The 71,040-nt window shown below is 44.4% G+C and overlaps 4 protein-coding genes and 1 long non-coding RNA gene across 10 annotated transcripts in view; 2 read left to right on the forward strand and 3 right to left on the reverse strand.

Moving 5' to 3' along the window:
- Positions 1-2,096, forward strand: part of LOC125534918 — an 8,941-nt gene extending 6,845 nt beyond the window's left edge. Inside the window, exon 3 of the long non-coding RNA XR_007294555.1 lies at positions 1,427-2,096. This is a non-coding gene — a long non-coding RNA (uncharacterized LOC125534918). The remainder of the gene's footprint in view (positions 1-1,426) is intronic.
- Positions 2,097-23,140: 21,044 nt separating this feature from the next.
- LOC125534921 (mitochondrial inner membrane protease subunit 2-like) lies at positions 23,141-25,731 on the reverse strand. Of its 2 annotated transcripts, none has more exons than XM_048697966.1 (4): positions 25,476-25,731; positions 25,302-25,374; positions 25,031-25,196; positions 23,141-23,587 (listed from the first exon to the last, which is right to left on the reverse strand). In XM_048697966.1, the coding sequence occupies exons 1-4, from the start codon at positions 25,612-25,614 to the stop codon at positions 23,468-23,470; spliced, it is 498 nt and encodes a 165-aa protein (XP_048553923.1). In that variant the 5' UTR covers positions 25,615-25,731; the 3' UTR covers positions 23,141-23,467. The 2 variants fall into 2 exon arrangements, with proteins under 2 accessions (XP_048553923.1, XP_048553922.1); XM_048697965.1 differs by having other exon boundaries at positions 25,302-25,377; positions 25,476-25,730.
- Positions 25,732-27,793: 2,062 nt separating this feature from the next.
- On the forward strand, positions 27,794-32,191 carry LOC125534920 (ATG8-interacting protein 1-like). Of its 2 annotated transcripts, none has more exons than XM_048697963.1 (3): positions 27,794-27,987; positions 29,006-29,717; positions 31,896-32,191. In XM_048697963.1, the coding sequence occupies exons 2-3, from the start codon at positions 29,017-29,019 to the stop codon at positions 31,897-31,899; spliced, it is 705 nt and encodes a 234-aa protein (XP_048553920.1). In that variant the 5' UTR covers positions 27,794-27,987; positions 29,006-29,016; the 3' UTR covers positions 31,900-32,191. The 2 variants fall into 2 exon arrangements, with proteins under 2 accessions (XP_048553920.1, XP_048553921.1); XM_048697964.1 differs by having other exon boundaries at positions 27,802-27,982.
- Positions 32,192-32,740: 549 nt separating this feature from the next.
- On the reverse strand, positions 32,741-36,159 carry LOC125534919 (protein YIF1B-B-like). Of its 3 annotated transcripts, none has more exons than XM_048697960.1 (5): positions 35,829-36,159; positions 33,948-34,126; positions 33,759-33,857; positions 33,444-33,595; positions 32,741-33,361 (listed from the first exon to the last, which is right to left on the reverse strand). In XM_048697960.1, exons 2-5 carry the CDS (start codon positions 34,122-34,124, stop codon positions 32,980-32,982), a joined length of 810 nt encoding a protein of 269 aa, XP_048553917.1. In that variant the 5' UTR covers positions 34,125-34,126; positions 35,829-36,159; the 3' UTR covers positions 32,741-32,979. The 3 variants fall into 3 exon arrangements, with proteins under 3 accessions (XP_048553917.1, XP_048553918.1, XP_048553919.1); XM_048697961.1 differs by having other exon boundaries at positions 36,007-36,153; XM_048697962.1 differs by lacking the exon at positions 35,829-36,159 and adding an exon at positions 35,705-35,824.
- Positions 36,160-44,815: 8,656 nt separating this feature from the next.
- Positions 44,816-49,275, reverse strand: LOC125534924. Of its 2 annotated transcripts, none has more exons than XM_048697969.1 (4): positions 49,146-49,275; positions 48,859-48,995; positions 45,511-48,545; positions 44,816-45,301 (listed from the first exon to the last, which is right to left on the reverse strand). In XM_048697969.1, exon 3 carries the CDS (start codon positions 47,881-47,883, stop codon positions 45,529-45,531), a length of 2,355 nt encoding a protein of 784 aa, XP_048553926.1. In that variant the 5' UTR covers positions 47,884-48,545; positions 48,859-48,995; positions 49,146-49,275; the 3' UTR covers positions 44,816-45,301; positions 45,511-45,528. The 2 variants fall into 2 exon arrangements, with proteins under 2 accessions (XP_048553926.1, XP_048553925.1); XM_048697968.1 differs by having other exon boundaries at positions 48,859-48,999; positions 49,146-49,236.
- Positions 49,276-71,040: the final 21,765 nt, after the last annotated feature.

Here is a 71,040-nt window from a genome sequence, read left to right on the forward strand (position 1 = left end):
ATCTAGAAATGGTATAACTTAGGCTTATATTCTACCCTGCAATTTTCCTAATAAATTTGGAAGAAACTTTAACCTTAAAACAGAACATTAAAGTCGGAAGATCCTAATATAAATGTCACACTAAATAAGGAAACAGAAGAATAGCACAAGAGAATAGTAACAGACGGCTATCATTGTTGTTGTATCCTGAGAATGTATATGAACATCTAAATCTACAGATTGAGTAGCTCGTGCGGTACAACCGACAATAGAAAGAACAAACTATGAACAATTAGTTACTCCCTCCGTTTCATATGAAATGCGTATTTTTATTTTTATTTTTGAAAAGTCAAACTTTATAGACTTCAACCAACTTTATAGAGAAAACTATTTCTATTTACAATACCAAATATATAAAATATGAAACTACATCTTATGATGATTCTAATGATGTATGTTTGACATTCTAGATGTAAATGTTTTTCTCCACAAACTTGGTCAAAGTTTGTGAGGTTTGACTTTTCAAAGAATCTATATGCACTACGTTATGAAACAGAGGGACTAAAATGAATCCTATTCAAATAAGTCTGGAAACAGCAAAATGTCTTACATAACCATGTAAAAGTGGTACCTCGGGCAGGTCTTCTGCCCACTACTCTATGTACCTCATTGGAGCAATGCTACATCCACGTAAAGATCTATGAATGTTTACGTGCTGGAGTGACTTGGCAACGTTTAATTGGATTAGGGGGGGGGGGGGGGGGGGGGCTGAGGACCACCCCTCCAGAAATTCAGGGGGGAGATGTTTAGAATAGTTGGAAGGCTTTTGTAAACGTATGTAAGCCTTCGTAGGTGTAGGATTTTCATACCTCATAGAGTTAACCCGTGCCCGTCTTGCATGTAAGCGTGTCCATCTAGGATATGTAAGCCTAGTCGGTTTGGGTTTAGGTCTAGCCTCAAGATGGCAATGGGGCCCCGAAACCCGCGTCCCCGTGGGTTTTTACCCTATTAGGGGACGGGGATGGGCATCTTTTCATCCCCGCGGGGCTGTTGTTGGGCACATTATACAACCCGACACATTTCGCGGGTTTACGCCCGTTTCGGTAGTCCCCGAACCCGAAACCCGGCAATACCCGCGAAATTACATTATTTTTTTATCACCGTAGTCATCTTACCCCCGAAATCTTAGAGGCCTTGATGTGTTCACAAGATTGGATAAGAAACAAATATAAAGGTGTGTCTTTATTTACATATCATCATAAAGTTTATCATTATCTTGTTGCAATATTTCATAAGATGTTCGTTACTACTTATTTGATTCTCATACATGCTGACAATGAATAAGGACAAAGTTTTTGGACTTGTGCATATTTTTCTCATGTTTAACTTTAGCTTGAGCGAGTTTTGATCTTTCCTAGTACTTGGCACTTTGATTTGGCATTGGAAGATTTGAAGATGGTCGTTTGGAGGCTTGGAGATGTGAAAGATGCCATGATGATTCCAACTTTAAAGTGATTTGTGAACTATTAGTTCTACTTCAGAACTTATATAGCTGTTGAACCATCTACTATTGTTTTTTGTTGAAATTTACTCAAGTTATGCTGCTGAAATGTGCTTGTTTTGTTGTTGAAGTGTTATTCTTTGTCGCCACTATGTTTGTTTAAATATTTTGATTTTATCGTGGGTTCCCCGTGGGTTCCCCGAAACCCGATGGGTTTAGGGGACGGGCAGAAAACTAGCCCCGCACACGGTGATGGGGACGGGGACGGGTTTACGATTTTCTCGTGGGGATGGGTTTGGGAAGGCAAAACCCGATGGGTTTCATCCCCATTGCCATCTTGAGTCTAGCCTGATAATAATATATATACATGAACACCCCATGTAACGCTGACCATAGTCGGTTTGGGATACGTAAGCCTAGTCAGTTTGGGTTCAGAAAATAGGAGAAGAGATATATGAAAGGCTCGATACGAGCATTTGGCCATAAAAGAGTTTCTTCCATCGATCGCCAAGTCACCAAAGTAAATCGAGTTATCGCTAGGTCAAGCCAGCTTCACATATGGTTGCTTCTGGTCTAGTTTTGCACGTATGTGTGTCTTGCTCCTTGGTGAGTTGATCTAGCGCTATAAAGCCAACACTCTATGCTAGTTACTTGTCATTCTTTTATATGCATACCTTCTGCATTTTGAGGTGCACATAACAACAATTAGTGGAATGCACATGAGAAGCATTTATATTCATTAAGAGAACATAAGAACACATCAACAGAAATTAGCTATAGAGCTGCATCAAAGGGAGAAACATAAAGCTTATAGTGAATGCTGACCATAGTAGTTAGGCCCGTTTACTCTATTGACAACATCAGCTCCAAAAATTAGTTACTTAATAAATAGTATTATGGTGGACATTATACTGTTATTACCAAGCTGTAGTAATAGAAAAGCTTTTGCCTAACTTATGAAATAGTGCAAGTATGAAATCATATTTCAACCAATGATTATTCATTAGCTCATGCCATACCAATGACTAAAATGCCGATATACTTAGTGAGCACGGCAAAGATTGCAAGCCTCGATATTTAGGGGAACCTTTGCCAATATTGTTCTGTATTGCCAAAAAGAATTCACAATTCTCAACTGGGGAAGAAGCACCATCCTTGTGCCAATCTGCTGGTACTGCAGTGCCGCTATAACCGCTTGCTTGAGTGTTGCTTCCACCACCATCAACGCCGTGTGTGCTGCTGCTAACCGCACTCCTCGGGAACAGGTCGAAGCGCAAGAGCCTAGCACACTGTGATGATTGGATGGGATTGGGATCATGAATGAAAGTCTAACAAATCAATTATGCATTCATCAGTGTTGACAATATATGGATCATGAACCAATAGAGATACAACTACAAATTTGTTCCAGTTCCAGGAACCTATAGATATTCAACTACAAATTTGTTCCATGAACCAAGAATTCTAAGCAATGATAATCAACGTCAGAGAGATCTGAAGCGCAGAGGAGAGCGAGTGAAGCAGCGAAGCGAGATCGACGAGGAGAGGAACGAGGGAGGCGGTGGGGTGGGTCTACCAGCGGAGAAAGGATGATGGCGCTCATGGCGAGAACTCTGCTCCTCCACGCGGCCAACCTTATTTCTAATGCTTCCTTGGGGTGGAGGAGGTGGAGCCAGTCCGGTCACAGCGCGCAACAAAGATGAGCAGGGGATAGGGAGGGCGGAATTAGCAGGAGGAAGGAGGGTATGAGAGGAGGAAGGGGTGGCGGCTGGGAAGGGTGGGGGCCGAGTGCGGCTGGGTAGTGGGGCCCCTGGCCCACTTTTGCGACCATCTTCTGGTATATATTGTCATTTTCCCTAGAAAAAATAAAGGAGGGGATTTTCGGGACGAAGCGCCACCATCTCGAGGCGTAACCTGGGCAGGAGCACTTTTTCTCTTCGGGAGAGCTATTCCGCCGGGACGGATCGTGAAGGTGTACGACTACATCAACCGCGTTGATAAACGCTTCCGCTTACGGTCTACGAGGGTACGTAGACAACACTCTCCCCTCTCGTTGCTATGCATCACCATGATCTTGCGTGTGCGTAGGAAATTTTTGAAATTACTGCGTTCCCCAACAGTAGTATTTGAGCCAGGTTTATGCGTAGATGTTATATGCACGAGTAGAACACAAGTTAGTTGTGAGCGATACAAGTCATACTGCTTACCAGCATGTCATAATTTGGTTCGGCGGTATTGTTGGATGAAGCGGCCCGGATCGACATTACGCGTACGCTTACGCGAGACTGGTTCTACCGACGTGCTTTGCACACAGGTGGCTGGCGGGTGTCAGTTTCTCCAACTTTAGTTGAACCGAGTGTGACTACGCCCGGTTCTTGTGAAGGTTAAAACAGCACTAACTTGACAAAATATCGTTGTGGTTTTGATGCGTAGATAAGAATAGTTCTTGCTCAGCCCGTAGCAGCCACGTAAAACTTGCAACAACAAAGTAGAGGACGTCTAACTTATTTTTGCAGGGCATGTTGTGATGTGATATGGTCAAAGCATGATGCTATATTTTATTGTATGAGATGATCATGTTTTGTAACCGAGTTATCGGCAACTGGCAGGAGCCATATGGTTGTCGCTTTATTGTATGCAATGCAATCGCCCTGTAATTGCTTTACTTTATCACGAAGCGGTAGCGATATTCGTAGAAGCAATAGTTGGTGAGACGACAACGATGCTACGATGGAGATTAAGGTGCCGCGCCGGTGACGATGGTGATCATGACGGTGCTTCGGAGATGGAGATCACAAGCACAAGATGATGATGGCCATATCATATCACTTATATTGATTGCATGTGATGTTTATCCTTTATGCATCTTATTCTGCTTTGTTTGACGGTAGCATTATAAGATGATCTCTCACTAAATTTCAAGATAAAAATGTTCTCCCTGAGTATGCACCGTTGCCAAAGTTCGTCGTGCCGAGACACCACGTGATGATCGGGTGTGATAAGCTCTACGTTCATCTACAACAGGTGCAAGCCAGTTTTGCACACGCAGAATACTCAGATTAAACTTGACGAGCCTAGCATATGCAGATATGGCCTCGGAACACTGAGACCGAAAGGTCGAGCGTGAATCATATAGTAGATATAATCAACATAGTGATGTTCACCATCGAAAACTACTCCATCTCACGTGATGATCGGACATGGTTTAGTTGATTTGGATCACGTGATCACTTAGATGATTAGAGGGATGTCTATCTAAGTGGGAATTCTTGAGTAATATGATTAATTGAACTTTAATTTATCATGAACTTAGTCCTGGTAGTATTAGCATATCTATGTTGTAGATCAATAGCTCGCGTTTAACTCCCCTGTTTAATTTTTGATATGTTCCTAGAGAAAACTAAGTTGAAATATGTTAGTAGCAATGATGCGGACTTGGTCCGTGATCTGAGGATTTTCCTCATTGCTGCACAGAAGAATTATGTCCTTGATGCACCGCTAGGTGACAGACCTATTGCAGGAGCAGATGCAGACGTTATGAACGTTTAGCAAGCTCGATATGACGACTACTTGATAGTTTAGTGCACCATGCTTTACGGCTTAGAATCAGGGTTTCAAAAATGTTTTGAACGTCACGGAGCATATAAGATGTTCCAAGAGTTGAAATTGTATTTCATATTCATGCCCGTGTTGAGAGGTATGAGACCTCTGATAGTACTTTGCCTACAAGATGGAGGAGCATAGCTCAACCAGTGAGCGTGTGCTTAGATTGTCTGGGTACAATTGCTTGAATCAAGTGGGAGTTAATCTTCCAGATAAGATAGTAATTGACAAAGTTCTCTAGTCACTATCACCAAGTTACTAGGACTTCGTGATGAACTATAATATGCAAGGGATGACGAAAACAATTCCCAAGCTCTTCACGATGCTAAAATCGGCGAAGGTAGAAATCAAGAAAAACATCAAGTGTTGATGGTTGACAAGACCACTAGTTTCAAGAAAAAGGGCAAAGGGAAGAAGGGGAACTTCAAGAAGAATGGCAAGCAAGTTGCTGCTCAAGTGAAAAAGCCCAAGTCTGGACCTAAGCCTGAAACTGAGTGCTTCTACTGCAAAGGGACTGGTCACTGGAAGCGGAACTACCCCAAGTATTTGGTTGATAAGAAGGATGGCAAAGTGAACAAAGATATATTTGATATACATGTTATTGATGTGTACTTTACTAGTGTTTATAGCAACCCCTCGGTATTTGATACTGGTTCAGTTGCTAAGAGTGGTAACTCGAAACGGGAGTTGCAGAATGAACAGAAACTAGTTAAGGGTGAAGTGACGATGTGTGTTGGAAGAAGTTTCAAGATTGATATGATCATCATCGCACACTCCCTATACTTTCGGGATTCGTGTTGAACCTAAATAAATGTTATTTGGTGTTTGCGTTGAGCATGAATATGATTTGATCATGTTTATTGCAATACGATTATTCATTTAAATTAGAGAATAATTGTTGTTCTGTTTACATGAATAAAACCTTCTATGGTCATACACCCAATGAAAATGGTTTGTTGGATCTCGATCGTAGTGATACACATATTCATAATATTGAAGCCAAAAGATGCAAAGTTAATAATGATAGTGCAACTTATTTGTGGCACTGCCATTTAGGTCATATTGGTGTAAAGTGCATGAAGAAACTCCATGTTGATGGGCTTTTGGAATCACGTGATTATGAATCACTTGATGCTTGCGAACCATGCCTCATGGGCAAGATGACTAAAACTCCGTTCTCCGGAACAATGGAGCGAACAACTGACTTATTGGAAATAATACATACTGATGTATGCGGTCTGATGAGTGTTGAGGCTCGCGGCAGGTGTCGTTATTTTCTGACCTTCACAGATGATTTGAGAAGATGTGGGTATATCTACTTGATGAAACACAAGTCTGAAACATTTGAAAAGTTCAAAGAATTTCAAAGTGAAGTGGAGAATCATCGTAACAAGGAAATAAAAGTTTCTACGATATGATCGCAGAAGTAAATATTTGAGTTAACGAGTTTGGCCTTCAGTTAAAACAATGTGAAATAGTTTCACTACTCACGCCACCTGGAACACCACAGTGTAATGGTGTGTCCGAACGTCATAACTATACTTTATTAGATAAGGTGCGATCTATGATGTCTCTTACCGATCTACCACTATCGTTTTGGGATTATGCATTAGAGACAGCTACATTCACGTTAAATAGGGCACCATCTAAATCCATGGAGATGACACCGTATGAACTGTGGTTTGGCGAGAAACCTAAGCTGTCGTTTCTTAAAGTTTGGGACTGCGATGCTTATGTGAAAAAGTTTCAACATGATAAGCTCGAACCCAAATCGGAGAAGTAAATCTTCCTAGGATACCCAAAAGAAACTGTTGGGTACACCTTCTATCACAGATCCAAAGGCAAGATATTCGTTGCTGAGAATGAATCCTTTCTAGAGAAGGAGTTTCTCTCGAAAGAAGTGAGTGGGAGGAAAGTAGAACATTGATGAGGTAATTGTACCTTCTCTCGAATTGGAAAGTTTCTCATCACTGAAATCAATTCCAGTGATGCCTACACGTATTAGTGAGGAAGTTAATGATGATGATCATGAAACTTCAAATCAAGTTACTACTGAACCTCGTAGGTCAACCAGAGTAAGATCCGCACCAGAGTCATACGGTAATCTAGTTTTGGAAGTCATGTTACTAGACCATGACGAAATTGCGAACTATGAGGAAGCGATGATGAGCCCAGATTCCGCAAAATGGCTTGAGGCCATGAAATCTGAGATAGGATCCATGTCTGAAAACAAAGTATGGACTTTGGTGGAATTGCCCGATGATCGGCAAGCCATTGAGAATAAATGGATCTTCAAGAAGAAGACAGACGCTGATAGTAGTATTACTATCTACAAAAGCTTGAATTGTCGCAAAAATGTTTTCGACAAGTTCAAGATGTTGAATATAATGAGATTTTCTCACTTGTATCGATGCTTAAAAGTCTGTCCGAATCATGTTAGCAATTGCCGCATTTTATGAAATTTGGCAAATGGATGTCAAACCTGCATTCCTTAATGGATTTCTTAAAATAAGAGTTGTATATGATGCAACCAGAAGGATTTGTCGATCCTAAAGGTGCTAACATAGTGTGCAAAGCTCCAGCGATCCATCTATGGACTAGTGCAAGCATCTCGGAGTTGGAATATACACTTTGATAAGTTGATCAAAGCATATAGTTTTATACAGACTTACGGTGAAGCCTGTATTTACAAAAGTGAGTGGGAGCACTACAACCTTTCTGATAAGTATATGTGAATGACATATTGTTGATCAGAAATAATGTAGAATTTTCTGAAAAGCATAAAGGAGTATTTGAAAGGAGTTTTTCAAAGAAAGACCTTGGTGAAGCTGCTTACATATTGAGCATCAAGATCTACAGAGATAGATAAGGACGCTTGATAAGTTTTTGCAATGAGTACATACCTTGACAAGATTTTGAAGTAGTTCAAGATGGAACAGTCAAAGAAGGAGTTCTTACCTGTGTTGCTAGGTGTGAAGTTGAGTAAGACTCAAAACCCAACCACAGCAAAAAAAAGAGAATGAAAAGTCATTCCCTATGCCTCAGTCATAGGTTCTATAAAGTATGCTATGCTATGTACCAAATCTATTGTATACCCTGCCCTGAGTTTGGCAAGGGAGTACAATAGTGATCTAGGAGTAGATCACTGGACATTGGTCAAAATTATCCTTAGATGACTAAGGAAATATTTCTCAGTTATGGAGGTGATAAAGAGTTCGTTGTAAAAGTTACGTCGATGCAAACTTTGACACCGATCTAGATGACTCTGAGTCTCAATCTGGATACATATTGAAAGTGGGAGCATTTAGCTAGAGTAGCTCCGCGCAGAGCATTGTAGACATAGACATAGACAAAAAGCTCTTTACTAAAACTAATTTAGTTGTGTCTTTATCTAAACAGCCTCTAGTTTTTATTCTCGTGCTCTTTATTACCTTGCCAACCTATCAAACAACACTTCTAGTTTCATACTTGTTTCCGGTAAAGTGAACGTCAAGTGTGTGTGGAGTTGTATCGGTGGTCGATAGAACTTGAGGGAATATTTGTTCTGCCTTTAGCTCCTCGTTGGGTTCGACACTCTTACTTATCGAAAACTGTTGCGATCCCCTATACTTGTGGGTTATCAAGACCTTTTTCTGGCGCCGTTGCCGGGGAGCAATAGTGTGGGGTGAATATTATCGTGTGTGCTTGTTTGCTTTATCACTAAGTAATTTTTATTTGTTGTTCTTAGTTGTTCTCTATCTTTAGTTATGGATATGGAACACGAAATACCAAAAAAATTAGGTGTAATTGCTGCTCATGGAGATGGGGAACCTCCTAAAACCCTCGATGCTGGTTATGTGAAAGATATTATGTACTACTTTAATAATCCTGAGAAAACCCCATTTAATTATGTAATGGGAGTAACGTTGGATCAACGTGAATACTTTAGGGATTATCACTTGACACAAAAAGGGAAACTATTATGGGATCAAATTCATATACTGAAGTGGTATGCTAGACAACTATGCTTGAATTATGATTATACTTGTTGCTCTAGGATGAAGGCTCCACACCTTCCCTTTTCATGCGAATTTAATGATAATGAAACATTGGCTTCTTATGCTAGAGGTATATATGATTACTATGATGTGGAACGAATAGAAGAATTTGTTGCTTTTATGGGTGCTTATGAAATTGAATCTATGTTTAAAGAGTTTGAAGATTTTGATGATGTTGTTTATAGACCTGAAAATTTAGCTATCCTTAAATATTGTTATGAGAATTATGAGTACAATTACGATATTAATGCACTTATTAAGAAAGTCTCAGCTGTCCAAGAAGAGACTAATATTTTGCAGGAATCTATGGAAGAAGAAGTTGATGAAACTGTGAGCTCATTGGATGAAAAAGATGAGGAGGAGAGCGAAGAACAAAAGGAGGAAGAGCGGATTGATCACCCATGCCCACCTTCTAATGAGAGTAACTATTCAACTCATACATTGTTTAATTCCCCTTCGTGCTTACCGAAGGATGATTGCTATGATGACTGTTATGATCCCTTTGATTCTTTTGAAATATCCCTTTTTGATGATGCTTGCTATGCTTGTGGTCAAGATGCCAATATAAATTATGCTTATGGAGATGAACTTGCTATAGTTCCTTATGTTAAACATGAAATTGTTGCTATTGCACCCACGCATGATAGTCCTATTATCTTTTTGAATTCTCCCAACTACACTATATCGGAGAAGTGTGTGCTTATTAAGGATTATATTGATGGGTTGCGTTTTACTACCACATGTGATGATTTTGATAGATATAATATGCATGTGCTTGCTGCTCCTACTTGCAATTATTATGAGACAGGAACTACATCTCCACCTCTTTATGTTTCCAACACGATAAAATTGCAAGAAACTGCTTATGCTATGTATTGGCCTTTACTTGATGTTCATGAATTGTTCTTGTATGACATGCCGATGCATAGGAAGAGAGTTAGACTTCGTCATTGCTTGATATATGTTACTTTGTGCTCACTACTAAATTACAAATCATTGGTAATTAAAATTGGCTTTGATATACCTTGGGATCCGGGTGGATCCATTACTTGAGCACTATATGCCTAGCTTAATGGCTTTAAAGAAAGTGCTGCCAGGGAGACAACCCAAAAGTTTTAGAGAGTCATTTATTTCTGTTGAGTGCTTCTATAAAGTTCAAAAACAAAAAAAATAAAGAGGGGAACCTAAAACTTTTTCAAAAAGGAAAGTGAAAGTGAGAGAGACAAGCATTGTTGAAGTGGGAGCTAGCCTTGAACTTTGTTCATGCCCACGAAACTTTGTGAATCTTGATTACAGAAACTTTTAAATAAAAATAATTATCCCCTTGTACAATTCCTTTGTATTATAAAAATAATATGCCAAGGTTTGCCTTTAGGATGGTTACAATGCTTGTTGGTTTGTGCGGTGCAGGACATAAACTTTGGCTGTAGTGCGCGATTTTTAACTTTTAGCTGGAACGTCAGACGGTTCTTATTCTTTTTGCACTGTCTTGCTGTACAAATTTTTTATTTTTCCTAATTTTGGCAGAAGTTTTGAAGTATCAGAGGTATGGTGAATGTTCAGATTGTTACAGACTGTTCTGTTTTAAACAGATCCTGTTTTTGATGCATAGTTTGCTTGTTTTGATGAAACTATCAATTTATATCAGTGGATTAAGCCATGCAAAAGTTATATTACAGTAGACACAATGCAAAAAAAATATTAATTGGTTTACAACAGTACTTAGAGTAGTGATTTGCTTTATTATACTAACGGATCTTACCGAGTTTTCTGTTGAAGTTTTGTGTGGATGAAGTGTTCGATGATCGAGAAGGTCTCGATGTGAGGAGAAGAAGGAGAGGCAAGAGCTCAAGTTTGGGGATGCCCAAGGCACCCCAAGTAAATATTCAAGGAGACTCAAGCGTCTAAGCTTGGGGATGCCCCGGAAGGCATCCCCTCTTCCTTCAACAAGTATCGGTATGTTTTCGGATTCGTTTCGTTCATGCGATATGTGCAATCTTGGAGCGTCTTTTGCATTTAGTTTTCACTTTTCTTTTATGCACCATGCTGGTATGAGATAGTCCTTGGTTGATTTATAGAATGCTTATTGCACTTCACTTATATCTTTTGAGTATGGCTTTATAGAATGCTTCATGTGCTTCACTTATATCTTTTGAAGTTTGGATTGCCTGTTTCTCTTCACATAGACAACCGCCATTTGTAGAATGCTCTTTTGCTTCACTTAGATTTGTTAGAACACGGGCATATCTTTTGTAGAAAGAATTAAACTCTCTTGCTTCACTTATACCTATTTAGAGAGATGACAGGAATTGGTCATTCACATGGTTAGTCATAAAATCCTACATAAACTTGTAGATCGCTGAATATGATATGTTTGATTCCTTGCAATAGTTTTGCGATATAAAGATGGTGATATTAGAGTTATGCTAGTGGGTAGTTGTGGATTAGTAGAAATACTTGTGTTGAGGTTTGTGATTCCCGAAGCATGCACGTATGGTGAACCGTTATGTGATGAAGTCGGAGCATGATTTATTTTTTGATTGCCATCCTTTGTGTTGAGGTCGGGATCGCGCGATGGTTAACTCCTACCAACCCTTCCCCTAAGGGCATGCGTCTAATACTTGGTTTCGATAGCTTCTAAATTTTTGCAATAAGTATGTGAGTTCTTTATGACTAATGTTGAATCCATGGATTATACGCACTCTCACCCTTCCACCATTGCTAGCCTCTCTAGTACCGTGCAATTTTTGCCGGTGCATTACACCCACCATACCTACCTATTATGGCATTCCCATAGCCATTCCGAGATATATTGCCATGCAACTTCCATCATCATCATATACATGACTTGAGCATTCATTGCCATATTGCTTTGCAAGATCGTAAGATAGCTAGCATGATGTTTTCATGGCTTGTCCGTTTTTTGATGTCATTGCTACGCTAGATCATTGCACATCCCGGTACACCGCCGGAGGCATTCATATAGAGTCATATCTTTGTTCTAGATATCGAGTTGTAATATTGAGTTGTAAGTAAATAAAGTGTGATCATCATCGTTATTAGAGCATTGCCCCAGTGAGGAAAGGATGATGGAAACTATGATTCCCCCACAAGTCGGGATGAGTCTCCGGACTTTACAAAAAATAAAAGAGGCCAAAGAAGCCCAAATCAAAAAAAGAGGCCAAAGAAGCCCACAAAAAAATGAAAAAAAGTGAAAAAAAAGAAAATAAAAAAATGAGAGAAAAGAGAGAAGGGGCAATGTTACTATCCTTTTACCACACTTGTGCTTCAGAGTAGCACCATGTTCTTCATCTAGAGAGTCTCTTGAGTTATCACTTTCATATACTAGCGGGAATTTTCATTATAGAACTTGGCTTGTATATTTCGATGATGGGCTTCCTCAAATGCCCGAGGTCTTCATGAGCAAGCAAGTTGGATGCACACCCACTTAGTTTCTAGTTTGAGCTTTCATACACTTATAGCTCTTAGTGCATCCGTTGCATGGCAATCCCTACTCACTCACATTGATATCTATTGATGGGCATCTCCATAGCCCATTGATACGCCTAGTTGATGTGAGACTATCTTCTCCTTTTTGTCTTCTCCACCACCATCATATTCTATTCCACCTATAGTGCTATGTCCATGGCTCACGCTCATGTATTGCGTGAAAGTTGAAAAAGTTTGAGAACACTAAAGTATGAAACAATTGCTTGGCTAATTCCGGGGTTGTGCATGATTTAAATACTTTGTGTGGTGAAGATGGAGCATAGCCAGACCATATGATTTTGTAGGGATAACTTTCTTTGGCCATGTTATTTTGAAAAGACATGATTGCTTTATTACTATGCTTGAAGTATTATTGCTTTTATGTCAAATGATAGACTATTGCTTTGAATCACTCGTGTCTTAATATTCATGCCATGATTAGATACATGATCAAGATTATGCTAGGTAGCATTCCACATCAAAAATTATCTTTTTTATCATTTACCTACTCAAGGACGAGCAGGAATTAAGCTTGGGGATGCTGATACGTCTCCGTCGTATCTATAATTTTTTATTGTTCCATGCCAATATTATACAACTTTCATATACTTTTGGCAACTTTTTATACTATTTTTGGGACTAACATATTGATCCAGTGTCCAGTGCCAGTTCCTGTTTGTTGCATGTTTTTTGTTTTGCAGAATATCCATATCAAACGGAGTCCAAACGGGATAAAAACGGACGGAGAATTATTTTGGAATATTTATGATTTTTGGGAAGTAAAATCAACGCGAGACGGTGCCCGAGGGGGCCACGAGGCAGGGGGTGCGCCCTGGACCCTCGTGGGCACCCCGTAAGGCGGTTGACGCTCTTCTTTTGCCGCAAGAAAGCTAATTTTATGAGGAAAATCTGGGAAAAAGATTCACCCCAATCGGAGCTACGGATCTCCGGATATAAAAAAAACGGTGAAAGGGAAGAATCTGGAAACACAGAAACAGAGAGAGACAGAGGGACAGATCCAATCTCGGAGGGGCTCTCGGCCCTCCCATGCCATGGAGGCCAAGGACCAGAGGGGAAACCCTTCTCCCATCTAGGGAGGAGGTCAAGGAAGAAGAGGAAGAAGGGGGCCCCTCTCCCCCTCTCCTCCGGTGGTGTCGGAGCGCTGCCGAGGCCATCATCATCATCACCGCAATCTTCACCAACTCTTCCCCCCTCTATGCAGCGGTGTAACCTCTCTCTTACCCGCTGTAATCTCTACTTAAACATGGTGCTCAACTCTATATATTATTTCCCAATAATGTATGGCTATCCTATGATGTTTGAGTAGATCTGTTTTGTCCTATGGGCTATTTGATGATCAAGATTGGTTTGAGTTGCATGTTTTATTATTGGTGTTGTCCTATGGTGCTCTCCGTGTTGTGCAAGCATGAGGGATCCTTGCTGTAGGGTTTGCAATATGTTTATGATTTGCTTATGGTGGGTGGCATGAGTGACAGAAGCACAGACCCGAGTAAGTAGGTTGTTTGCGTATGGGATAAAGGGGACTTGATACTTTAATGCTATGGTTGGGTTTTACCTTAATGATCTTTAGTAGTTGCGGATGCTTGCTAGAGTTCCAATCATAAGTGCATATGATCCAAGTAGAGAAAGTATGTTAGCTTATTCCTCTCCCTCAAATAAAATTGCAATAGTGATTACCGGTCTAGTTATCGATTGCCTAGGGACAAATAACTTTCTCGTAACAAAAAGCTCTTTACTAAAACTAATTTAGTTGTGTCTTTATCTAAACAGCCCCTAGTTTTTATTCTCGTGCTCTTTATTACCTTGCCAACCTATCCAACAACACTTCTAGTTTCATACTTGTTTCTGGTAAAGTGAACGTCAAGTGTGCGTAGAGTTGTATCGGTGGTCGATAGAACTTGAGGGAATATTTGTTTTGCCTTTAGCTCCTCGTTGGGTTCGACACTCTTACTTATCGAAAACTGTTGCGATCCCCTATACTTGTGGGTTATCAGCGGAGTCCAGGGGCCAGATGCCAGGGTCCCTGGCGTCTTGGTCCAGACGTCGGGAACCCTGGCGTCTGGCCCTGGAGTCCGAGAAGGAATCTTGCCTTTCGGGTGAAACCGACTTGGTGGAGGTTTTTACTCCAAGTTTTGACCCCAAGGCTCAACATATAAATAGAGGGGTAGGGCTAGCACCCAAGACAGATCAAGAAACACCAAGCCGTGTGCTGGCAACCCCGTCCCCTCTAGTTTATCCTCCGTCATAGTTTTCATAGTGCTTAGGCGAAGCCCTGCGGAGATTGTTCTTCACCAACACCGTCACCACGTCGTCGTGCTGTCGGAACTCATCTACTACTTCGCCCCTCTTGCTGGATCAATAAGGCGAGGACGTCATTGAGCTGAACGTGTGCTGAACGTGGAGGTGCCATACGTTCGGTACTTGATTGGGACGGATCGTGAAGGTGTACGACTACATCAACCGTGTTGATAAACGCTTCCGCTTATGGTCTACGAGGGTACGTAGACAACACTCTCCCCTCTCGTTGCTATGCATCACCATGATCTTGCGTGTGCGTAGGAATTTTTTTGAAATTACTACGTTCCCCAACAACATCTTCACCAGCACCATCTCATCTCAAACCCTAGTTCATCTCTTGTGTTCAATCTTTGTATCAAAACCTCAGATTGGTACCTGTGGGTGACTAGTAGTGTTGATTACATCTTGTAGTTGATGCTAGTTTGTTTATTTGGTGGAAGATTATATGTTCAAATCCATTATGCTATTCAATACCCCTCTAATATTGAACATGAATATGTTTTGTGAGTAGTTAATTTTGTTCTTGAGGACACAAGAGAAGTCTTGTCATAAGTAATCATGTGAATTTGATATTTGTTCAATATTTTGATTGTATGTTGTGATTCCCTTAGTGGTGTTAGTAACAAGTTGACAACATGATCTTGCTGCGTACCTGGAATCAGAATCACGCCGCTTAACCATGTACCAAACACAAAGAGAAATTTATGCACTGGTTTGGATTTGTATAGTTTTATCCACAGTTCTAGCAATCTATCCTATGTAAGATGGGTCAGCTTGTCATTTTGATCATATATCATGTTTCACGGCATCGGTTGGTTAGCATGCGGTCCGATTGAGGTCTCAACACACATAGAAAGAAAAATAGGTTTTGCCCTTTCGTGCGTCTCACATTTTATTTTCCACAAGACACATGTCGTTTGTGTTTCACCAAGATAAACACCGTCATGGAAAAGGGAATTTTCAAGTTGCAAGTTAAAAAAAGACCTTTTCGAAAAAAGGGTGTGTTTTATTAACTGAAATGAAGCATACCATGGATAAAAACACAATAAGGACTCACACACAGAGGAAAAAAACTCTGCCAAATACAATTATTAAAATCATCGTCTTAGTTGGGGTTGTGTGGCGGTGGTGATATCCTTAGTAGGAATAATGTCTCCTGTGTTCTATCCCCGCCCCGATGGTGCGTCTAGCATTGTCGGGGGGTGTATAGAGGTGTGTCTCCCTCGGATCTCGTGGGATTCAGTCGGTGATGGCCTTCGTACGATCTGTCTGGATCCAGTCTTCCTTTGTCTTTGTTTGACTTTTACAGGTTAGATCCTTCTGATCTACGACTTTCTTGTTATTCTGATGCACTGGTCCTATGGGGCCTTCGACGACGACTTCCTGACTCTCTACTACAACAACATTTGCCTCGCTCCGATGAGGCAGGTGTCGTGGAATTGTCACGGCAGATGTCCTCAGTGTCAGGACTTAGTCGCGAGGCCAACACATCTATGCGGTAGCTTGAAGGGGTTGGTCAGAATCGAGAGACGCAAGGCGGATCATCACACAAGACGAGGGTTTAGACAGCTTCGGGCCCCGGGAAACATCATCCGGAATAGCCCTACATGATGTTTGTGGCTAGGTCTCATTATGCTCATGAGGGAGTCACCGCATAAGTCGGCTCCTCCTTTGTGTCTAGCCCTAGATATTGTTTCTTGTTTCTTGTCCCCCTTGGGGAGCCCTGCCCCTCCTTATATAAGTTAGAGGGACGGGTTACATGTGGAGTCCTAGTAGGATTAGGACTAGTCTATCTTCTCTTACAAGTTAATTACAAGTCCGGGTCTTGCTTCCCCGTAAAGGAAATATTCGTCATCCCTTTCCTCTTAATCCGGCCCGTCATAACGTGAGCCGGCCTTCTGGGCTTTGGGCCTTGTTGTCCATCTCTCCTGCCCGCCGAGTTACTAATGAGTCGCCAAGATCAGGCAGGTTATCTGTGAATCGCCAAGCTCCGGGCGGGTCACCAGTGAGTCGCCAATTCTGGCCGGGTCATACCGCGGGGTATATCCCCGACATTAGCCCCTAGTTTAATTTGGATTTATCCATGTTAAACTAATCCTGTAAAATAAACACAAGAACAGACTTGATAGGTTGTGCTCTGGGTTAAATTTTTGTAAGCCGGGACCTGATCATCTTTAAATCCTTGTCATTTCCTTCTTGATACATGCCCATGAACTCATAGCAAATCTCCTTTAGTAGATATGTTCAAACTTTGTGAATGCAAAAAATCCAGATACTTCTTTTGAGAAATCCGGGTCAATAGGCCAGCTTTAGAGTCAATTTGCTGGCATTAGTCTCTTGTAGAGAAATATTGTAAGAAATAATCCACTTGAATCGGCTTCCAAAACGCCGGCTTAAAACATATTGGTCTTGAAACTCATCTGACTTTCAGCCGGCTTGAAGATGTAAAACTTGCCAGTTTATCATTACCAAAAACTGCCGGATTATAAAACAGACGATGTCGGGTCATAATTGTTGTTGACACCGGGTTATGTAATTGATCTTCCTGATTTGCTCAAAAACTGATAATTTGAAGATTTTTCTCCCTTATATCCATATTTCCTGTAGCCCCCAAGTCTTGAGCAGAACAAAGTGATGGTTTAAGATTTGCTCCAATAAGTGTTGCAACCTTGAAGAAATCCAGTTTATTCATCTCAATCATATAAACTGAATATTCCACACATGTAGCCCCCAAGTGTTGGGTTGTCATGCTTGCAGCAACCTGGGACTTGTAATTGCTTTATGCTCATGAAAACTTCAACTAGTGTAGCCCCCAAGGGCCGGGTCATTATGCAATAATAAGCAGGGACTTTGTAGATATAACCATGTAAACTTTGAATAGCAATATGTAGCCCCCAAGGGCCGGCTTAGTAAGATAATACTGAGCTGGGACTTTGTATATAATTGATAATAACATCATATAATATAGTCTCCACCATGGGGCTTGAACCCAGCGTCCACAAGGTTAAGAGCTTTGTACTCCATCAACTGAATAGTGAACCGTTCAATATAATGTATTAATGCTTGTGTACCTTGAATTTTGACAGGAGCAATTGGTAGCCTCCAAGGGCCGGCTCATTTAAAATGTGATGAGTCGGGTCTTCAATAAGTTGAGCAAAAAATGACTTTGCATTAGCCCCCAAGTGCCTTGGTGCATGCTGTCAGTGACATGGGACTTGCATATTTGATATAATCTCAATCTGAATAATGTAGCCCCCAAGTGCCGGGTCGTAAGCCTGCAGCGACTCGGGACTATTCCTTCCATTGTAGAATAAATCATATCCATTGATAAAAATAATAGCCGTTGCGCTAAAGCGACTTTGAAAACCTCAATCATAACACTGGTTATTGATAATCACAATAGAAATCCAGCCATGTTGGCTATTCAAGATTTGAATAATATAATCCGATATGAAAACCTCAATCATTCAATATCATCATGAAAATCCAGCCAGTTTTGGCTATTAAAGATTTGAATACCTCATCGGTTAACAAGTAAATCCAGAGTTTAAATACCTGGCGGCTCTTGGCCGATGACGACTTAATGCGCATTCATTGTAAGCCGGAATTTTTGTAACCCGGTGGCCTATAGCCCTTGAGAAAATCAATAATTGATAACCCTTTTGAGACACCAATTTCAGTGATGAGCTTGGACTGAAGCATTTATATAAGTCATAGTTCTGCAAATCCTGCACAGAGTTTAAACAACATATGCCCTGGTGACTTAACGTCAAGAGCCAGGGCGGGTAACCACCCAAATGTAGTCTTACCCTGCACACAAGTAGATCACAAGAACCCTTGCGGTTTACCGCAGGGCGGGTCATAATACCTCACATATAACCACTGTGATATTGAATTTGTACCGCCGGTTTACATGACCTGTGCAGTAAGGGTGATAACCCAATCTTTAGAAGCCAATGCTTCCACATAGATGATGATTGTCATAAGCTGGCGACTTATAGTCGAAAAGTCAAGCCAGGTTAAGCATAAACCACTCATATATATTTGAGATATGATCCAAAAAAGGTCTCAAGTCAAACCCAAAATTGTTCGCAAAAAAGACTTAAAAAGTTTAAGGCTTCTGATTCGTATATGATCAGAAAACCGTTCCAAAGGGGTTGAGCTAAGATTCGAATACGATCATATAGCCCCCAGTGGCTTTGGCGTTGCCGATCAAGAGGGTATCGACAGCTATGTTCTCTTTGGTTCGAATACGACCTATGTTTGAACAGGAAGCCCCCAAATGACCTTGAGAGTTGTTTAACGACGCTGATTCGAATACGATCCACGTCGGACCCAAAAGAGGTTAAGCTATGATTCGGATACGATCAAGAAGCCCCCTAGTGAGTTTGGCAGTGTGCCGATCAAAAGGGTTTCGACAGCTATGTTCTCTTTGGTTCGAATACGACCTATGTTTGAACAGGAAGCCCCCAAGTGACCATATAAGTTTTGGCATTGCGCCGATCAAGAGGGTACTGATAGCTATGCTCGATGAGCAGGAAGCCCCCAAGTGATCATAATAAGATGGGTCGTAAGGCAGGATACCCAAGTTTGAACCGCGCATCATGGCAGCAAGTTCTTTTTGGCAACCTTTAATTTTTCTGAGAACTCGAACTTGCGAGAAATTAATTCTTTTTGAACCGGAACTTTAAACCGGATTTGAAAGCTTCAAAAATTTGTGAGGGACAAATTTACCTTGAGCCGGATTTTGAACCGGATTTGAGAGCTTCAAAATTTGTGAGGGACAAATTTACCTTGGGCCGGATTTTGAACCGGATTTGAGAGCTTCAGTGCTTTGTGGGAGAAAGATGTCTCTTAAACCGGATTTTAAACCAGAATCCTTATTGAGCCGGAAATCTTGTGATGGCCTTTAAATTTTAATCTCCGGGGCCGGGTTATTTTTCACTTCAATGACCCGGAGTTCTTGAATTTATTGAAACTGGCTAATTTCGCCGAGTCATACCATTGTAGCCCCCGAGTCTTAAGACGACTCGAGGAGTTGGCTTGAGATTCTCCATATTTGACCATAGCAGAAGGTGTATATCATTGGCGGTGATAGCGTGATGTGAACCCACAGAAGGTTGAGGTGACTGCGGCGGGTTATAAATGATCCCGTATGAGCCGTGTCAGCAACTCGGTCAATGGCTCCTTCCAACTGGCTGTTTGAAGTTAACCAAACTGTAGTGGCGGCGACTTGTGCGCCTGCCCATTGAACCATCCAGTGCAGACGGCGGTTGATAATATATGATAATTTGCCTCCAACTTGTTGGAAGAGAAACCGGGCTTCCCAAGTAGTGACTTGCTCATACTCAATGAACAGCTCACGCAGACAGGCGCGGCCCGGTGTGTTGACGTGGACCAGGGCGCGAGAGACAGATGGTAAAGACGACCGCAACATCTGAAACAGCACAGACAGATGAACCGGCGTGGCGTTGTAAGCCGGTGCGGACGGGCAAGTTGTCCTCCTTGTTGTAAGCCGGCGTGGTCGCGAGAGACGGCCACGGTGTTGTAAGCCGGTGCGGGAGTCCGTTGAGTAATATCACTTTTTGTCATAAATGATTGCCCTGCATAAATATTGCAGACCAAGGCAAAGATAAACTTGTTCTTTGACAAAAACAACATGTGCTAATAAATCAAACTTGGATGGATATCACCTGATTTGTTCGGACGACGGATGATCCGTTTATCGCGACAGAGGTGGCTCAGGCAGTCCAGCGGCTCAATATAGTTTTGGCGGCTCAGGCAGACCGGCGACTTAATATACCCCGGCGGCTCAAAGCAGCAGGGGCGGCTCAACGCGGTTCCGGCAGGTTGATGTAGATTAAGCTGTACGGGCGGCGACTTGTGCACACCTGTTCCAACAGTAAGCGGGTGCGGACGCCGGTTCGTGATGATGCTGACGCACACTTCATAGGCATAATATGGCACCATCTTTACTGCACATAGAATATAGAGACCAAAGTAATTGCTCTGTTTGATTAAAATATGTACTAAAAGTAGATAGAAACAATAACACATGGTCTGTTTTATCAGATGAACACAAACGCTGGCATTGAATAATGCTGGACAGCGTTAGACACAGTAGCACCCGCGTGGTCCACTTTTTTTTTTATACATCCCTTTGATTTCCGTGCACTTTGGCACGATTAGCAGTTCCTCCTCAAACCTGAATCCTAGTAGACCCGTAGAAAATTCTTCCTGAATCTAAGTCAATGTTAGGGGCCGCCTCTCTCTTTTTCTTCGAAAGGTAACAGCGTGTTTGCCTCTGATCTCTTTCCCTTGGTATTCACGTGCTAAACCCACCTAGTAACTTTTCCTTCCTTAATTCTTAAATTAACCTCCTAGTAGATTCCTTGTATGCATGTAGCAATCGGAGTTGACTAAAGAAAAACCGATTTGGCTTCTGGTGATGTACTAGTCGAAGATATACTAGTACTATATTTGAAACCATTGGGCCTGATGCTTGATGTGATGGAAACAATGCCATCGTGTGTACTTTTCACTTGATCCGCAGCTTCCGCCGCTGTTGCCTTTGGTTTCCCCCTGGGAGTAGCAGTAACAGCACCGGTTGATTCCTTCAGGTATTGGAACTGTGTCTAATCAACAAAAAAGACTTCGGGAAAATTGATGGTCTTGGCGGCACGCGACTGCGGCAGTAAATAATTCATCCTCTATTCGGATTCGACGGATCGCATTGCATCGGTGACTTCCAGAAGAACGCCAAACCCTAAATTTCCTTAACTCAATCTTACATATGCCAGTGCTGAATACTTCTTCAATCTTGACCGATGAACTCATAGTAGATATGAATTTTTTCCATGCCGGCTCTTGTTCAGCCAGAAAATTGCAAACTCCTTGATCCCTGGGAGAGATCCCTTCAAGAATTCAACACCACCGTGCGCGTGCCCCACGGTGGGCGCCAACTGTCGTGAAATTGTCACGGCAGATGTCCTTAGTGTCAGGACTTAGTCGCGAGGTCAACACATCTATGCGGTAGCTTGAAGGGGTTGGTCGAAATCGAGAGACGCAAGGCGGATCATCACACAAGACGAGGGTTTAGACAGCTTCGGGCCCTGGAAAACATCATCCCAGCCATACGCCTTCTTGCAATAACTCGCACAATCATTGTCATTACACTTGCCCTTTTTTATATGAGGGCAGCAGGCCGAGCGCGCCTCGATGGTTTTCATGCCTATAGAGTAATACCGAAAGAAAATTAGACAAGATTGTTAGACAAGAAAGTGTGGCATGTGTTAGAGGGCACAACATAGCTTCTGTATGTACGATGTGTTTGGGTATTGAAGATATATACCGGAGCATAGCAGGACGAGGGCAAGGCATAGCGGTACAATTTGCATAGTCCTCATCTCCTGTTACAGCCGTTGAAGTATATATATATGCTGCTCTACGGAAGATTCTGATATGTATAGAGGATGCCAATGGATGCCTTTTATAGAGGATGCCCACATGTTTGGAGGTGTCTGGTTCATTTGCTACGGGGGTCTGTTTCATTTGGTTCATGGATTTGGTTCATCAGGGGGCCGGCCTCCGTTTGCTACAAGCACGCACTTGGTTTAATTGGGGAAGCAGCTCTGGTCCTTGAGCCAAAACAACAGGAAACATAGTGAGACAAGGATGACGAAAGAGTAATGCATCCAGTTTTGTCGAGTAATGGGTAAACATACATACTTGCAACATTGGCATTGGCATTGGCATTGCAGCAGGCCTAGTAGTGTTCAGAGGACCTGATATCTCTAACAACCCCCTCCCTGCATTTAATAAGAGAAAAAAGATGAAAATATTGCATCATTAGGTAGCGGTAGATCATATATAGCAGCAGAACAAATACCTCCATATCCTTTGTTTTGTAAGAACCCTCAAGATGTCAACTTACATCTGCTTGCACTTGTTCTGGGCGGACTGAAACGACCAAAGACATCTCATTCAATTTGCTGGTGCGACACCAGCGGCTGGGGCCGATGCCCGGCCACGGAATCAGGGGATGCCCTCCCACCATCGTTGCTCCTGCTCCGGAACTGAATCAGCGAGCCCATGTTTCAGCAGCAGCAGCAGCAGGCGGGGATAGAGACATTTGCCTCACAACCAAATAATATAAGCGTTTGTTAAATGCCAATAATATAAGATGTTTCTTTTCACATGAGATCAGCTTCAATTCAAATAATATATGTTGACATCTCTTCTTTTCATATCAACTACATTATTCAGTAGAAAATAAATATACAAGTTACAATGCATCACACATCTAACCAAAAATTTGCCTGGCCTGCACCTACCCTAGCCTAGCCTAGCCTAGCAGGCTGCTACCAAAAGCTATGCTTCCCTTACAATGGATCAAGTCTTATACCAAAAGTAGTGCTACAGTCGGAAGGCGGAGGAGCCCAATGTCTTCCTCCTGCCACATTGGTACATGATGTCCGGCAACAACGAACAAAACTGCGGGAGAAAGCAACCAACCCAGGAAGCAAGCAAGAGAGATGGACTAGAGATTTCGCTGCGGCATGACCCTTCCTTCCGGCGGCACCCTCTTGTCGACGTGGCCCATCTTGCTGGGTGGCCACACCACATGTGTCACCCTCCCCTGCACCAGACCAAGCGGCACCTGCATACAGCACACGAAAAAAGGATAATAAATATGTTCATCACTCATTGCCAGGACTATGCATGGTTGATTGCCTAGCACGAAATTTGTTTTGCCATGCCTTAGTGTGCCAACACGCCATGAGTGTTATGATATGGCCGGTGCCGCAATATGTTTTTGTCTAAATTCTGTCATGAGGATATCAAACTTAACAGTACATGGTCATATAGCAAACGGTTAAGAGGCTGGTGGATGTTTTTTGCGTAAATTCTTTTATGAGGACACCAACATCAGTATATGCCTGATATGCAGTTAAACCAAAAAAATGTAAGTTGCCCTAGCATGTGTGCTGGTGCTTGTTAAACCAAAAATACCAAAACACAAACCAGCATTCTGGATTTGAATGAATTTCAAACTGCAGGTGGACTGTATGTAGTCCATCGACAGTGACAGTAACCAAATGAACATGACACCATAGCAGCATAAAAAATAGCACCAACACAAGTGCAATACGTTTTACAAACTGCAGCTAGATCAAAGCGGAAGGTATAAAAAGAGGAATACAAGGATGCATAAGAAGAGGTAAGATGGCAATGGAAGATAAAGACACTCAGAACAAAGGAGCGGCTTCATGTTGGCTTGGTTTCATGTACAAATCTGAAGCATAGCGGATGATATTTGGGTTTCAATGGAATACATTGGACTGAGGCTTCTCATCCAAAACCAAGAGGGGTTTGACTTGTTCGTGTCAGGTGCTAATAATGCCATGTAGTTAAACAATGTGTAGATAAGGCAGTTTTTTTTTTCCTAAAAACAAATCCAGCTGAGGAGACGCGCTATAGTTATAGAGCAGGTTTTCACCACCAGCTGCTACCGATACAAAAATATGTTTTTGTGCTCTGTTTTAATATTTTTTTTAACCACCTAAATTTTGCAACCTCAAGTTATCAATCGTTTTCCTGATCCAACATCAGCAACAAATATGAATTACGGTTCAGCAATGCCAGCAGCAGCAGCAGCAGAGCAGCACTACACATTACAAGGAATCATCGCCTTGAGAAGCATGAAGACTGATGCCAGCAGTGACCAATATATGGACAACTGCCTACGGTGATACTAGATCGCGGTTTCGTCTATCAAGATGACCCGAAAGAAATACTGAATATTCGATGGAGTGCTAGAATGTCCTCTTACAGGGCCGTAGGAATATGACTTGTTTGTGTCAGGTGCTAAGTAATTAAGCTATATATCAATCTTTTTATCTGACCAAATGATTAAGCTAGCAGCACATTACAAAGGAACCGCTTTCGCATCGCCTTTAATAAAATCATGAAGACTGGTTATGACACCAGCCACCAATATTATGCAGTTCAGCTCACGGTATTACTGATATTATCGCAGATTTGTGTGACCAGATGCCGCAGAGGAAATTTCCAAGGGAGAAGAGGAGAATGTGTTTCTTACAGGGCCGTAGGATCTCGAGTCCCAGCTGGCGCTGCCATTGTCCCCTTCCACCCAGCAGTGGCCGTCCGGAATCTTGCGGATCTCCTCCTTCTCCGGGACGCTGACCCAGTCGCCGGGCAGCCCAATCAGCCTCTTGATCGTCCTGCTCCGGTGGTCCGCCGGCGACCTGCATGCACACATACATACAGCAGCATCAGAGAACCACCTGTCAAGATTCAGTATCTGCATCGAAAGCATCAGGATTCAGAAAAGCATGAGCGAGGTTTCTTACACGAAGACGACGACCTCGCCGCGGGAGTAGTCGTAGAGGGGGCTCCGCTTCACCACCGCGTACTCGCGTCCGTCTGCCGGCGCCACTCCGGAGGTCAGAAATCGGCGAGGGATCCGATCCGGTGGTGGGTTGTGTGTGCGTGTGGACTGGGAGGGAGGGGCAGGGGGGGCTTACCTGTGGTGCCGTCGAAGGTGGGGCGCATGGAGCCGCCGTGGACGGCGGCGACGGAGAAGTAGCGGTCGGAGATGGTGATGCCGATGAGGGAGCCGCCGATGCAGGCCTTCACCACCGGCCTCAGCGCCGCCCACGCCATGCCCTCCCTCCCTCCCACGCCGCTGAGGCGCGGCTGCTCGCCGTCAAGAGCGAGGAGGCGGCGGCGGCGGGGTGAGGGTCGGAGCGGCGAGGAGTACGGGGAGTAGTACGTATTCTGCAGCAAGGAAAAAACCCAACTTTGTTTCTTGTCTTGTCTTTTTCTTTTTTTTCTTTTATTTATTTACCGACTTTCTTACAACTCTTTCGTGGAGTAGAACAATTTTGTTTTTAAATCACCTTTTACATTTTCCTATTGATAACGTAATTTATAAAATTCTCAAAAAAGACCCTTTAGCATCCTAAATATAATAAAAAGATACTGAGAGCTATGTACCATCGAACGACCATTGTTGCCATCAAAACGAGCCCCTGACAAGCCCTTGTCGCCACTCTCGTACCAGAGTCGGTCTGACCTTATCGATGACATCCGAAAAGCCTTCGTGCACGTGCCTCTAAGGACCAGCAGTCGTCGTGGTAGAACCTTTGAATTGATATGAAGAATCTGACACCAAATCTTGTCGTTGTGTGCGCACGACGAGAACCTAACTTCGTCGCACCGAGGACCTGGTAAGAATCTATTTGTTTCGACGGACAAACTTGAGGCGGATCGAAACCCTGAAGACTGACTTGAAGAAGAAGTGTTGTCATCCGTTTGAGCGCTGCCAAAAGCGAGAATTTCTATCTACTACGGGAGTCGAGGCACCAGGATCCCCCTCCCGCCATTTGGCTGCCGGAGTGGATGTAGAGGGGAGCCTATCCATGGAATCGCTGGTGAAGATCAAGGGGTCCTAGTCGCCTTTGAGAGGCAAAAAGTAAAGACACTCGTAATGTATCTCGATAAAAAAAACCTTCTTGGCATGTATACATATCGCGGATGTGTTGGTTTTCGACTAGCTTCCCTTATAAACTGGCAACTCTCTTTTTTATTGAAAAGTCAAACCTCCTGCTAACTGCTTGGAAAAAATTCTGGGCTGATTTGAGATATTTTACTGTATAAATCATTTTAGGGTTGACTATATATAACTCGGAGAGGTAAAAATATATAAGAGTTAATGTAACAACACGCCATGTTGAGTCAATTAGGGCAACTCCACGATGGGCTCCCTTGAAGGTGGCGACGCAGATGTACGGGGAAGGCGGGCGGCGTGGATTAGATTTTGTTCCAATCCGGGCTTGATCTGGATCATGGGGTTGCGGCTATTGTGCGGTTGTCCGTCTGGAGTTGGTGCGGTAGCTACCGATGGGTTTGGAGCCCGTGAGTATGCAGATGGAGGACGATGGCTCGGCGCTGTGTGTTCTCGGTCATGCCGGAGATGGAAGATGGGTTAAGTGGTCTCGTTCGTGCAGGTTATTGGTGGTCCATGGTATTCTAGCTATGACAACAGGGTGTTGAGGCGGTGGTGATGTGATCAAACATGGATGGTGTTGCCCCAATCTGGTGGGGCGGGGTTGGAGGTGTACGATGTTATAGATTAAAGTCTTGCCCTCTTGGGCGATGCTGGTGGCGACGGCACCTGTGGGTGTCGTTCCCCTCCTTGGAGGAGTTGCCGAGTTGTGTCGGCATCTCCATCCCTCACATTTTGTGTGTTGGTTGTTGTCTTCGGGCGGAAGCCAACTTCCGGCTTGGAATCGGCGATGGCGGCATTCTCAATGTTGGGAGCATCATGTACGGAGACACGGCTTGGAGGTGCGGTGTTGTGTTTCCTTTGGTGCTCATTGCTGCCCTAGATTGATCTTCGGGCGGCGCTACATAGTATGTACGCCGTTGGTAGCGCGTGTAAGAAAGTGTCTTTCTCGAAGCCGACCACCTATCCGTCGAGCCTCGAACTCTAGGCACTCATGGGTGGATGGTGTGTTGGTTAGGGGAGTGAAATGAGTGTGTTGCGTTGGGAGATGGCTGGTGTTGGTTGCGTTGTCTTTTGGTTTAGATTGTGTTGGTTCAATGTGTGGGGTAGATTGTCTCCGGATTTGCTTTGACGTGGAGTTTATACTAGACTTGTTGTTGGTGACGAAGATACATTTTCTTGTCATTTTGTTTTTACCTTGTATGAAAATATAGTAGGCCTACTATCTCTCGGAAAAGAAAAGAAGAGGTTTTTTTTGGTTGGTTGGTTATAGGGATGGTGCGCTGGTAGTGCGTCAAACCGCCTGGCTGCTGTGCTGTGGGGCCGCGACGTCAGCCTCGTACTACGCGGTTGGCTTCCTTCCCCACCCATCTCTCCTCTGCTCTTGTCCTGTGAGATGTGAGAGAGAAAAGAAAAAGAAAGATGGTAGTTTGATCTCATCCATCCCCCACCGGAGTCGACTGCGGCGGAGCGGAGCGCACCGGAGATCTTCCCGTCCGTCCGTCCGTCCTTCCTTCCTTGTCGGTAAGGTAAAAAGCCCCCGCTTCCCTCGGTAGGATCGATCCCCCCTCCATCTCCTTCTCCTCTGATGTGGTTAGGTTGTGCGCCGCGGATGGATCTGATCCCCGCCACCAAGAAAAGAAAGAAGCCCTTCCTTCCTTGTACTCTAGTATGTATGTATGTATGTATGTATGTATGTATGATTGATTCGGATGGATGGTTTGGTGGATGGATGAATGGATGTGCTCTTTGAGGTGAGGTCCCGTCCGTCGCCTTGCTGCTGATTGAACCAACCATGCTATGCTATCCTATCCATGGTTGATGCAATTACTATGTGCCATTCTTTCTTTCTTTTCTCCTCCCTCCCTCCCTCCCTCCCTGTGTACGAGTGTATCTATCTATGTGTGTATGTGCTCTTTGGTTTGGTTTGCTTCATACAGAGTCAGAGATTGTTTGTTTGATGAGGGGAGGGGATTCATACAAACTCTGTTGTTTTTTTTTTTGCTTCTCTCCCTGTTTCTCTGTTTCTTGGGAAAAGAAACAAACAAAGGCCTCTCTCTCTCTCTGTGTTTGCTTTCCTTTTTCTTTTCTGTCTACTCATGCCACTGCCACTGCCTCTGCTTGCCTGTCTCTCATGTTTACTTACATGATGATGCGCTCACCGATTCTCCCTCCCTCCCCACCTCTGCTCTGCTCTGCTACCACCCATGAAATGAAATTGCTCTTCTGTGTAATGATATGATGATGATATTGCTCTTCCTATATTCTGGGTGGTTTCCATGGATGGATGGATGGATGGATGGTCACTCCTACCGTCTTGTCTTCCTGATTGCCGTTTCTTTACCCTCTAATTAAATCATTCTAGTTGATGCAATAGGCATGCTTTCTTTCTTTCACTGCACGCCACTCACGGATGAGTAGGCAGGGCTTGATTCACCCTACTTGCTGCTCTATCATGCAACTGACTGATTATCTTATATGTTTGTGTGATGCCGTCGATTATCCACGGTTCTGTTATGCTGAACCCGCTCTTCTGCAAATAACCAGGTTCTGTGGCCATGTCTGACAGCGAGAAAGAGGTGCCAGTGCAAGTGGACGAAGGCGCCACCCGGGGGGCCGACTGGGAGGTGGTCACGCTCACCGCGTCCACCTACGCGGCTGCGCCCAGCGGGCCAGAAGGAGCAGCAGAGGGCAAGAGGCTCGGCGACGGCAACGACGGCCGTGGCTCGTCCAGCACGCTGCTCATGTCGGACCACTTCGTGTTCCCCCCCAGCGAGCACGAGAACCTGCCCATAGAGACCGCCCTGCTCGAGCCCCAGGAAAGTACCAGCGTGGAAGATGCTGGCTTCAAGAACGTGGGAGGAGGCTATGATGATGGGTCCGAGACGGTCAAGTACTATGATGAGGGGAAGAGCCTGTCGGTACATGATGCCGAGATGATGATGGGTGACGTGGCTGAGTTCCACTCCGAAGATGACGGACGCGGTTACATCGTCCATGATGATGATGATGATTCCCAGGACAAGTCTGACGTGCCTCCTCAGGACAGTAGCAGCAGCAGCAGCAAGGGCCGCGGCTCTGGTGCCCCCTGCCAGTGCTGGTTGAAGAAGCACATGTCATGCCTGTATGACCAAGCTAAGGAGACTAATCATCTCTGGGGTGCCGTGGTTGTGGCTGCCCTGGTTGGCCTTGTCATCTTGTGGCGCAAAGACAAGTTGCACATGAGCTGCCTTAAATGGCGCTCTCGCTCAGCAGTCAGGTATGTACACATGGAGCTATTGTCTCTTTTCAACTATGATTCATGTTTCTTATGGTTGAGTCAATATCATATTTTGGAAATAATATGCAGTGTAGCTCTTTCCGTATTTAGCAGTGTACATTACAGTTGTTCAATATGGTCAGTAATGTGCATGTTAGTTGCTTGCTCTGTTGCTTTATTCTCTCCTCAGCTTAGTGTTTCTTTCAGCAGTACTAGAGAAATCCATTTTGTGCAGTAAGCTACTCTTTTCTGATTTTCCTTACTCAATTATGTGCCTGAAAACTCATTGAACTCCCTGTTACACCTCCTGATCTTTTATCATGGCCCTGCACCTCTCCCCACTGTTAGAACATCACGTGCACATGCTTCCTGAAATTACGTATGTGCATTGATATCTTTTCTTTGTTAATAAGTTAGTGGGGTGTAACTATTGATGGTATTTTAGAGATATAATGGGGCATGATTAAAATTGAGCAGTAGAAGAACTGTTTGAATAGTTCATTGGTTATGAAATCGTGAGATGTCATGCTGGTTTTGATATGGATTATGTATTAAATATCCACACCAGTCACTGATTTTGCTTCATTTGGCAAGAACTGTATGTACACTGCTAAATATTGATTATGTATTAAATGTTACAGATAATGAGTTAATTTTTTGCTGCCATTTTCATTGATGTTCATTATTGCATAAAAAACAGCAAATTGGATTTGATTCAGATTTCACACTGGCTTAGTATGAATTATGAAATATTGGCTTCACTATTAAATATTCTAACCAATCATTTTAAGTATTGTCACTAATGTGCATGTTACTGTTGCTTTCGAGCAGTACTAGCAAAATTTATTTTGTGCAGTAGGGTACTCTTTCTGTTTTTCCTTGCTCAGTAATGGACCTGAAGATTGATTGGACTCCCTGTTACATCTCCTGGGCAGTTTATTCCTTCTTCATGGCCCAGCATCTCCCCCTGTTAGCAGGGCGCAGTTTTTGTTTAAAGTTTATAGAGATGTTGTGTGGCATGTTTAAAATGAGCAGTAGAAGAACTGTTGTGATTTGTGAGATACAGCTTTGGTTTCAGTATGAATTACGTATTAAGTATTCACACCACCCACTGATTTTGCTTCATTTAGCATGACCTTAGTACGGATAATGAGGTAACTTTTCGTTGCTATTTTTACCCATGTTCAATATTGCATACCAGACAGCAAATATACATCCGTTTACAGCAAAGTAGGATTTGATCCTGATTTCACTTTGGTTCAGTACGAACTACGAAACAGTGACTGTTAAATATTCACAGCAATCACTGATTTTGCTGAACTTGGAATGAACTTAGTACGGATAATGAGATTTTCTTTTTGGTTGCTACCTTTTGAAGTAAGTATGGATACTGAAATGGTTACTATCAGTTTACAGTTTATATGGTACATAAAGTGGGATTCTTACCCATTTTTTATGATGTGAGTGGTTAGTCTGCCTAAAAGTGGTGGATGCTATTTCAGCACCTTAGATATCAAGTTAGTTTACACCGGCAGTGTGCCAAGTTTCTCTTTTTTGCAACATTAGGACACCCAGTTCTCATCTCTATCTGATTCAACATGTTTGCTGCCACGTTTATATTTACAGTGGAATACTCCGTAGTATCATTTACTTAACTTGTATGCTGTCAGTAAATTGGTTCTTGTCATTAACACTGTTCTCATATGATACCAATGTTAATGAGAAGAACCAATTTACTGACCGCATACAAGTTAAGAAAATGATACTACGAAGTATTCCACTGTAAATATAAACGTGACAGCAAACATGTTGAGTCAGTAATATACCTTCTTGCATTAACATTTTGTTTCTCATCATTTAGTTTGTTTTGTTTTCAAGTCTTCCTAGTAGTACGTGTTAAACATACAGTTCACCCAGGTCCTTAACCTTTAACAGTGTCCTAACTGGTCAGACTATTTTCTTTAATGAGTTATCTAGTAAGAAGCAATATGATAGGTATATTACCTTCTTTCTTATTGTTACATTATATTTTTTTGACCATATAATTCTATTATATTAGCTCACACTGATATCGTCTTGATGACAAAATTTAGATTAGAGATGATAATTCCTGATGTCTGTTGCCATCTGTGAATCGTTATGTTTTTGTTGCTGACTGAGGCTCTGTTCTGTTGTCAGTTGATGATCTGATCCCCTGGACTGGTGGGTCTGTTTGTGGTCTTCTTCCTCGATACAATCTCTGATGAGTCTTCACAGATCGCCCTGGAAGTCATTATAACCAAGAAGATGGCCATGCCAATATGATTCATGACAATGACGAAAGGGATCTCTAGTTGTAATAATATATTAAGTTTGACAGGGTATTTGCTTGTTGCCAGGCTTCTGAGATGCCAAAGTTTCTTCTTGCTCTTGTACCCATAGTCGTCGTACCTTTGCACTGTTTAATACGAACGGCGCGCCCTTTCAAGTTTCTACTACTCATTTTTGACGAATGGTTGTTGGAATGTGCAACTGCATGCTGTGAAATCCATGACAACAGCGTTTGTTGTCGTGCTTGAGAATGAATTCTGGGAACCTATTTTGCTTTTGTGTTCCCTCCAAAGCTCTGTTTTTGGTCGTTCAGAATTTATCCATTAAACGTTGTTAAGTACTTGTTCACTTGTTGCTAATTCATTTCATACATTGCACGCGTCTCATTTTTTTTCTGCACGGATAGTTATCACGCGTAAATCTGGATACCTCACCAAAAATCCAAAGAAAATCAGTTTATAAACAAAATACAATTTTGTTTGTCTTGTTTTGAGAAAAGCTGTTGGACCAAAACTCTGAGGAAATCAAAAAATCCAGATACAATGGAATAACAGAAACAATATGCATACTTATGTGGTGAATTTTCTGACAGTATATATATATACTCTGCACCTACCAAATGACAGACTGAAGCTGGCATATACTTTCACTGAGTGAACATTCAAACAATGCCAGTTAAGTAGGATGAGTGAACTAGGGTAGATCCAACAGCATACAAAGAAACATATATAACATAAACAATGTATATGAATATACTTGAGACTATTCCAACAAACATACTACAAAATGGTGACCGACTGCAAAATTCACAACTTTATACAAAACCAAACACAAAAACCCTGTCAACAAAACATATATGATGATGCTCAGAGAGCCTGCACAAGCTACTGGATGTGCCTAAGCTTCACAGGTGGTTGCTTTTTCTAGTGCCAAAGTTACAGAGAAGACTATCTCATGCGCCTATGCTGCCAAGCCAGAAGAAGAGGGGGAACTGCACGATGGCCATGAAGAGCAGGAAGTAGTGCTGCCGCGTCGAGTGCCTCTCGCTGCCCCGCATCTCCGTGAAGATCACCCGCTTCATCGTCCTCACCAAAAAAATCCCCATGCACAGGCTCATCCACGGCATCATCACGTAGTATGAGTAGGCCCATAGGAGCCGAGCGACGATGGCCAGGGAGAGCCCTGCGAACAGGTACCCGCTGTAGGCTACCAGGTCGAGCAGCGGCACCTCGCCACCGCCCATCGAGTAGAGGAGCCCTTTCAGGAACACGATCTGTAGGCCCCATCCGATCAGCCCTCTTGTGAACTGAAGGTTTATGGCTTCTGGAGTGAACCTGCATACGGGTTCAAGTGCATTAGGAACTGTGATTTTGAAGTGTCACTGTTTTTTGGCTGAAGAAAGTTAAAAAAACGCACTTTCCCATGAAGCCCAGTGTGAAGCCTGCAAGAATAATGAAGGTACCAAACGCCATGAAAGGGATGTACAGATCTGGCGCATTTATGTCGTACATTGGAGGTTTGTATGACAACCGGCCACCAACAGGCTCACTTATCCGGGTCCAGTGCCCCTGAAAAATCATTGCAAATAATCTATTTCAGTACACCAGATAGATAAAAGAACCAGAAACATATCCAGCGCAGCTAGGAAAGACGGAACATATTTCAGTACACCCGATATATAGACAGAAGAACAAGATACATATCCAGTGTAGATGGGAAAGACAAATATACCCTGTGAAGGAACGGGAACAGTATGACTTTCAACTTGTTCCTGACATACTGATCATTCACATGGAAGTAGTACTGTGGGTTGGAGAAGTATCTACTGATCTGCAAGAGTAGAGCCAATAAATAATTTAGAGAGAATACATAAGCGATTTGAAACACCAGGGAGATCAATGTTCTTTGGAGGCTCCTTACATTGCTCTGCATGAATTCTGAACTGGAGCCGAGGAACTTCTCCCCATATACTCCTAACCCAGTTTTAATCAGGCCTGAGCTTGCGCCATATAATGGATTGTCATATGGGCCAGGCTGAGGGTTTGGTGGGGGCATCTGCATCCCGGGAGGATGGGGATTTCTGTAGTTATCATACATGGCTGCATAGAAGGAAGCAGAGTTATAATAAATCCAATGCGAATTGATAAATGGATATTGACATATGCACGGTGGCCGTAGAAAATTAACTGAAGTAAAATGTCAACACGGCATTATTATATTAAATTAAAGGATAACATAACATAAGGTGCAACCGTGCAAAACCAACAGGTACATGATAAGACAAGGGGGAACAGAGTTTATCTTGGTCTTGGATACTTCCAGGCAGGGTAGTAATTTCAATTACTTAAGCACTAGTCATGCCATTCAAATAATTCCTAGAAATTTTCAACAGAACACATCGCACAACAGATCAATATAGCATCTCAATTGTTCTACCATATGTAGTGTAAACAAGTGAAAATTTCTAAAGATGACAGCGAAATTGTACAGAGCATGTGGTATAATATCTGCCACCCATACTGCTATATATTCATATAATTATGAAGTCTGCCCATGATAAATGTGAAATATCTGCAGAAACTTGCACCTTGAAGAACTGTTTGTTTAGCGATAGTACACAAAGATATACCATTATGATCCTCTATGGCTAACTGTTTGTTTAGCGACAGAGGAGGATTAGCTAACTGTTTTCCGGTTATTGACTGTATGTATGTATATGAGTAAAGAAAGACGTGGAAATAGCAAGCAGTTGAGTTGGTAAAGGATATGCAAGCTCAGAACCATCATTCATAGATGTGAGTTTGAGTAAGTACACCTAGCCTAGCCTAGCTAGCATTATGTTGTTTTCTTTCTTTCTTTGCGTCTGCTGCTAAATACATGCATACATACACATGGTACAAGTCTTGTGAATATCTATCTAATTCTGCAAGCACCGTGAGTAAGTGTCATGAAACAAGTAGGGAGGGGCAAGAACATTATCCTCTAGTCTGACTTGTTAAGGACAAGTGAGTGCATCCAACCATATAGTATTATCTCAAGTTTTGACTAGTAGTAGTACACTAACATCCGTCTTTAATTACGGGCAAGGCAAGAATAATAAGCAGGAGCAATAATAATAATAATAATAATAATAAACCAAGCAAGCATATTATTATGTCAAGATGAGGGAGGCATACAAATACAATCAACTGGACTGGGAAAAAAGAAAAACATGGTATGGTGTAGAACAAGGAAGGAAGGAAGGGGTGTTAGAGAACAAGGAAGGAAGGGTTGGAGCCTCATTTAGGCGTGTGTGTGGTGTGGTGTGGTGTGGTGTGGTGTTCCACAGCCACAGCAACTATTTGCGGATGAATTTATGCCCGTTGGCTGAATTTGCCCAGGAAAGGAAATTTGGGATATGAAGTAGCCCATATTTGGTGTGGTGAATCTTGTGGTGTGGGAGCACATACATACTAATAATCTGCTCTGTGCATCTACCTAACAAGAAAGAGGAAATCGGCTAGAACAGAGCAGAAGAAGAAGAGGCAAAATCTGTATGTGCTCTTGGTTGTGTGCAGCAGATTGGATCGATCCAACCTAACAAGGCGCTCGCTAATAATACGTACATAGTACATACTAACTCGTTAACCAGAAAGGGAACAAAGAATCGTGGATCGATAAGGAAAAAAAAAAGGTACCCAAAATCCAATCCAATCCAATCCAATCGCTGGCTCGTCCGTCCTGCAACACTCAACAAGAAGAGCCACGCCGAAAGATCGACGAGGTAGGTAACAGGGAGGGGGCAGGCCAAGAAGGTCGTACCTTTATATTTATGATGATGATGAGATCTATCTGCGGACGGACGGGCGGGCGGGGAGAAAGAGGAGGCTTTCTTTCTTCCGGATCCGATTCGCCCTTCTTCTTTCTGGCAAGCACAGCAAAGCAAAGGGGGAATCGGACGGAATAGGAGGACAAGGGCGAGACCAACGGCGAGACTCACTCTTCTCTTCTCTTCCTCCTGCCAAAGGGGGAACGGCGCTCGGGCGGGCGGAGAGGAGGAGGCTGCCGGCCGGCGAGAAGAGGCGATGTGGACAGAGGACAAGGAAGGGAAAGGAGGGGACACGCGGACGCGGTCGCCGTCGGTTACCTCCAAACCAAGGAGGAAAAAGGAGCCCACTTTGCTTACTCGCTTTACTTTGCTTCTCCTTCCTTTAGGTTGAGTTCGAGTTTGAGTTTGAATTTGATTTGATTTGATTTGAACCAAATCTCTCTCAACCTTTTTTTTTGCGATGAAAATCTCTCTCAACCTACACTACTTGGGAGTTAGTTGGATTATTCATTCGAGCCCCCTTTTTTCATAAATAAAAATCCAACATGCTTCTTTATACAAGATGAATGAAATATTCATGCCAACACACCTTGTAATACAATGTGGGTAATAAAGTGTAGTCGAGGCCCCGGGACGTGGGGCTTTGACATGGACACACGATATCGCCACGGTTATCACCTAAAACACCGTCTTCCACCCCAAGAACAGACCACATCGATGGGTGGGATAGCCACGTCACCAACCTATAGTCTGCTCCCACGTGAGGTTCGGGTACAACCAACCCAACAACATGTATCAGGCATCGGTGGTCGCCTAGCCAATATTGGTCGTGAAAGCACAATATTTCATCAATGTGACAAGATAAGCCATCTTATCAACGATAACCAGATCTACGGGGTTTATATATGAATCCCACGAATACAAAATATTATGTATGACATTGTTGCCAACCGCTTGGTTGCCGGACCCCACGATGTTGGGTGCGGGGTTTATATATGAATCCCACGGTATAACATGCTGCCAACTGGTTGGTTGCTGGATCTACCAAAGCATGCAGTAAATAGTATGAAAAAAAAGTTGTAACCAATAATGGTGATGATGATTCGATGACAAGATCCCATCAATATGTCATGGACTCTAGAATATTCTGTTTACTTGCATTAAAATCATACACCGGGAATTTGTATATATATATATATATATATATAGATATCCCAACTAAAATATTTAAGAAAACTATTATTATTTTTCATACTGTTAGCAAATTATTATTTTTTGAAAACAATGGATGTTTAAACCATATACAAGAGAATGACACAACACAATTTCACTTGATTAAGTATACTATTTAAACTAAGCGATATGTAAAAATAATATTTTATATTATAATTTGATAAACTACATAAAAGTGTAAATGTTTGGTATAAATAACCTGAAACTCCTACTCCCGTTAGCTCCGCTTCAGCACCATGGCGACCAACTTCTTGAGGAAGGCGTCGTCATTGTTTTGAATTTCGATTAAATTTCTGAAATTTCGTCAAATTTCGACCATTTCGAGGGTGACCGAATTATTTGTATTTCGTTTGAAATATTTCACTATTTTTACGTTTTTTGTATATAGAGCGGCGGGATCCTTAATTCTACAGCTTTCATGTCTTACTACTGCGACAACAGTTATATACTCAATAGTTTAAATTCAAATTTATTCAAATTTAAATAAAAATTTCGTTGATTTGTGCGAAACAAATTTCGAAATTTACGAATTTTGGAAATTGCGTTGGTTTCGATGGTCAGCGAATTTTTTTTGCTGTCGAAATTCAAAACAATGGGCGTCGTCGACAAAATCGTCCGGCCTGATATTCTCACCGAAGGCGCTAGTGTCGTATACCATGAACAGGATCTCAGCCTCTTTATTCGGCATCGGAAATAGTGCACGCCTCGCCGCGGTAGAGGAGCTCTCCGATTCGTACTCCTCGATCTCGCGTCAAGAAAAGGCGGCTGACAAAGTCTTATCCAGCTGGTGGTTAGGAGTAATGGAACATTTTTTGAAATTCCAGTTTTTTTAAAATAGTAAACAATATCTGAAAATAAGAAGATTTTTTAGTTTTTCAAACAATAATTCAAAATTTTGAAAAAGTTTCAAAAAGATTAATAAAGTTAAAAAAAATGAAAAAATGAATGAATAAAAGAAGAAGAAGAAAATGTTTAGTCTTTGGCCCTACTAGGTGACGACATCACTCCCATCGGGCGGCTGTTGGGCCGGCCCAAGCATTCGCGGATGTGAAAAAAGTTCATCGATTTTTAAAAATATGTTCGCAGATTTGAAAAAAATCGCACATTTGCAAAAAAAATGTTCACTATTTTGTTTGCAAAAAATATGTCAAAAATTGAAAAAGACTCACAAATTTGAGAAAAAGTTCATGAATTTGATTTTGTTTTAAAAAGTTAATGCATTTGAAAAAATATAAAAAAGGAAAAATAAAAATAAAAAGAAAAAGAAAAAGAAAAAGAAAAATAAAACCCCAAAAAAATAGAACAAACATGGGTTAAAAAACTCGAAAAAACCCAGCCTGAAAGTTCACGAAGCTACATTTGCAAGTAACCTGTCCCGGTTGGTTACTAGAACTTGAAGTAAACCTTGAGGGTTGGAGTTCGAATCTCTAGTGGTGCACTTTTTTTAATTAAAAAGAAGGTGAAAAAAGTATGTCGGGTTGTGTATGTACACAAGCTGCATATTCGCATGCTCGGCGACGTATGTTTTAAAAGATCGCCCTACCCTTTATTATGAACGAATATGGAGAGATTTCATCCGTTGATGTATTTAAGGGGTTGTATCGAAGCAGAAGGGTTGTGATTGAATACTAACCTTTTCTTTTTAAAAAGAAGAATAACCTCAAACCTCTACATCAAGATGACGGATGCAACCATATGTTGGAAAAAGTCCAAACTAAATCTTGAACTTGTAGACGAAAGCTAAATCGAATCCTGAACTCTCAAACCCTGAAATCAGCACACCGAACTCTCTGATCCAGGTCAATTTTGAACCTTGAGAGGATTTAGCTGGTATTCGCTGAATTGGGCCGGCCCGTTAGCATAGTTGCTCGTGCTGCTCCATTTTTATTTTTTATTTTTATTTTTGTTTGTTTTTCCTTTGGTTTTTCATAGGTTTTCTTTGTTTTTTCTTTACTATACTTTGTTTCTTCTCTGGTTTTTCTTTCTTCGTTATACTTTTGTTTTTTCCTTTTTATTCATTTTCTCCATATTGTTTGTTTTTTTGCTTTTAGTTTGTTTCTTTATCAGTAACTAGTTTTCTTTTTTACACACGTCTAATTATTTTCAGTACCCGATGTACATTTTTAGCAGACATAAAATATTTTTTGGGACACTTTCGACATTTTTCAAATACATTACGTACAATTTTTTAAATACATTTTTTCAATATTTTTTTGAATACATGGTAATATTTTTCCAGATACACATTATAAATTTTTTTAACGACAATAAACATTTCATAAACTACAAAAACATATTTTTTACATTGTTACACATTTTAAAAATTGTATACACTTTTTTAAACACATGTCACATATAGTCTTTTAAGGGTATGACACTTTTTGTACATTCTATATACTTTTTCTTAATGTCACAAGCACATTTTTTGAATCACACGAATATTATTTTACATTGTACAATTTTTCTTAAATGCCACATACATTCTAAACTCGTGATATTTTTTTGATGTCTCAAACATTTTCTTTACACATTTGTTCAGGTTTCAAAATTTGTTCCCAATTTTACAATTTTCAGAAAGTGTTCGCACTTTCAATTTTTTTTCAGGTTTCAAAAATATTTATGTTTCAGAAAGTGTTTGCTTTTTCAAAATTGATTGCTTTCTCAAAATATAGTAAAGTATTCAGGATTTTCAAAAGGTGCTCCCATTTTATAAATTGTTCGGACATTTCCAAAATTGTTTATGTTTTGAATATTTGTTTGCCCCTAAAAGATGTTTTCAAAGTTCCACGCTTCGGTGTGTGCTTAAATACATCTGGCCTCTTATTATATCACTCCTAGTTGTCTGTATTTTTGGCTAGCGGGATGAGCTCGGCTCAGCCAGGTCCCAAGTTCGATTCAGCCTGAGTCATTTTTGTTTTAATGAAGAGAAGACTATTTACGCCTTGATTTAACATGCCATATCGACAATCCCTGTTTGGGAACTCACTCATGGTTGAAAATAGACCGGGATCAGAGAGTTCAGTGTGCTGATTTCCGGGATTTGAAGTTTGGGGTTCGATTTAATTTTCGACTACAAGTTCAAGGTTTATTTCAAACTTTTTTCCATATATTACCCAAGAGTCTTTTGTGGTCCTTGTCTCATTATTTTCTGTGTCTTGGATAAAGAACCAGAGACGCTCTCCCAATGAGAACTAAGTGGTAGAAGCAAATGGAAGCCCCCTGATGAAGCAAACGCCAGCAGCAGATGGAAGCCTCATCATCAACCATACACTAGTAGGAAATGGAAGAATGTACGATTAAAGCCGCTCCAGCAAAGCGGGCTCAAACACATGTAAGTAGATCATAAACATTTTCCAGTCCAGAAAGGTTAAGTCCTTTTTCTTTCAATCATTTCAACTGTTGGTTTACACGAGGTCCACATGAGGAACAGACTAGAGAATGGCAGATGAGGCGGCCGGTAATGGTCGGTAAAGGTGCTAAGTTCCAAGTCGGTAATGGTCGCTCCACCCGATTCTGGCTAGATTACTGGGTGGGCACAGGCCCTCTCTGGGAAGTGTTCCCAGAGTTGTATGCTCTAGCTGTGGCGCCGGACCAGCGAGTGACAGAGGCATTGGCTCATCCCCTGGCCATTGCCTTCCGCCGTAACCTGAACGAGCAGGAAACAACAAAGTGAGAGGCTTTGCTGCAACTCATAGCCCCCGTGACACTAACTGAGGAACGAGATAGGGTTTCTTGGCACCTCAACATGTCCGAGAAGTTCTCCATCAAGTCTTTGTACCACAAACTGTGCCAAGGGTCGGTACAGACAGTGGCAAAAGGGCTTTGGCAAGCCCGCGTCCCTCTGAAAATTAAGGTATTCCTCTGGCAGCTGTTATGCGATCGACTTCCCACATCTGTTAACATTGCAAAAAGGAATGGCCCGGCTTCGGGGCCGTGTGCGCTGTGTGGGTCGCCAGATGTAATGCCCGGATAATCTTGCTACAGTAATCCCACGCTAATCATGCCACGTCATCCTGATTACTGTTGCTAAACGTCCGTTAGTTCAAATTGCGTCAAATTCAAATTTAAAATTAATGTCGACAATAAAAGTTTTCGAAAATAGAAACAAAAATGTTCGGTGGTTGCCAAATATTATAAGGGTAATTATGGTTCAGCAAACACATTTTTATAAAATGACCAAATGGTTTAAAATGAAATTAAACAGAAAATAAAATAAATAAAAACAAGACAGAAAGACTAAAACTAAAACAAGAAGAAAAGGAGAGGGAAAGACCCCCCCCGGGCCAGCAGACCCAACGGGCCGGCCCATTCGCCCACCAGGCCCAGCCGGCCGGCCCACTACCCCCTCCTTATCCACTCCCTCACCCAAACCCTAACCTAACCACCCCCACTTTCCCCCCCCCCCACGACCCCGCTCCTCCCCCTCCCCCGATCTGGCTCGGGGGGGGGGGGGGGGCAACAACGCCCTCCCTGCAAGCCCGACGTCGCGCCCCCCAGATCTCGTCGTTGGACCACGTCACCGCCGCCTGGTCCTCGTCGGATCGCCAAGCGCCGTGCCTCCCCATCCTCCTCCCCGCCTGGACCTCGCCGGCGCTCCCCCACCGGCCTGCCTCCTCGACGCCGTCGTCCTCGTCCTCCTCCACAATGGCCCTCCCCGGACTCCGTCGAGCCCGCTGCCCGAAATCCCTACGAATCCCAGTGAGGCACCCCTCCTCTCTCTCCCTTCGCCCTGTGCTCGTCCCCTCCCCTGCTCGCCGTTCGGGGCCGCGCCCCGTCCTGTCCCTGCATAGCCGCGCCCCGCCCCGCCAGGCGTGCCCCCGCGCCGCGCGCCCGAGCCTTGCCTCGCTCTGCCGCTCCACTTGCTGCGGCCTCGTCCCGCGCCTGCAAATGTGGAGAGAGGTGCACCATAGTCCCGCGCCTTATCTGCAAATATGGAGAGAGGTGCAAGTATATTTTTGCAAAATTGCCATAGTTTGCATTCTATCCATCAGATATAGATCGAACGGTCTATATTGCAAGATGGCAGGCACACCATCATCACCAACTTGATTTTTCTGTAAGAGTAGAGATATCCATGTCCAGAATATCTGGCTTAAATCCCACACCGTTTCTAGTGATAAGGTGAGGCCCTGAAGTTAGGTTCAGTTAGCAGCATTTTTTCGATAAAGGGTGAATTTTATTGGCTCAAATGGAGCATCAAGAAGATACAATATGAGCACACATCTGGCCTCTGCATAACTAGGATGCACACAGCCAACCCAACACACACACACACACACACACGGATAAACACGCCAAGAACTAGCAAGGTCACAAGACAAAAAGCTATGCATAGGCATGGAAAAAATAAAAAGAAAAGGTAAAAACCTCCAAAAAGATTAGATCAGCAATCGACAAACTACAATTGAGACCATGTCCGCACCAACTATTGACATCACATGGAGGCCGATGATCTTCAACAGCAATGCCTTCAGGAAGGAAGTGACACTCAAGCGCCGCCGTCACCGGATCCAACCACAAAGGCCAGAATCAAAGTTTTCACCCTAAATAATAGTCTGAACATATCCGAGCAATGCCTCCAACAAGGTAACGACATAGAAAACATCGCCATTCCCAGGTATGACCACTCGGGTCTGACCTAGGCTTTTGCCCCGGAGCTCGAGACCAGGTGCTCACAGCACCACCATCAAAGCCACACATGTGTTGTCGCCACCACTTTTGTGCAATACCAACAGCTACAATTTGACCGCCACCACTCCACCAAACATCCCTGTGCGTCAAGTTGTTGTCCATAATTTGTATCACACCACAGAAAGTCATCCACCGTATCAAGAGATAAAAGCTCTCGAAGTCTTTTCGATAACCTCGTTGTCATGGATCCGTAGGAAGTCATTACTGAACAGTCAGTAGTCACCACTGCCCGATGAATCTGATCAAAATCACCACCACCAACCAAGGATCGCAATGTCAACGGCCCGCACCGCACACGCAGAAGGCCACCACATCGCCACAGCCCCACATGCCCAGAGACCGCCGTGGCTGGAGCCGTGCCATTAAAGGTGCACCACCAAAATTAGCCGCCGCAGGGGAACGAGCAACATTGCCACAATAACCACGACGCCAGAGCCAACTCCACCGATCGAGTGAGGTGGGCGGCAGGCCGGAGAGGTGAGGTGTCAACAGAGAACCACCGTGACACACACAACGTCACCGCAATTCGGAGCAGGCACCGCCGTGGACTGAGGGTGGGGGAGAGCCCGCAAACCGCCGGATCCGATCCAGGGGAGAGCCCGCGGTCCAGCTTGTTGAGGTAGAGGAGGGGTCAGCCCCCCGCAGCCAGGCACGCTCCGACTAGATCTCAGAGAGGGAGTTAGCAGCATGAGAAGGAACAAAAACTAGGGAAGACATCTAGTATGAAAAAGAAGAAGAGGACATTGATAGCCCACCTGGCTTGCCACCATTCAGAACATTTGCGTCGGCAGGTTCAACTCCATAGATCTTTGTGTTGGGGTTCTTCTCCTTGAGGTACTTATCGACTTCGGTGATGGTACCGCTGCTGCCGATGCCCATGACGAAGATGTCGACCTGCTCAAGTGTGTCCTCCCATATCTCGGGCAGGGCCAGTCCTGAGATTCTGGGGGCCCAGGGAGAAACTATAACCCTGGCCCTTTAATATATATACAAAAATAATAATTAATGTGTGCGCTATGTTTAAATGAAATGTTACAAAAAAACACTAAAATGCATCTAAAAGGATATTATACTTTATACATACTACCTTCATTTTTTTCTAATATTTCTAGATGCATAATTTTTTGGATGAGACAAAAGTGATGAAATTTGAGGAAAATTTAGTATTTCAAAAACTAGTACAAAGTTACAAATCTACTGGACAAACTCAATAAAATCTTATCGCTCATCACGTCGGTCGAACACACAAAAAAAAAGACGAATCTCATATAATATATTATAGGTCAAACAATGTCCAATTGATCAATTATCAACCAATTATGGGTACTATGGAGACCCAATATTGGATCATTAATAACAGGAGCAGGAGATGCATACTAGGCGCTAGCAATCAGGTTAAGAACGAGCTAGGCTAGCGATCAGGATTATGAAAGATGCAGATTATCTGTGAAAATAGGAAGACGGAGATGGATTGCAAGGAAAGGAGATTGAGATCAATCTCCTTTCATAGTTGAAGCCCGATGCCGGGGGGTGACAGATCCTCTCATAGCGGAGGCTCTAGCGCTCAAGGAAGGAGTATTACTTGCAACACTACCAGGCTACACGTATGTGATCATGGAGACCGACTGTCTAGAGGCAGTAAACCTCTGGAACTCTCGCTACACCGATCGCTCGGTGATAGCACCTATCCTAGATGAAATAGGAGAGCTAGCTTTTAGTTTTTCTTCCTTTACTGTTCAACATGTAATGAGATTAGCGAACAGTCCAGCACATTTGTGTGCAAAGCGTGCTTGTACGCTTTCAGTGACTGAGAGCTGGCTAGACTCTACCCCACCGTTCCTGATCAGCAGCCTTCTGGCTGATTGCTCAGCGAGCACGTTTGTTGAATAAAGCTCTCTAAGGTTTCCCTGCAAAAAATAAGTAGGCAGGGAGGGAGGTGGATGGATAGTTGACGTACTAGTACATGCACATGCACGTACAATACAACCAGCCACTGGATCGATTGATCGAGGCGCTAACTCGCCGAGACACACGTACGTACGCAGGAACACGAGGGTATGATGGCTACGGGAGCGTGTCGCTCCCGATTGTTTTCTCTATTGATCTGAGTTACAAGATTACAGGGGATACATAGGATTATATAGTAGCTAATCTAGCGTACCACTACAAGCCCTACTCGGTGATGTGTTCTGGTCCGAGACGGACACAGACTAGGCAGCGTGGTTAATTCCAACAAGGTACACATGCTGCTGTACTGAATCTGAATGACAGAACACATTGGAAACTCAGATCTGTCTTGAGAAAACACACACATGAGCAGAAAACAAACCACACCAACAATGATACATAAGTCCTTTGCATGGAGACACACACAAAACGATTAAGCCTTGATGCAGGTGCGGAGATAGCACCACTTTATTCTTGAGGAAGGAAACACACATGCATCCACCATCTCCCGATTTGGCTTGCGCTTGCAGTGTGAAGGGTGGAAAGCAGCAACACGCCGGCCCTCGTTGTAGGCTCCGCCGCCATCCATCGTTGCCTACACAGCACAGTGAAGGGCGAAACAAATGAATCCATCACTGAATGCATGAAGTATTGACTAGACTGTTGCTTTCTCAACAAATGTGTGTATGTATTATATTCGCACTTCTTCAGATATTACATAGCACAATTGCACAAGGTGTGTCATTATTTGTTACTGAATATAACGGATAGATAAAAACAAAGGAAAGACTTGCGGATGCATACCTGAACATCTTCTTCAGCTCACCACAGAACTGAGCATCTAGGCAGGGGCTTCCTGTAATACGCCGAGTGACGTGCCTCGAAGAGGGAAGGGTCATGGCTGGCCTCCAGCCCGTCCCACTCCAGCTTCTCCCACCAGTCCTTCTCACAGTCCACGATAGGACGTCTGTCTCGGCTGACGGCCGGGAGCCGCCCGAGACCCCAGCACCCCCTGATCCTGATGGTCTCAAGCTTGGGAGCAAACATCTTGGCCTCGCATATCTGTTCCAGCTTGAACAGCTGATGCAAGTATATATGCTTCAGGTTTGGGAATTCCAGTACACCTTTGCGGTTCGTAGCTATTATTGTCAGTATCTCTGGCTCCACGGGGAACACCTGCCTTAGATCACCACAGAAGGTGATGTGGAGGGTCTCCAGGCTACTCAAGATGTATAACCTGGACCACTGGAGGACAAATGTGAGCCTCGGGCAAGAGAATAGGTGCATGCTCTTTAGTTTTGCAAAGGAAGCATCATCTTCAAAATCCCGCGCCATTTGTTTGCTCCAAATGCAATGGGCCATCGGGAGATCAGCTGCCCAAAAGTTTACTAGTTCTTTAAATTTGTAGTATCCCCAGACAATATTGAAGACCGTATGCATCTTTGGGCATCTGACCACGTGACAAGATTTCAGATGACTCCATCTAAGTATCTGCCCTTCTATGGACATCATGTGTTCTGGGATGACTGTGGTGATGGAAGAATTGTCATGCACACACAACGACTTGGCCTTGTTCATTGCAAAGATCATAGCCTTGGTTGCTTGTATGCTATCGACACAAGTGTTGCTAATTCCATCACCAATCTCCACATGGTAGGTCGATGACTGAAATTGGGATGCACTGTTGTAGTCATGATCTATACTTATGTTGTCAATACCTGCATCAATGTAGGGGTTGTGAGAAGAATTGGACATTAATGGCTTTGCTAGGGCTGGCCCCAATTTTTCCCCACTGTTATCAGAGTCCATATTCTTCTTATTGCGCCACTGTCCACTTGCAGATATGCAGAGATTTAGATTGAACATATCAATGTTAGTGTTCCAAAACATATTGGAACTTGTTAGCACCAATAACTGAATGAATTTCATGTCCATCATAGCAACATATGCTTGGCAATGTCCTTTCTTTAGCTTCTCAAATTTCGGTGGTATTCTTCTAATCTCTTCTCCCCGAGTGTCAATGCAGAGCAAACTTAGTTGGGGCATCCCCTTTTCTGGCCAAAGTACAGCACGGAGTTGCTCACATCCCAACAGCATGACTCGCTGGAGACATGGGATCTGCACTACCTGAGTTGTGAGGTCAAGTGTCTTGACTCCTGTGCCTAAGAGGTCCAGCTCCTCAAGGTTTGGAAGTGATCCACGCAGCTTGAAGTCGGACAATCTTTCACATCCAGCCATAGAGATGCATCTTATTTGGGCTTCCTTGGAATGATCTTCTACTACTCCTACATCCAAGCTGAATGATTCAAGTGATGGAGGGAGTGCTTCTGGTCCAAGGTGCTCCAACCCAACACAACCATCTAGAACCAAGGTCTTGAGGCTAGTTGCTTTTGACAGGCTTGGCAAAACTTGAATTGTACTATCCCCGGTCAAGTCAAGGAACTCCAACTTCACCATGTCTGTGAATTCATCCATTTCGCCTGTTTGCCAAGGGCTTGTAGGCTCAATTACTCGAAGCTTGTGAAGGTTCCGCAATTGTCTCCATGCAAAACTGTGGCACCAAATCCTTCCTTTCTTTATACGTACCTCCCTAATGTTTGAAGCCATCTGCTCTGTTATGTATGTTGGTAAATCCAACTCCCAATCTGTGTCGCATATGTCTAGTACCCATAGGCTCTGAAAAAATTCCATTGCCGGTCTATCTTGCTTCTCATCTTCTTCTGGTAGTAGATCCTGGCAGCTATCTAACCCAAGGAATCTTAAGTTGTGGCAACAACAAAAAGGAGGTGCAGAAAAACTGAAGGTGCAATGACATAACTTGAGCACCCGAAGTTTGTCGGATTGATGGAACATGTCATTAGGCAAGGGTCTTAATGGAGGATCGGATCCGCTTGTGATTGCAGCAAGGAAAAAGGACGTTGACTCTGGTTGCACAACAGAGCTTTCCTTGGACATTAACCATCGCTTCGAAGGAGTCTTCAGTTTATGACCAAAAGAGGGCAGTGCATTAGCTGAATAATCATCTATATTTATGTGTTGATGCAGAGCAGATGCAACCTCCCATGCTTCGTCACCTTGATCTCCTTGTATAATCCCATCACACACCCAATAGTTAGAAGCATGGTTGGTCCAGTCGTATTTCATGATGCTGCCTCCTTGAGAATTTAATGACAACATATACAGGCAACAATCTTCAACTGCTTCACCAAGCTTATCTGTGTACCCGGCAATTTCTCGAGCCTCTTTTTGAAGCAAAAAATTCCACCCCCGAAGACTGATGTATCATAAAGAAAAAGATGGGAATCATCCACCTTCTCACTAATTCCTTGGTTGAGCCGAAGCCTTCCTCGGAATGTCCACAATACCTTAACAACATCAAAGATTGGCGCTTGAGGAATGCCAGAATCAGTCAACCCAACCATATTGTTGCTGCCATTATGGAAGACCACTAAGGATATGTGTTCTCGTAGGGCATTATGAATCTCCCTCGCAATGACTGCAATCTCACCTCTGGAGCTTTCAACTACCCCCCTGAAATCATCTTCTTCATCTTGCCTGTCAAAAATATCCATTACCCGTTGAGGAAGCTTGAGTTCTTGTGCGATTGTCCTCTGGAGCGCTCTTCGACTTTTCCACCTCGAGCAATCGACATGGATGATCTTGTCGAATTTCTTGAGCAGAGATGGTGGAGGGTCTTGGGCTATGGCTCTAAGCACCGCCGAAGCAGCCAGCCCTTCACATCCATCAAAATAGATGGCCTTGTGTGCAGTACTGCTTGTATCCTCTAGATAAGGGATTATCTCTTGCACGGCTTCTTTGATAGTATTCGGGAAAATCCTCTGCATTAGTTTATAACAGTTAGTTGATTAGCAGTAGAAACATGTATACGAAAAAGGTCTTTTGTTATTATCCGGATGGACATTACTGTAGTAATTAACTAAACTGCATGCGTGGGGCACTCATACAGGCTCACAGTAAGCCAGGACATAATTTGGGTATCTGCGTGTTAGTCGGACAGAGAAATTAATTAAGCTCCCCTTCTAACTAGGCTCCTAGCAGATAGCAGCTCCAGTAATAATATTAAGACAACAATCTCTGACATATATAACATAGCACCAGAAGGATTGCGTGTGTAGGCAAACAAATTAATACCTGTCGAGGCATGACGACTAGTATTTCAATGGAGGCCCAGCAAACCAGAAATCTAACCCATCGATCGATCTGCACCTCCGGATGGCACCTAGTAGTTACTTATACCAGAAGAGCGCAAGAGATAGTTATGTCCGTGCCTGCCTGAAGAAACATTGTTAGTAGATGCATAATTAAAATGATTGTTCTTTTGGAAAGAAGAGAAACATCAAGCAATTAAGATGAGAACAAATAATATATGTAACAGAAGAATCATGCATATTAGTGGTTTTGATTGATAGTAGCTTAACCTTGTGTGCAGATCTATGATATGATGAGGTTGCAGTAGCAGAAGGACTTGCTGGTATGCAGTGCAGTGCAGGGGTTGCTTTAGTTTTAGCCAAGGCATCTGTAGCTGGCTGCTTCTTTGCTTGAGGCTGGAGCTACTTGAAGAATAAAGATTTTACTGTCAGATTCTTCCTCCTTTTCTTTTTCTTTTTCTTCTCCTTTAAATGTAAAGCAGGGGCCAAGTCCTTGGACTGGAGTCCAAGCAGTATCGAAAGGTGTGTGGGACGGACTACTCAGAGAATTTATTTTCTTCTCTTTTTCATGAAAAAACTTAAATAAAAATAATACTGCCAGAAACAGCCCTAGAGGAAGTATTGTATATCCAATAAACAATTTGCATATGTAATCCCAGTTTCAGACTTTTATGCTGAAAACATAGGTGATGCAGTGCAAATATTCCAAGAATGCAAGCACCATTAATTGTTAGATCAATATAAATATGCGTAACTGGAATTCACCTGAAATAGCATTAACTGGTTGGAAACAACACACCAGACTACGCTACTGAATTCCCACAAAAACCGGGATAAAACATTGACATAATACATCAGTACCATGAATATTGGTCATGCTACTGTCGGTCGATTGATTTGCGAAAGAGAACCAAGTTTCTTAGGCCAATAATAACATCAATCGATAGGAACTATGATACTGAATTCCAAGTATGCAAGCTGTTGGGACGTGCATTCAACACTTTGAGGAGAGGGACGATGTGGTTGGTGGGCGTCCGTCGGCTGCGAGGCCAAGTTTGCGTCTTTCTGTGGAGGGTTCTCGTTCCTGCAAGAGTCCTTCTTGCGGCCATTGGAACGGGACCTGGTGCTCCCCTGCTCCGCCTCTTGGCCTCTGCAACTTTCTTCTTCGGCGACCTCCCGACGGCTATCCTTCTGCTCTTGGTTGTTCAGGAGAGGTGGCAGTGCAGCTGTGGTGTGTGCCAGCGGCATGGCGAGGGTTGTGCAACTTGTCTACAATGGGGATCTGGCTGGCGTCTGCTCTAGTTCTCAAGTGAGCGCCAACGATCCGACGGTGCGGCGCCTTCGAGCCTAGGCGAGAGGAAAGGGTTCCTCTTCAGCGTTGGGAGCGATGTTCTTCCCTAGTCCTTGGGTTCAGACAGTTCACACCTTTCTCTGGCTATCGGCTGATCATCGAGGCTTCTCTGTTGCTCCTCTCTCTGCTGAATATGTGTAGTAGGCTTCGACACTACTAGCAGGGCTCTTCATGTATTTTTCTTTTTGCTGTAGTGTGTGTTGCATTGTTAGCTGTTCACTAAGCTTCATTGTATCTTTCGGTTGCTATTGCTTGGTGTCCTTGTGTAATCCTGGCCGGTTGATGGCTTCGTTAATTCAAAGCCGGGCTCCCCTTGAGCCTTCGTTCTAAAAAAAAGTATGCAAGCTGTTTGATTGGAACTAAATTGTAGCACATCAGACAGTATGGTTCCCATTTGTCTGTCGGTTAATCTCTGACATAGGAGTAAATAAGTGTTATGCTTAGGTTGATAATATTTGACATTTATTTATAGCTCACAAGAAAGAAAAGAAAAATGCTGCCGCCAGAAACAACTCATCCATCTATATCTATATCTATATCTATACCTACTATTAAAGAGAATAGGTATTTTTGGTTTGGTTTGGTTCGCTCGTACTGTCGTACACACGGGGCCTTCTATGGGCTTACATAGAGGCCGCGAAAAATAATTGGGTCAAAACAAATCAACATTGTGGGAATTAAACACGGTACCTCCTGTCTAGCTCTTTGATGTAACAACCAGCGAGCTATGCATCTTTCACGTTTACTAATCCCACCTCGCTCTTTTACAATGGTTACCACCAGTAAATATACAAGCGGTCTCAGGAATCAACCAACAGACGGTTAAAACAAAGGAGAGCACCCCTCACGTTTAGGGCGAGCTAATTAAGCGAGTGAGCTAACTAAAGGAAGGATTGTGGGCTTAAATAGGATATTTAAATGAATGTGGCTAAGGGCTACTAAATTAGAAAAGGAAGGATTTGATTCCTGACTAAAACGGATGAGGGGACGTCATGGTAACTAAAGGAAGGATTATACTTAAACGGAATTAGTGGGAGGTTATGCCGCAAAGAAAATATGGATGCTAATAAATTGCATCCTATTTTTTATGTTCATTTTGTGAAAGGATGATGCATTGCAGCATGTTCTTCGCAGTGAATCCGGTGCTACAAGACATTATGCTTGAAAACAAAACATCAATTTTTCCCGTTGCAATGCACGGCCATATGTGCCAGTAGACAAAATTCCCAAAGAAATAAAATATGCCGAGTCTACAACAAAGAACAACTGCAACATTAGTTTCACAAGACTAACCTCAACATTCTATTCCTATTTATGCCATCACTCTAGAGATGCAACCAGAATAGGCTAGAGCAAGCTACTGTCAAGTATGCTTATACCTACTGCCGCAAAGTAAAGGGAGCACCTACTATTCCACAATGTATACACCATGTTAATCCTCTCAGCCCGAAAGATTGCAATTGGCTTGGATCAGCTCTGCCTCTATGTATCCTCCTCATCTCTCACTTGTACAGACGAAGTTTACTGTTGGGGCCTCCCCTGAATACCAGTGCATCTTTAACTTCTGGGATAAAAATCCATGTCAAAACTTCGATTGCTGGCAAGGCTCTTAAAAAAGCAAGCCAATTCTTTGCTTGTGGCCTGTGACCTGTGCTTGGCTTTGCTTTTGCCATTCTTTGCTTGGGGCTGCATCAAAGTAAAGAACAAAGATGGAATTTTTTTCTGCTTTGCTTCTTCCTCTTTCTTTCTTTTTTTCCTTTTTCTTGGCATAAAGCAGGGGCAGGGGCAGGGCAGGGCAGGGTGACAGAGTCTGCACCTTGGATCAGATCCCTAAGTACAATGCCATCGGAATTGGGTTGAGAGGGAGAAGCCTAGCCCTGATCAAATATAACTATGAAATTTTTTTTTTGCGGAAAAACTTTCAATCTATTCATCTTCAATCATGGCAGTACAACGAACACCAGAAATAAAAATTACATCCAGATTCGTAGACCACCTAGCGACGACTACAAGCACCGAAGCGAGCCGAAGGCGCGCCGCCGTCATCGCCCCTCCATCGCCGGAGCCGGGCACAACTTGTTGTAGTAGACAGTCGGGAAGTCGTCGTGCTAAGGCCCCATAGGACCAGCACCCCCGAACAGCAACCGCCGCCGATGAAAAATAACGTAGATCGGAAGGATCCAAACCGAAGACACACGAACGTGGACGAACAACGACGAGATCCGAGCAAATCCACCAAAGATAGATCTGCCGGAGACACACCTCCACACGCCCACCAACGATGCTAGACGCACCGCCGGAACGGGGACTAGGCGGGGAGACCTTTATTCCATCTTCAGGGAGCCACCGTCGTCTCGCCTTCCCGAGTAGGACACAAACCCTAACAAGATTGAAAAAAATGACTAAAAACGGAGCCCTCCCGCCAGCCCTTGCTAGGATCCACCGCGCCTCCATGGCCCTAGGGCCACCGAAGACGAGGCGGACCTGCGCCGGCGCCGGCGAGAGGCACGAACCCTAAATTTCTTTCTTGGAGGAGGAGGAGGAGGCGGTGAGAAGTTCTTGCTAGAAATATAACTATGAAATTAATTGAGTTACTTTGGTCAATAATATACCATCAATCGGCTGGAATAAGTCAAAACTTCTAAATACAAGGACCACCCGGTGTGCCTAATTCACACCTGTCTTTGCCCTTTTTATCTCTATATATGTGTCTATTGAGTTTGATGTTGGATTTTGCATTTGTAGGGGTTCTACATATTTGTCTTGCGAACATCCCAAAAACTCGAAGTTCTCCAACTTCCAAATTTTTGAGTATTCTGAAATGGGAGCATGGTAGCCCCCCAAATGGGGACGAATGAGCAGGTGGATCTTTGTGCGGCAAATCCTATTTCTCACTCTCTGTGACAAGGTGTCGACCCACCTTATAGAAGGTTCTTTCTCGTTCCATTTTTTGTTTTTGTTTTTCTGTTGTTTTAATTTTTTTTCAACAACCGTCTGGAAACCAAAAAACCGCACAAAAACAATTAATCGCTACAAATCAAGTTGCTAAGTTAAGAAAATGTTTGTGCCATTTAAAAAAAATGCACACTTAAGAAAAAGTTTGCATGTTTTGAAACAAATGTGCTGAAAAATGTTCAACATGTGTTTGAAATGGTTTGCTATTTATTAAAATAAATGTTCAATGTGCATTTTAAAACTTGTCAATATGTATTTTGGATAAAGGTTCATGGCGTATATAAAAATGTTTAATGTGTATCTGAAATATGTTAGACTTGTATACAAAAAATTTCAACGTGTATTTCAAAAAAGTCGACATGTATATGGAAAATGAAGAAAAATAAAAGGAGAAATAAAACAAAAAAGAACTGAAGAGAAATGTTCAATGTGTGTCTAGAAAATGTTTAACATGTATTTAAAAATGTTTAAAGTGTATTCGAAAAAATGTCCGTGTACTAAAACTATGTGGATTAAAAAGTTTCACGAATTTAGAAAAAGAATAGTAAAAATGATAAGAAGAATAAAAGACCGAAACCCCCCAAAAAATAGAAAACCAAAATAAGAAATGGAAAGCCGGCAAAAAGAATCACAAAGGAGGGAAAAAAACAAGGGCCCGGGACCTTCCTCGAACCGGCAAAAACGGGGTAGAAGCTTCCCAAAACCGTGCTAAATGGGTCGACACATTTCAATGGTCCATGTTAGCAAGGCCACGATAGGTATCATAGTAAGCGATGTATAGCATTCGTCGAGTGCGGAGCCAATGGCTCAGAAAGTTCTTGCAGCAGCCAGCTCCACGCGAGAGGATTTGGGTTGGTTATTAGGGACCCGAAGTGGTGTTGCCTGAGTAGGAGGAGGAGAGAGAGGGGGGGGGGGGGAAGGGAGGAGAAGACGGAAAAGACCGATGAGCAAGCTGCATCGTGATTCTAATGTCCAACCAAGGCCCTTACTGTCGCACCGGGTTACCTCGGTTATGAAGGACTATTTTCCATTAAAACACACTGGGCGTTCAATGACCGCACCTCTGGTTTCCCCAAGGAATTGTTTTCAGCTACCATACTCATCCTTACTGTCACCAGCTTTCAGCATAGCTTTCCACTCATCCCTGAATTTTACCTCCTCTTGGATTAGGATCCCGCCTAAGAACAAGAAAGCGAAGAGACAAATATGTTGCGATACACATAATACATTTGGACTAAAGTCAATACCAACAATCCCGTGCACAAGTACATAGGGTTGCAAGGCTATGTCTCAGCCCATAGCCCAAGTGGACTACTCACACATCGTAGATGAATCACGGCAGAAAGATATTGTAGATTGAACTTGAAGATGAATGATCGATTACAGTCTTACAATGTATCTCGATTACAAGTGATGGCTATGGTTGGGGGTGATTGCAATGGAGATGGAGATGGAGATAGGGAGTGGCGACGACTATGAGATGAAGACGGATTAAGGCTTCGATGTTCTATTGCGACCGGGGGATCGGCCCTTTTATGAAGTTGGCTTGTGCTAACATCACAGAGCCACCGGTGGGTGGTAAGAGAGCCGGTACGAGCAAGCGCGCTCATACCAAGTGTTGGTTTCTCTCCTATTTGCGCTCCAATGCCTCTCTGGATTAATTGTCTATGTTCATATTTCCTTTATTCTTCAATTCCTTCCTCAAAATGGTACATTTCTGCAAGGAAACAAAAAAAATGGAGAAATTTGCAATCACTTGCTTTTATTAGTCATTAGTGGGAATATGAGAGGAAAATGCATGGGAGCTCTCGGGTGCCACACAGCCCTATATGAATATAGTGTTAAGAAAATATCCGGATATTTCAAAAAGAATTGGAATTTTGGGATATCAAACATGGGTGCCCACTCTACCTCCAAGCTTAGTTTCGTGAGGAATGGATACCCGTGGTAAACCTGGCGAAGAAAATATATCTGATATACGATCCATCCAAATATTTTTCTATACGTAGGAAATTTTTTATTTTATTTACCGAGAGTACCACATACACTCATTCCTCACGAAACTAAGCATGCGAGTAGAATGGGCACCCATGTTTGATATCCCAAAATTTCAGAATTTTTTGAAATTTCCTGGTATTTGCTTTTAATACTATATTCATATAAGTGTGTGTGGCACCCATGAGCCTCAAATCCTTATCCGAATATCAGAGTGATTCTCTCAGAATATCCAGGATGACCAGGTTTTAACAATGTTGGAAATGAATGTAAAATGCATTCATCATGATGTATCATAAGTTTATGTCATGTATGTGTGCGACATGTCTTTTAGTCTGTGTGGGGGCTATTCAGACCCATTGGGCACAAGTTAGTAGGAGTGCGAATTTTTGGAGGCCGGACTCCAGGAGCCCCTTTAAAAAAAAGCGAAAATCATATTTAAAAGTTTCAAAAAAGAAGTTGATCTTTTCCCATGGAAACTTATGAGATTTCTGCACGAACGTGTAAAAAATGGTTTGAAAATATTGTGATTTGTATGCTGTACAAAAAATGCAAATTCTGGCCCAACAAAAAGAAAAGTTAGCCCATTTTAAAATTACATATTTGTCTTTTTTGTATGCCACATATGAAAGTACAATGTTCAACTTTTCTTGGACGTGATAAACAAGTATTTCTGCATGTACAAAAATTTACAATTTTCTTTGCGCTATGGGTAAGTTTTTTTTAAACGAGCTCACTGGAGGCCGGCCACCATTGGTCATTTGTGCAAGTTAGTATTGTTATCTTCTCAAAAAGATGTAGACGTGATCCGAAAGAAAAAAAGATGCAGACGTGGCTGTAAATAAAAACAATGTGTTGTGTACGATTTCCCAAAGAAGCGCCTCGTGTGAAAATTGCTATTAAATGATATATGTCTCTCAAAAAATAAAATAAAATATTTTTTGACGGGCTCAAAAATAAAATATTTCGCATAAAGATCCGACAAAAACATTTGAGACACGCAAGTTTTAGCCATATCCTATCTGGTTTTTTAGGGGTATATCCTATCTGGTGATAGCTCTTTATTCGTAGCGAGAGCTCAGGTGGGGGGCTGCTACTTCTAACGGCCTGGCCCATGGAACAGTGTGGTTAATTGCCGCTTTTGGGAACATTCTAGAATGTTCTTTCGCAGGGTTTCTCTTTTTTTTACAGTCTTTCTGTATTTTCCAGCCATGGTTTTCTATTCGGTTTTTTCCTTTTTGGTTTTCACATTATTTTACGTTCTCTTTTTTAGTACTATTTTGATTTATCTTTCAGTTTCTTTGTTGTTTTCATTATTCTTTTTACTTGTTCATTTTTTAGTTTTTTTCTTTCTTTTTTTTACATTTTGAAATAATGACATTTGTTTAATCGGTAATATTTTTTCAAGTTCATGAACTTTACTCAAATTCGCAAACTTTTTAAAAATTGAGACCTTTTTTCAAGTTCATTAACTTTTTCAAATCCATGAAGTATTTTTAATTTTGTGATATTTTTTAAAATGTGCAAATATTTTTTAATTCACAATTTTCTTTGAATTTGTGAACTTGTTTCAAATCCACAAACACTTTTCAATCCATGAACATTTTTTTTGAATTTTTGAATGTTTCTAAAATTTGTGAACTATTTTAAAATCCGTGAACAATTTTTCATTTATTGAACATCTTTTGAACTCATGATCTTTTTCCAAATCCAAGAAAAAAAATAACGAACATTTTTCACAAGCACAATCTTGGGAAACAGGCACTGACTTGAACCTTTGCAGCAACGGCAGCAGTCGAAAGCAGCCGTCATCTTGCACGGTCGCACCACCAAACCTACACAGCACAGCACAGCAGAGAATCTAGATGTATTTTAGTTCTTAATATATCCATTTCATCGACCAGTAATTTGGAACGGAGGGAGTACTAGCTAAGCGGGTTTGAAAAAACCACGCCGTTTGGTACTAGCCTTTTGCCGATTTATCAGTTTTTCTTTTCTCTTGGTTGTCAGACTTTTGATGTTCAGCTGTGTGCATCCTAATTATGCAAAGGCTGCGTGTTGCTCATAATACTTTGTATCCACTGAATGCTACATTTTAAGTTAATAAAATCGCCCTGTGTTGAAAAAACAGGGTACTTTTGATGTACGTGCTCGTGGGAATAGTTTAGGTTGTTAGGCAGTAGCATGTGTTTGCGCTCGATCTCTTGAGCTACCCGCGTGCCGCGTCCGGCGCATTGTGTGCGTCGTGCAACAGCCAGGAGTACTTGTGCGTGTAAGCCTACTGCCGCGTGAGCTAGCAATCTGTTGCGGGCGCGCGAGAGGAGCAAGAGGGAGCTACGGTTAGTGTAGAGGAGTAATTCGAGAGAGTAAGGGCATCTCCAGCCCCGCCCCCAACAGGCCTTTTCCAGGTGATTTTGCCGCACCGGCGTCAAAAAAGGATCCAGTCGCGTCTTCAGAAGTCCGTTTTTCGCCTGCTCGGGCCAAAACTGGTGCCGGCGGATCCAAGCCGAACCCGGCGCCCTGGGGGGCGCTTGGGGAGCCGGCACAAGCGAAAAAGGCATGTGGGCCCGCCCTGGAGGCGACCCGAGGGCCTTTTCCCGCCGTTTCTTGACGCTTTTCCCTCGCATCTCTCCCGCTCGCTCGCCTTCCTCCCGCCATTCTCTGCCTTTCTCCCGCCAAACCCCCTCCCGCTCGCCTTCCAGTCGCCGCCATGCCGCCGAAGAAGTACGCCATGCCGCGCGCGGCGGCAACCGCGACTGGCACCGTGGACCAGCCGAAGCAGAGGAAGCCGAGGGCGCCGCCATCGAAGCCACCGGGCCTGTCGAACGCCGAGTGGAGGGTGGAAGTTCAGCGGCGCGAAGCAGTCACCGCCGACCGGCGGAACAGGGCCATAGCCAAGAAGGCCCGCGACAATGCGGCGCGCGCGGCGGCGTCTTCCTCATCGGTCGACCAGGCGGGGATGAATCCACCCGTCGTCAGCCACGCCCAGTACGCGCCCTGGGGACAGCAAGGCGTCGGATCTCCATGGGGTTCATCGTCGCCCGGCTACGCCGACGGCGACGCGCACGGTGGGTTCAACCCAAACGTGACCTTCCCTCATGGTCACCCCGCTACGCGCACGCCCTCGCCCGCCTTCGTCGGCGTGCAGTACCCTCCATACACCTACTCGCTGCCCGCCGCCTACGCGTCCACACCGACGCCCCATCTCTATCGTGGACCGCTGCCCTTCTCGCACCTCGGTGACGCCGACGACACGGGAGCCGACATGGACGACATCATCGCGACAGGATCGACCGCGGCTGCCGCGTCTCCCGGGTTCGCCACCCAGGACGAGGTAGTGGATCTCAGCGGCGACATGGAGGCCGAGCTCGGCTACGTCTACGGCGAGGACGCGCAGGAACCCGAGGAGGAGGACGAGGAGGAGGAGGAGGAGGAGCCGGCTCCTGTTCCGACGAAGGGGCGCCAGAAGAAGAAGAAGCGGGCGGTCAGGTCAGGCGAACCGCGCATCAAGTGGATGTCCAAGGAGGAGGAATGCCTCGCCGAAGCATGGAAAGTCGTCTGCCTCGACCCGACCACCGGCGCGAACCCGAGCTTGGAGACGTACTGGGGCCGCATCAAGGCCGAGTTCGACGAGCGGAAACTCGTCGACCCCTACTTCAAAGGCGTCTACATGCAGCACGGCTCCAAGGCAATGGCGAACCATTGGGGGCGTATCCAGTTGGCGTGCAACAAATGGCATGGAATCGTCGAGGAGGTCGCGGCTCGCCCGAAGAGCGGCGACAGCGTTGAGGATCAGGTACGCACGCCGTTCACCCGCATATCTTCGTCGTCTACGCCCGCCGCCCGCCAACCGTTCGTCCCTCCGCGCAGCTGCTGCGTATGTTCGCCATGTATCGGGGCGACAACCAAGACGCCGACTTCAAGCACCTCCACGTCTACAAGCGTATTGACAAGTGCGAGAAGTGGGCAGAAGTCCGACGTGCCCTCGACAAGGCCAAGGAGACATACAAGCCGGACGCGATGACTCCGAGCGCGTCAGAGGGGCGGCCGGACGGCCACAAATTGGCAAAGAAGGGGAAAAACGCCGACGCGGCAACCGCGCGAGTGCAGGAGTCCATCGAGCATTGCCTCGCCGACGCCCAGGCCCGGGCCGTCCTACGCGAAGAGAAGACCGAGGCGCGGTGGTCGTCGCTGATGAAGAACAACGCCATCAAGCTCGACCTGCTCCGGACGAACGTCGCCGCGAAGAAGAGGAACACCGACATGGCTTTCCTGATGGGCGCGGCGGACATGCTCCAGAGCAACGACGAGAAGCTCAAGGCGTGGTACCTGGTGCGGCGCGGCCTCATCCTGGGCGAGCTGCCAATGGCAACGCCGACGACGCCGACGACGCCCACGACCACACGGATGCCAAGCCCGAGCGACGCCTCTACATCGCCGCCGAGTAGTGCCGAAGCCGCGCCGACACAGCCCAGCACCGAAGCAGCTCCGACACCGCCGAGCCCGCGCACGCCGACTCCGCCAACGCCTGGAGCCGACCCCGCCGAGTGAATCATTGCGCACGCGAACTTGCGGCGGCGCTCTGTTTTTTGTAACGCCAGACTACGTCTGATCGCCGGATTTGTGGAGTCTTTTGAGAGCGGGAACGACCAAGTTTAAATTTCCCGCATCCTGGGGCCGGCGCATGGGGGCGTGACTGGGAGCTAGGTCGCCCCCAGGGGCCGAATTAGCGCCGGCACGCCCCCAGGCCGCTCTATTTAGGCGCCCTGGAGGGCCGAACGGCTGGAGATGCCCTAATGCACCGTAGGTGCTCTCATTCCATTCCATTCCATTCATGTGTGTATACCTATATATATATAGTACAGGTTACAACATAGCGCAATGGCCTGCGCACGAGAGAGAGGGAGGCCAGCAGCGGCATGTGCGGGGACGTGGGTGACCACGTACGTGCATGGGAGAAACCATGCAACTGCTAACAGTTAGGTCCCAACATTTGGTATCTCATGAGCCACAAGTTTTGGGGCCACGGCGCCGGCGCGCGGTGAGTCCACGGTGGACGTGTGGAGGCCTCGGCGGCGCGGCTGCGACCCGCGGCGAGTCCAGCGGTGGCGGACGGCTGCGCGGTGAAGCTCCGGGCTGTGTGTCGGCCTATGGAGGTGGCACCGCGCGGTGTGACTGCTATAGAGTGGCGTCCGAGAAGGCTCATGTCTAAGCGTGACGGCATTGACGGCGTATGTGGCCGGAATGTCAGACGTGTGTAGCCGGCGGAGAAGGAGCTCGGCGTGTGTCGCCGAGTAAGAGCAGGAGGCCCTAGCGGCGGCCATGGTGATGACAACGACGTGAGGTGCGACAACTCCGATGACGACAAGGCAGGTCAAGGCTTAGGAGAAGAATGTTAGGAATAAGCCGTGACGGGTGTGTGCCCGTGGTCAACAACGTGGTGCGTTTGTGTCTAGGTCTAGTTCAGGTCGAGTTGAGCTGGTTGTGGCCGGAATAGAGATCGGGTGGCTTAATCTTGAATGGTCTAGTTTAGATCGTGTGGAGTATATAGCAAACGGCCAGAGAAGAGTAATTCTATTCTACATTGTACTAATTGTTTGAGTGAAGGCCTTGCAGAGACAAGAAGCTCCAGAAATCTAACCCATCGATGGATCTGCTCCTCCAGAAGAGCGTAGGCATTCACTCTCGCCTGTACGATCTCCCTCCCGAGCTGCCCCCCCCGCGTGGGCGACCGGGAGGCCCCAGATCCTATCGCTGCCGAACCTCCCCCACTCCTTCTCCTCCTCCCTCGCCGCCGCCCAAGGGCGCGGCCAGGCGAAGCCTAGCCGTCGCCGGCGGCGGCGGGGACTCGGGCCCTCTCGCTCGGGTGGGGCTGGCGCGGGCCGGTGTCGACGGGCTGGAGCATGGCGGCGGGCCGGTCGCCACGGCGGGTGGTGGCGGCGCCTCGGCGACGTCGATTCCCTGCGGCAGGAGGCCTTGCGATCTGGTGCGTCGCGGCTGCCAGGGATGGCGGCGGCGTGACCGGATTGGTTCGCGGTGGCGCGGCCGGATTGATCGCTGGTCGGCCGTCGGCACGGTGGTGGGTGCGACTCGTCGGCAGTTGGGCAGATCCGCGGGATTCTACCCTTGTCTGGCCCTTGACAGCGTGGACAACTACGGGGGAAACCCTAGATCTCCTTGGGATCGAGCGATGGCAGCGCTTTTGCGTCGTAGTCCCTCTTTAGTGCATTGTTTTGGAGTTTGCTCCGGTTGAAGGGACCAGCGACGTCGGCGGCGCACGTCTGGTGGAGCAACTGCCGATGAAAATCGCGCCGACTACGGTCATGGCGGACGATGGCGGCGTCTTAGATGTCGTTCCCTTGTCGAGGCATCATCGTTGCAGTCTGCATCATCAGGCTCGGGATGCTCCGGGGGAAACCCTAGATCTGGGTCTTCCGGATCGGACGATGATGGCGTTTTATCGCTTTCCCTCCTGGGGGCATCGTTTTGGAGTAAGTGCTGGCTGGGGGGATGGTGGAGCGGTGCTTCATCTCACACATCGATGGCGGCGGATATCGGCGGCATGGCGCTGTGGAGGATCGGCGTCCGATGCACGGAGATGGACTCGCGCAGGAGGAGGTTGCTGTCTGGCGTCATGATGACGTCGATGACAGAGTGGCCAGACAAGGTAGAAGCCTCAATATGATCTGAAGACGGACCTGTAGAAGATGACGGCGACGACACACGAGTGCGTCTGACCGGATTGTGCCCCAGACCCGGTATGTGGCTCGGCTGGGGCTTCCGAATATGTTTCGGCTTCCGGCTTTTGATGTTAGGCTTAGGTGAGTGGTTTGGGTAGTGGCCCAGCTAGCACCCCTTCATCATTTTGGATAGGAGTAGCGGCATGTGTTGCCAAGATGGTGGATTCAGGCATATTGTTGTAATACTTTGTAAGGTCCTCGAGAATAATCAATAAAGTGGCCGTATGCATCTCCCAGATGTAGAGACCGGGGGTCATCCTCCTTTTCTAAAAAAAGAAGAGCGTAGGCATTCGTTATGTTCTTTCTTCTTTTGGAAAGAAAAGAAACTGCAGGCAATTAAGATGAAAAATCTCTATTATTAAAGGGGATCGAACGTCGTGATGGTTTGACCTCCTCCTATCCCTGCCTCCCCCCGTACGATGCCCCACGGAAAAAACAGCTACGAAAGATCCACAAAACTCGCTGCGGTTATGACCCACGAACCCACGAACTCGGGCATCCCAACACGCGAGCTCATCCAATCCAATCCGACCTCACACCCTCGCACCCCTGCTTTCTATCCGCCTCCCGTCCCCAGGCTGCTGTTCCCATTGCGGCGCGTCCTCCATCTCTAGCCGAGCCACATCCCCAACCCAGCACCGCCAGCCGGCGATACCGCTCTCACACGGGCGCCGCCTTTCCTTCCTTCTCGTCGCGCCGCAGTGCGTTGCCATCCATCGCCTACGTCCACTCTCATGGGTGCGTCCCCTTCGCCCCCGCACGTCGGGTCGAGAAGAACTTCTTCCCTTGGTCAGTATCGAGTGCGACAAGGTCGACAGCGCTGCGAATGTGGGGGCGATCGCGGTGGCCACCTCCACGAGAGCTATTCTCCAAGTATGTGATTCCTCTTCTGGATCGGTAGTTGTTCATGTGTTTGGTATGAGTATGACCACGTTTTCGTGATTCAGCGCCTAGTACAAATAATGTCCTAGCACGCCTCCGCTGGCAGATCCGACACCGGCAGCCGCCATCTTCCTCTAGGTATTTCACCATACGGGCGGCGGCTGGGCTGTCAACGATAGCACGGGAGCCCAACTGCCCAAGCACACCGTCCAGCTCCAGCTGGAGTACATGCTCACTCAAGATGACGACACACCTATGCTAGCACAAGGTTGTAAAGTCTCTAGCGAAGGACCGTGCCACAGGTTCGTCAGATATTGGTAGGAGTTTTTTTCAGCAAATTTCAGCATTGTCTTTGGTTGTCATTGTCAAACCACCCAGTATGGTAGATATGGAGTTGTTTCTCTACCAGTATCGAATTTGATATGGTTAAGTTTGTTCTAGCTTCTTGTTGGCACTGGATCCGGTCCATATGGTGCTAATAATACTGAATGTGTGATTTACTGTGATCTTTGAGCTGTTACAGTAAACTAGACATACAGTAATGAATCCTGACCATCGACACACATGGCCGTATTCTGTTCAATTGCCTGCTCTTTCCTTGCTATTATAGAACAGAGTAGCGGGAGAGACTTGTAGTGCCAATTATTTTTCAAAACCTGCATATCTGTTGTGATCTAATATATGTTCCGTCTGACTGAATAGCTAAAAACAGAACTTCTAAGTTCTTGCATTTGACTGATCAAAGTATGCACATGTATGCTATATTACCTCATCAAATTTTCTTCAGAATTTTACTATATAACTGGAACTAAAGCTAAGCTACAGTGTACTTTTCTAGAAGAAGAGCTATCACACAGAGCCGCAGAGGCACAACAATCGGGTACTAACCCACCTACCATTGCCGCTAATGGAAGAAGGAAAAGAATGATGCCCCTCAAAACTTGCAGATCATATTCCTCATGGTAACTATCTCAAAGCTCACTTTTTCTTTTTCCTTTCAATGCTTCTGCTTATGTTGGCGTCAAAATAGCAATGTTATTTCCTCAATGCAGGGAACAATCACGCCTTAACCGAGCAACCACGCAGGTCAGAGGTCATGCAGTGTCGATAAGACCTCTGGTGACTCATTTAACAGGCTTTTAGGACTCACTTGTTCATTTTCATAGACATGTTCTTCGCATATGGTTTTCTTCCAAAGTAAAATGATTGTGCTATTATATGTTGACGGCTGAAGTTTGTATATTTCAGCATAAACATTTTCCTCACACATAATTTTGTTTGTAAAGTGCAAGATTTTGTAGAAGTTCAAATTTTAAAAAAGAGGGCTCAGACATGGCGACAAGAATGAAGGTGGAGGGAAAGGAGTGGAGAGAAAGATGTCTCTTTCCTCGTGGTGCGAAAAAGACTATACAGGATTCTGTATTATGTCGCGTTAAAACAATCTGGAATATAAAGGATTCTGGAGATGAGCTTGTATTTTTTATCTACCCATGTCAGTATTTCCTTCTATCACTATTCCTGTCGCGAGGCATGTTTGTTCCCACGATGTAATGTTTCATTTTCTTTTACTATTCTTCTAGAATCCAGTAAAAGTAAACATGGTCTGAGGTTACCTAATCTTATACTGCAATTTCAGAATTTCCTTGATTTTTTTACAGTTTCAACATATGTTCTTCTTACTAAAATAAACCAAAATGCCATTATCGTGCTTTTAAAGAATTGGTGTTTTGGTATTTGTGTTACACTTATCAAAGAATAGATAAATGATTGTCCCACCTATAAATATATTTGTATGATAGTAAAAATGAAACATAAAACAAGCAGGAACTATCTGTAGATACTAAGAGTCCCAATAAATACAAAGGTTGATGTATTAGCCTAACATTTTAGAATTGTTCTCAGCATGTTACTATGATTTAGAGACATAACAAATTTTTTTTACATGCTGACTACATGGAGTTCTGAATAAGTTATCCTCTCATTTTTAGTGCCACACAATGCAACGGGGTCTTTGTAGATTCAGACTTCTCTGGTCTTCTTGTTTTGTCACTCATGTAATGATGCACTGATACAATTTGCCTTTTCATTGGAATAATGTGTTGCTTCCTTGACACCACATAAGCTTTTTCAGGCTCATTCCAGGAGATACACTTGCATCTTTTATCTATGTGCCTTTTAACCGAAATAGGCTTACGCCCCGCTATATTGATATAGCAACCACCCGATACAACATACCGAACAACGCTGGGGCAAACAGCACAAGCACGCCCAAAAGAAATAACAAGAGAAAATAAGAGAAGAAATGCCAACAACGCCGGATCAACGAAAGCTACGGCACACCGCGACCGCTGCGCCCACCGAAGATAACCACCACGCTCCAAAGCCACCGAGTTGCCGTGTACCAAGCACCACCTTCAAGAAGGAATGCGACGATGACGACGCTGCTGCCCAGACGAATCCTAGGATTTCTCCCGGTACACGGAGGGTAGAGGGGGGGAGAGGGTCACCCGACGCCCTTCAAGAAGGATGGCGGCGCCCGCAGGCGTCACCGCGTTGGTGCCGGCAAGACCCGACATGGATTTCTCCCGACCTCTCGCGCCCACCACCCAGGACCAACCTTCGGCTCCACCACACCCGCCGCCCACCAATATGCGCCAACAGTCACGAGGACACCGCCGTCGTCTCACCACGGCCAACGAAGCGAGGCCGGCCGGATCCAAACGAGACACCCGAAGACAAGGACCGGCAGCACCGCAGCCACGAGGGAGGGAACAACCTCCACCGGCTTAGGCGGTAGCAGACCGGGCATAGCAGCAGAGGTACACCAGACCCCCTGTCCGGCCAGGCCCAGCGTGGGCCCGTGAAGCTCCGCCGCCGTGCTGCAGCAGTCGCGGCACAGCAGCCGCCGTCCCTGTCGCGAGGAGCTCGTCGGAACCACCGGAGAACAGCCCATTGCGGCCACCCAGCAGGCCCGCCCCGACCCAGATCGGGCCCGTAGGGCCTAGATCTGGGCCAGTCGGGCGCCGCCGGCCGCCGCAAGCCATGGGCCGTCACCGCTGCCAAGGGGCAACGCCTCCGCACCGCCGCCGTCCAGATCCGCGCCGGAACGCCGCCGGCCGAAGGGCTCCGCCGCCAGGACCGCTCGCCCGAGCCGGGGTCCAGCGACGGGGGAAGAAGGAGGGCCGCCACCGCCGGACTGCGGGGCGCCGCGCGGGCAACGCCCGGCCGCGCCCGCTGGCGGCAGCGGCGAGGGGGAAGGGGGGAGGGGACTCGCGGGGAGGGGGAGGGGTGGGGAACCGCCCCGGTCGCCTCTCTCGGGGAGGGCGACGCGGGGGGGCACGCCATCTATGTGCCTTTTGAAGTTATGAATCAATGAATGCAACTCCATGGCTCTAGCAAATCACCGGGACTAAATGCTACGGAAGGAAATGTTTCTCAATCTCCTGGGACTCATGTATGGGTACTACTTCCTCCATTTCTAAATATAAGCCCTTTTAAAGATTTGAATACGGACTACATGCGGATGTATATAGACATATTTTGGAGTGTAGATTCACTCATTTTGCTCCGTATATAGTCCATATTGGAATATCTAAAAAGGCTTATATTTAGGAATGGAGGGAGTATAATGGAATGTTCCATGCTGGCTATTCTATCTGGTGATGTCATGGTGTGAGGTACTCCATGCTGGGTACTGGCACTGACTGCTTGTTGCTGGAATGATGTCTTTCTTCTATTTTTCAATAAAGAAAAAACATGAGTAGTGTCTTGAAGGAAGCAGCTTGTTGAGTCAATAAATTATTTTCCTCCATGCTAAAATCAAATGCAAGGAAGCATGCTAGCATACGCGAATATTGTGATACAAGTAGGAATACCTAATCACAAGAAATTTATATTTTTATGCACACATTTCTGTATTAAAACCAGGCCATTTTTTGTATTAAAACTGGTACTATCCCACACATGTTTAGCATAGGCAGCTGGATGTTCCTGTGAATTGTGAAAATTTGTATTGTTGCACTCAATAATAGTAAAAATATGGACAATTCATCTAATTATCGTTGCAATCTTTTGCCTTGATCTTTCCGTTTGCCCTGGAGGAATCTGAGAGCACTGGTTTGACAAGTGAGACGAATCCAAAACTGAAAGATAACCGAGAAACTGAAAGGAGAAGAAGTGCCTTGGTCTCCTTTTAGTTCAGACAGGGAAAACAAAATGCATGGTGCCCGGATTGGCGAATTGTTCAATAACAATATTGTAAGCCATTGTGTAATAGACAAGCAGATTGCCAAGAAATGTACATCATGTTTGTATTTTTATTAGAAGCAAGTGTAAGGCGATATTTATCTCAACATTATTTTGGAAAAGAGGTTGGCACCCGCCTTTAAATTAATGAAGCTCTTACAACCAATGGTACAACTTAACGCAACATTGCAAAACAAAAGGAAAAAAAACTACGGCAAGGTACATACAGGGGTGCCTAGAGCAGCAACAAAGTGATTGAAGGACCAATGCTGCGAAGGAAACCAACTCGAGAAGGAGACCGGTTGTCAGAGGAAGCTATGCCAATGACATCACCTGATTGTCCGGCAGAACTGCCTCATCATGTTCCATCGCCATAAAGGAAACCCCAGTTCCTCGCCCTAGCACGAAGGGTGTCACACAGTCGAACAAAGAAACATGCTCACCACCCTAGAGCGCAGATGGAAACTAGCGCGATAAAGGGAGGCCTTCGAGCACAACCATCTCACCGAACTTGGCTCCTCTAGAGAGTACCACCGTTAAAGCATGGAACCGTCACATGACGAGAAGACGTTGCCATCCACAACTTAGACCTTGCTGATGCGACGGAGCCTCCAAGGAGGAAACGACGTCACAACACCACGACCGCCTGGTTTGGAACATGCTAGACCAAGGGTTTACACCCAGAGCCCATGGTGTATGGAGGCCACCCATGACGACACCTCCAAGGAGGGAAACGACACATGATAGTGTCGCTATCACGGACACAAACATAGTTGGGCAGAGCTTTGTATCCGGATATGATCCCCATCATCCAGGTCCATCAGTTACGGCCGGCCAAAGAATGGTGTAGACAACGCCTATAATAGGAGAGGTGGCACCAAAGCTAACACTTGCACGATGGATGCCTCCCGATTGCTCCGCCTCATTGCAAAAAAGCCAAGAGAACACATGAGCACCCGCGTAGCGACACCCGCCAATATTGTGTCGCGCCATCCCACTGTCCGGAGCTGCCGCTCTGCCGAATGAGCAGACCATCACCCACCATCCACATGGTGGTGACCGCAAGCATTGAGCCGACCACCCTATTGCCGCACCGGTGCAACTCCGTCACCCACTGCACCCCAAAGCTTGCAATTTGCACCCGCACAGTGATAAACCCTAGATCTCGACTGTCGGGCGCCCAGAGAAGCAACCACAAGGGCAACTAATGAAGGGAGGTTGATGCACAAGGAATCCACTGGGTCACATCTGGAGCACGTTGCATCTGGTGGTTCTAGCTTCCATTGGCAGCTAGGGCCGACAGATGTGTATGGCGTCCCTAGCTTCATTATTGGGGAGAGGAGAGAGGAGGGGTTGGTTGGGATGGCGGTGACGCCACCCCCGCCCGCGGGGTGGTGAGCCGCAAGAGCGCCCAGGAGAAGTGGGGGTTCCCAACACGAGAAGAATTGCAATGGATCATCCATTTATCTCAATATTGCAATGATATTTTGATTAATGTCTCGATGTATAAGTTTGTTGTCCGTGGCAACGCACGGGCATTCAACTAGTATATGTAGCGGAAGAATAATATCAAGAGTTTCGATAGTACCTTAATCGGCAGGCTTGCGCGCGGTTGCAGTAAAGACAAGAAGGCCTGGCAAAGAAGAAACGAATTAGTTTGGAGTTGGCACCTACTCCCTCCGTTCCAAAATAGATGAGCCAACTTTGTACTGAAGTTAGTATAAAGTTGAGTCATCTATTTTGGAACGGAGGGAGTAGTTAATTATACCAGAAGAAGAACGCCGGTGTTAATTATGTTCATGCCTGAACAAATAATATTAATGGATGCATAACTTAAATAGTACTGGTTCTTTTGGAAACTGCAAGAAATTAATTAATATGGGAAATGTATGTAGCAGAAGAATTGTATTACTCAGCTTGTGTGCATGGTCTATGATGAGGTTGCAAAAGAAATGTATATACTTATGTAGTAATAGTTTTTTTTATATATAGTACCTTATTCAGTAGCCTGGCTAACAAAGCTTGTGTGCAGTTGAAATATGAATCTTATTGGGAGAGGGAAGGTGGGACTTTGGATGATCAGATTAGTGCTTGCTGGAACAGACATTCTAATATTAATGATCTTGGAGATGTTGCAAATAAGCTAGACAAACTAATTAAATCTCTTCATGGGTGGAGTCGCGTTCATATTGGGTATCTGCCAAAGAAACTAGAGTGGGCTCGTAAAAGACTAAAAAAATTGTTTAGCAGGAATGATCATTCTGCAGGGTTGGAAAAGAAGAAAATACTTGCAGAGATGGATGAACTTCTTATAAAGGAAGAAATGCTTTGGAAGCAAAGATCTCGGTTGGACAAGATAAGAGGACGAGACTGTAATACTAATTATTTTCAGAGGAAGGCTTCCTGGAGATCAAAGAAAAATCATATTTCTGCTCTAAGGAAGGAGGATGGGTGCCTCACGGAAAATTTGGAGGAGATGAAAGGTATCACTAACTCATTCTTGAAACAACTTTACTCATGTGATGATTCAGTTGATCCGTCCCATATTATTTCGCTGGTCAATCCCCTTGTCTCTGATGATATGAATGAGGAGCTTTGCAAACCTTTTACGGATCAAGAGATTAGTGATGTGCTTTTCCAAATGGGGCCGTTAAAGGCTCCGGGGCCGGATGGTTTTCCTGCAAGGTTTTTCCAGCGGAATTGGGGTTTGATCAAGGAGGATATTGTTAAGGCTGTCCAACAGTTTTTTATTTCTGGAGTTATGCCTGAGGGGATTAATAACACAACTATTGTTCTCATTCTGAAAATTAAGAACCCTCAGTCTATTAAAGATTTTAGGCCGATCAGTTTATGCAATGTTATCTACAAGATTATCTCCAAATGCCTTGTTAACAGACTGAGGCCACTCCTTAATGGTATGATTTCCCCTACTCAAAGTGTGTTTATTCCGGGAAGGTTAATTTCTGACAATGCTCTCATAGCTTTTGAATGTATGCATTCGTTGAGTACGCTTAAAGATTTAAGAGCGGAATTTTGTGCGTATAAGTTGGATTTGGCGAAAGCTTATGATCGCGAAGACTGGCATTTCTTGCAATGTATGATGGGGGCTTTGGGTTTTGCGCCGAGGTGGATAAATTGGATTATGTCGTGTGTTACATCGGTGAAATTTGCTGTCCGCTTCAATGGATAATTGCTGGAGTCTTTTTCACCTTGTAGGGGACTCAGGCAGGGGGACCCTTTATCTGCGTACTTGTTCCTTTTTGTTGCTGAGGCACTTTCTTTGCTGTTTAATGATGCTTCGGCCAGAGGATCTCTTCAGGAGTTTCATTTGAATAGACAAGCTCCAGGTATTTCTCACTTGTTGTTTGCGGACGACAGTATGTTATTTTTCAAAGGCTCCATTGATCAAGCAATTGTCATTAAAAATATTCTGACGAAGTACGAGAAAGGGACTGGGCAGTTATTAAGTCCTGATAAGTGTTCCATGATGTTTGGGAAAAAGTGCAGTTTGGAGAATCAAGTGGCTATTATGGTAATCTTAAAAATTACGGTCAATGGGTTCGAAGATAAATATCTTGGACTTCCGGTTCCCGAGGGAAGAATGAAAGCTGGTAAGTTTCAATCTACTAAAGATAAGGTTTTGAAAAGGCTCTCTGACTGGATAGAGAAATACGCTTCATGTGGGGTGAAAGAAGACTTAATAAAATCAGTTATTCAAGCTCTACATGTGTATGCTATGGGTATTTTTAAGTTCCCGGCTTCCCTTTGTGAGGAGTTAACACATATTATCAGGAATTTTTGGTGGGGAGATGAGAAAGATCGAAGAAAAACAGATTGGTTAGCTTGGGACAAATTAACAAGGTCTAAAGGTAAGGGAGGTATGGGATTCTGGGATCTCAGATTATTTAACCAAGCCCTCTTAGCCAAACAAGCATGGAGGTTATTGGTTCATCCGGATTCGTTGTGTGCTAAGCTGATGAAGGCAAAGTATTACCCT

Source organism: Triticum urartu, chromosome 2 (genome assembly GCF_003073215.2).
Source record: "Triticum urartu cultivar G1812 chromosome 2, Tu2.1, whole genome shotgun sequence".
NCBI classification, from domain to species: domain Eukaryota; kingdom Viridiplantae; phylum Streptophyta; class Magnoliopsida; order Poales; family Poaceae; genus Triticum; species Triticum urartu.

Coding starts and splice junctions, on each gene's coding strand:
- LOC125534921 (XM_048697965.1), bottom strand. CDS start 25,614: ATGGCGTGGGCGGCGCTGAGGCCGGTGGTGAAGGCCTGCATCGGCGGC. Junction 25,197..25,301: donor GGCGAGGTCGTCGTCTTCGT/GTAAGAAACCTC, acceptor GTGTGCATGCAG/GTCGCCGGCGGACCACCGGA. Junction 23,588..25,030: donor ACTCGAGATCCTACGGCCCT/GTAAGAAACACA, acceptor TGCTGTATGCAG/GTGCCGCTTGGTCTGGTGCA.
- LOC125534920 (XM_048697963.1), top strand. CDS start 29,017: ATGTCTGACAGCGAGAAAGAGGTGCCAGTGCAAGTGGACGAAGGCGCC.
- LOC125534919 (XM_048697960.1), bottom strand. CDS start 34,124: ATGTATGATAACTACAGAAATCCCCATCCTCCCGGGATGCAGATGCCC. Junction 33,596..33,758: donor TGTTCCCGTTCCTTCACAGG/GTATATTTGTCT, acceptor ATGATTTTTCAG/GGGCACTGGACCCGGATAAG. Junction 33,362..33,443: donor ACACTGGGCTTCATGGGAAA/GTGCGTTTTTTT, acceptor ACCCGTATGCAG/GTTCACTCCAGAAGCCATAA.
- LOC125534924 (XM_048697969.1), bottom strand. CDS start 47,883: ATGTTGTCATTAAATTCTCAAGGAGGCAGCATCATGAAATACGACTGG.